The sequence below is a fragment of the Canis aureus genome, chromosome 27, assembly GCF_053574225.1.
Source record: "Canis aureus isolate CA01 chromosome 27, VMU_Caureus_v.1.0, whole genome shotgun sequence".
Classification (NCBI taxonomy): Eukaryota; Metazoa; Chordata; class Mammalia; order Carnivora; family Canidae; genus Canis; species Canis aureus.
The window spans coordinates 36,166,835-36,227,782 of record NC_135637.1 but is presented as its reverse complement, the minus strand read 5'-3'; the positions used below and the strand labels follow the sequence as shown (position 1 = coordinate 36,227,782).

Below are 60,948 nucleotides of genomic sequence, written 5' to 3'. Positions count from 1 at the left end.
AAAAGGATAAAAGAAAGGGAGGGCTAAGGAGGTAAATATATTATTGGTTTTTTGAGCAGCAACCAAGATTGTTGCAGTAGGACAGTAGGACAATCCCCGATTTCTCTATGAAGTAAGCAGTAAAGGCATCTCTCAGCAGAGACCATAACATGCAAATAAAGCAGAAATAATGATAATGACTATTTTATGTCCAGGTATTGTACAGGGCTGCAGGCAAAAAGCAGAAGTCAGTCTTCACCTCAGTTCCTGATACTCCTGATCTTTGAAGAGCCAAGCGAGGGCAGAAGCTTCAGAGTCAGGCGAGATTCATAAGCAGAGCCTCACAAACCTGCAGCGCTGGCGTCACAGTGGGTGGTTATGTATACTTGCCCACTGCAGCCCAGCAACAGATTGTCACACTGGGTTGTCCTTGATGCAGCCTCGTGGCCCTTAACTTCAAGCAGTTCTCTTTGGGGCCATCATAACTGTGGCTGTGTTTTACCTAAGCAAGCAATACCACGTCTGTCTTTCTAAATCGTGTACAACTTTCGTCATTGGGTGGATGAACGGTCTGTGGACCGAACTGCTTGATTCCTTCTGTAGGACCCATCTATTGTTCGTGACCACTTTTATGCATTCAGACAAAATGGGGGGAGAATGTGTTGAGAGCTTTGTTAGAATCCTCTCATTCTTCCATCGGCATTCTTTATCACATGGATTTAGATCAGGCCACACTCAACAGTAAGGGTATTAGGTGACTCGGATGTGTGTGTATGTGTTTCCGAATGTGAAACAGAGGGAAACAAATGAAAAGAAATGCATATCATATGTGAAAACATCAGGACGAAAACAAGTAGACACTCCCATTTAAGGGTTAGAAGTGAATGAAAATGACTGAATACTAAATAACAAATGTTTTGTCTCTATAACATCTGATCCCTATTCTCTGATCATTTAGTATCTTTATGTTGAACTTGCCACCAAAGAGAGACCCCACCATCATGCTGGGAAACAGACCAAAGCCCTGAAACACGCTAAAGACGTAAAGGATATATGGTCAGTGAGGTAAGTTGGGAATTTGGCACCGAGGTACACTGGGTTAAAGAAAAATATCCTGGGGTGCCCGGGTGGCTCAAATGGATCGTGGAAACAACACCACTGAAACAACAAAAGGCACCAACAGTATCAGTCGGGCACGGGAGCCAAGAATGATGCTAAGAGATGCTAAAAGCCTGTTGTTTTTCTCATTGGTCCTCTCAGTTAGCAAAGCTAGGACCCCTTCTTATAATTCCTTGGTAGCATTTGCTAGGGACTCCTGAGAAGTCATTGCTATTTATCCATAAAGTCATGGTCTTGGAGTCAGCCAAACATGGTTTCAAATCCTGTTGTTGTCACCTGCCCACTATGACTCTATATGATTTACTTAATATCTCTGAGCCTCTGTTTTCTTATATGTGGACTATGGTTAAAAATCACGATAATTAAATTAGGTGGAACAAGGTATCATATATAACATTCCTGGCACAGAGATGGGCTCTTAGTGGACACTCAGAAAAAGTTCGTTCCCTTTCTTCTCTTGACCACCTAAATCGTGAGAATGACACATTGGTTAGAATTAGGAGGGGACGGGCTTTCATCTCCCATACCACATGATCAAGGACGCAGCTGGCTTTTAATGATAATGAGATTACCTGTTGGTAAAGATCTGAAACTAGAGGAGCCTGGGTGGCTCCGGTCATAATATCATGGGTCATCAAGCCCTGAGTCAGGCTTCCTGCTCAGTGGGGAGTCTACTTCTCTCTCCCCCTCTGTGCTCAAGGTCTCTCTCTCTCTCTCTTGTTCTCTGTCTCAAACAAATAGTATCTTTAAAAACATATGAAATGAATCAGTTCAGGGTAGACAGTCCGTTCTTAGCAGCATATTTTTCAGAGCCCACCTACAGATGCACTACACCCATTACCAGAACTGGAATCCCTAGAGGACTGGCTGCACACTGGGACTTAAACTCGGACAAAAGACCAATCAACCTCTCATAACCCCTGAATTTAAGAATATACTGCTCTAGGCTTTCAAGGCATCTTAAAGTCATTAGAGTGATCTCTAAAGAGAAATGTGAATTGAAACAGCAGAATTGAAACAGTATCTCAGTTCCATAATTTTCATTTGGAGCTGAAAGGAGTCTGCTAGTTGGACTAGCACCTTGTCCCCTGACCCTGTGAGACATGTAGATCCCACCCCTGGTGTCTAGTGGCATGAGATCCAGTGGGCTGAGCACATAGTGCTGGCATCTCCCGAAACATCCAAGGTAGTTAGCATGCTCTTCCCTAAATGTATAATGCGCATGTGTGCTGCTCAAAGCTGCACTGTACCAACACACCAAGGCACTGGTTCTCTATTGTTGGGGGCCAGGGGCAGACCATTTTGCTTCAAATAGAAGCTGAGAGAGTTGTATACTACCCTCAAAGTCCATCCCCTAGGATAATTTTAGTCTTCTTGTGACATCCCCAATCTTTATCACTTCAAGGATAATTTGAACGAGCCTTCTCTACATCACCCCTCTCTGGGGTGGTCACTAAGTGAAATTGGCCCCAGGGCTCCTTACACCCCAATGGACAGCCCGACCCTACTCCTAGTCCTCTCTCCTACCAGTACTGATAACTCTAACCTTCAAAATAGTCCAATGTAACAAGGATGGTATCTGGCATTGAGTTTGGCTTTTCTACGGTGTCTGTCCCCCCAAGTGGAGCTAAGCAACTTTATGGGATTATTCATGTGAAAACTAAAGTTACGATGTCAGAGAAAAGACCGCTTTAATTATGGGTTGGTTCAGCTACCCAAAAGACTTGAGGTTGAAAACCGACTGCTCAGAGAAGTACTCATCTTGTGTAAATGGGATTAATCTTCTGTGACATTCTTAAAGTTAAGAGATGTCATCTCTTGAAATACCACAAAGATCAAGATTATAAAATAAAATTTCAGGACTGCCTCATGGAGAAGGTATTTTGATACTTGGAGTTAGAAACTAAATCTTTGTCCTCTTTCCATGTACATTAATAAGTCTTTGGCTCCACAAGATTGTTTACTTTTTTTCTCCTCCCAATCAGCTTTTCGTTTGCTTGCTTGAGTTTTATCTATCTATTTATTTTAAGGGTTTTATTTTTTTTATTTTTTTCATAATAAATTTATTTTTTATTGGTGTTCAATTTGCCAACATACAGAATAACACGCAGTGCTCATCCCAAGTGCCCACCTCACTGACCGCCACCCAGTCACCCCCACCTGCCGCCTTTTTTTTTTTTTTTGCAATTTGGGATATTCTTATTATTTAAAAGGCCTTACAAATAAAAGCAGAAACAATCACATTAATCAAGTGTATTAACTCATAGTTCTATTAATAATCATTAAAATTGTGTGAGGAATACATTAATAAACATTGAAAATGATAGTATTTTCCCTGCTGTGACATTGTCAAAGAAAATAAGGAAAGTAAGGGTGAGGAGTTACCCAAACTGTCAGAGACTCGGGACTTTCCAACGGGGGTGTGGGGTCAGACAAGACTTGTTGTCCAGCAGCTTCCACTGTATTGCACGCTCTTTTCCCAACCGATGAGTTAGCCAGTGATCTTTTTTACTAGTTGCCAAAATACCAGCTTGTATCGGGATAGGTAAGTGATGGTTATGAGAAGGATCCTGGGACAGCCTCTGGAATCAAGGCAGGCAGACATGTGTCCCAGACGGGAGGCGTTTAGTGGCCACCCTGCAAACAGGTTGGCCCTCGACCATGGGAGCCAGGCCGCCGCTCACTGCGAGGACAGGTCCCCCCAGGGGAGGACCGGAGAGCTGGAGGAGGAACAGCCCCTCCAGCAGACAGGCGGAAAGCCAGGAGGGCTGCTTGCTGAACGCAGTTCCAGGTGGCCAGTCTCACCCCAAAAATGCATGCCTGACAGCCTGTATCATTGCTTCCTTTTCAGAGTGTCCATCATCAGCAGTGATGAGGACCCCCCGCTCTGGGTGTGGTGTCCATCTCCGAGGGTCCCTTTGTCATGTCCTCGGGGATCCATTCTGCTTGTGAGAAGCACAAAGGTCTTTTGTTGTGGAGGCCTGCCATGTCACGTCCAGGGGAACAGATCCTCCAGGCGTGTTTCTTCTCCTTCTGTCCAGGTGCATCCAGTTCACGCCTTTCCAGCCTCTGAGTCCCCACCGAAGCTGCATACCTAGGCCGAGGCATCTCGTGGCTTGCCGTCTCTGAGGACCTCAGGCGAATCTGGAGCTTCTGGGATGAGGTCAGACTGTCCTGCTGTGCTGCTGCGGGAAACATCAGGGGCAGTTGTAGGAGATGGAGTGCTGTGCTGTTTGGGGCAGCTCTACCTAGGAGTCTAGGGTTTCTTGTTGGACCTGCCTTCTGAGGATTTGGGGGTGGAGGTTGCCTGCAAGACGCATGTGTGGCATGAGCAAAGTGAAGCCTCCAGGCCCCCGGGGCTAAATGAAGGCTATATCCCCAGTGTCCCGGGGGCCCCTTCCCTGACTGTGGCCCACTGTGACTGCCGGGTCCTCCTCCTGCTTAGCTGTGCCTTTCCCACTGTCTCGGGGAGCCCTCAACCTGCCCATTTCGTGGAGGAGACTTTGTGCCCATGAGCATTGCAGGCAGCCTGGCAGGGATGATGTGCTCTGGTCTCGCACAGGAAGTGACTTTGCACGGTGCTCACACTGAGGGATGGACATGGGTGAAATTGGGAGTGGACGGCGGGTCCTTCACCCCGATGGCCGCCTGCAGATTGAGAACAATCGATAGAGCCTCACACTCACATGGTGAAATGGTGCATGAGGTTACCCCCCAACATCCTCCAAGGCTTCGCTGAGGCTCAGGAGACCCCGGGAGATGGGCAGCTCCCAATTGAGTGGCAATCCACATGTCCCTGCTTGATGCCCGGGTCTGCTCTGTGCCCCAGGGATGCACCCCTAGTCGAGTTGAGTTGTGCTGCTCGCATGGCCCTGGGGCTCTGTGTGATGTTCACTCATTCCTCAGACACCTGAAGTGTGGGATCAGGCCACCACCCCAACTAATGATGTTCTGGGGCAACCTGTCTGCTGCCATTAGCAGTAGGAAGGGCAGGGCTGGGTCCTGCACAACAAGGGGGTGCACAACTCTGGGGGCCCTCTGCTACAGGGGCGCAGTGCACAGACATTCTTGAGTCCTGTCCCTCCAGGTTCAGCAGCTTCTGCTGGTCATGGCTCAGCCCCCTCAGGGCCTCTATGGGTTGAGTCCCATTCCCTGTAAGATGTACTCAGGTCATCCTTCAGCGCCTGTAGGGATCATGGCCTTCCTCTTGTCTCCTCTTATTGCTCAGCCCAGAAGGGCAGCACCCAGGCTTTTTGGGTGGTTTTCCTGAGGTGCCAACAAGTAGGTCAGGGAGGTGATAGAGAACATGTGCCTGTGTTGCTTCCTCTATTTCTGCCAAACTCACCTTGTTCCTAGTTCCTCCTTTTCTTCCAACTTAAATATTTCTTCCCTCGCTGCTTCCCTGATGTCCGTGGAAGGGATGCTTCTTGAGAGCTGAAAGGGAGGCAGAATCGAGCATGACCACAGATAACCAAGCAGGGAGTGGGGACACTGAGTGGGGTCACCCAGCAGGTACCCTTCCCTAGGCTTCTCCTACAGGGTGGACTCCATCCTGCTGACCCCAGCCCCACTCCCTGCTGGGCTGTTCAGGTCTGATCCCCAGACTCAGTGGTGAAGGGTCAGTGTGATGCTGAAAGAGGGGTAACGAGGGCTGTAGCATCATTCCATAGACGGAGCAGGTGCCAAGACCCAATGCCTGCAGCAGACAATGGTCTTCAGGGTGGGCATCATCAAGGTGGGAGCTGGGGAAGAGCTAGGAACAAGTGCTTATGAGCAGCAGAGCGAGGAGGTGAAAGAGAGAGTGGAGGAGAAGAATTAATTACAGGCACAGTGTTGCTCCTTTCACGTGAATCCCCGGTATCCGTGGAGTTGTCTTCCAGTGCGCAGGGCAGCAATGAGGTTGGCATGGCCATGGGAAAGGAAATGGAAACTTAGCAGGGGTGAGAACCCATGGCTTGCTCCTCTTGGGATGAGGGACTCTGACCTCAAGATGATGGATCCTCAGCCCTGGGGCCTCCCTGCACTTAGTCCCTTCATGTCTACAGGGTGGAAGTGGGTCTCTCGTCTCCCAGCTGCGTGTCCCACCCGTAGGTTCTCTCCATGCCTAGGAATGATGTGTGTGTCATCCTGTCCCTCCTCTGGGAGGTACTGTCCCTGTGACAGTGTGACCAGGACATGACCTTTCTCTCTCCCTACTCCCCTTCCTCCTTTCCTAGCAACTCTCCATTTCCTTCCCCTTTCCATCCTCCAACAATCATATTGTTCTTAAATATTGGTAGCCAAGGACTGGCAGGAGATATACTGGCACCCACTCAGTCAATCCCCTGAACCCTCTGTGTGAGGAGAAACTATCTTGGTCTGGGATGGCTGGGGAACTTGAATGAGACGGTGCCACACGTGTCCACATATCCAGTGTTTGCTCTTGGGACAAGATGGTCTTTCTTGGCACACGAGCCCGCCTTAAGCAACCTCATCTGTTCCCAGAAGTGTTATAGAGCAGAAGTGGAAATGAGAGGGTAGTCAATTTTCAAAATTCCCCCTGAATTTTCAAGTGAAGTGCTGGAAAATATCCAATAGGGTAGCCCACTGAACACATGGTGCCAGCCAGGCCTGGCGCTGAACCTTACAGGGAGGGTAGGGTGGTAGGGCCCTGGTGCAGGTCTGAGGACAGGTGACGGGGTGGGCATCAGGAGGGTGTAGGGGGACAAGGCCTATGCTGTGAGGCTGGAGAATTGGATGGTGAGAAGAACAGTGACCCTGTAGCCCTGCTAGCATATGTTCTGTCCTCAGCCTCGGCCGTTCTCGGTGACAGGTCCGAGGGATGCTTGGGAAAGACTGTGTGTGTGTGTGTGTGTGTGTGTGTGTGTGTGTGTGAGAGAGAGAGAGAGAGAGAGAGAGAGAGAGAGAGAGAGAAGCGGGCCCAGCCACACCTTCACACAGGCCGGTAGGTGCCTTGTGGCCAAGGAGCATCTCCAGGTCTTCAGTATGTGGCCTCTCACTCATGGAAGCATGTTTATGACAGACTGGTTTGTGTGGTGAAGCTGGCATGACCTAAGCAACCCAGGCATGTATGTAGTGACCGTAGGGGAGATGCCCCTTAACATCTCCAACTCTGGGAGTCGACTTTAAGGTATGGGAAATGGGTCAGGAGCATGAAGGTCCATTACACGTCATGTATCTTACACGGGACAGAGTTTCCTTCTCATCCACCTCTGAGCTCACATGACAACTTAGTTTCCTGGTTCTCAGATTTGGGAGAGGGTTGCTCTGGCACCCAGGTCATGTCCATCATAGGGCAATGACAAGAACGATACCCAATCTCTGCCACACGACTGCTGAGTGGTGCTGGGCAACAAAACCAAGCTTTGACGTTTGGCAGCAGAGAAGGGTGGGAAGTGCACATTGTATGGGATAGATCATAAGACAGCAAACCCAGGGAGGGGGATTAGAAATGCGGCACACACCGAAGGCCCCTGGACACAATTTCTGGTCCTATGACGTCAGTAAAATAGGAGATGAACGAATCAGATTGTTAGCCAGTATTTCCCTTTCATTTTTGATTTCTTGCCCACCCTCTGCATTCTCCAGAGTAGGAGATGCAACCCCAGGTTCCCAGGAGCCCTCTGCCACTGTTCCCTACCTGAGCCCTGTTCCCTACCTGCCGAGTCTTCCTCCCCACTGCTGGAGCCGTCTATGCTCTCCAGACACAAATCTGTAGGAACACAAGCATGAGCAATCCTGTTATTGGAGGGAGGGGCTCACCCATTCATCCTACTCTAGTTGAGTTCTCTGCGGGTCATGCGGCATCTACCTGGCTGACCTTTCTGGTGTGTTCTCAGATGTGCACTGTGCTTAGGGGAGTCAGAGACCTTCAACGGGGCAGAGATCACAGTTTCGAATTTTGCAGTGAGACCAAGCAGCTGTGGAATCCACTTCATCATGTCCATTCTACTCGCCCTTTACACTGTTCCCCTCCAAATGTGGCATGTGAAATTCCACCAGTTATGGAGACCCCTGACATGTGGCTAGGGTGAGTGAGCATTGGAGGGTTTATTTTCTGTAATCGTTTTCATGTAGTTATCGAGGTAATGATTGTGACAGATGGAGTATAGACAGACTCCCCTTGGACTGCAGAGCACTAGCGTCCAACAACGAGCAAGACATAACCCCTGCTCATTCCTCCTGCTTTAACTGCTGGCCCGTTAGCAACATCCACGTGTAGGTTGTCCTGGTCACACACACAGGTGCCAGGCACTATGTGAGCCCACTGAACACTAAAAGGCTGAGGTGAACACCTCGTTTCTAGGATAAATGGCCCCCAGAGGCGATGTCACAGCCTTCAGTCACAATGTCACGTTAAAAAAATGGAAAACCTGCTAAAATGCAAATGTGACCACAAAGGAACACAAATAGCCAAAACGTTGTTGAGAAACAAGAAGAAGGTGGTGGCTTGGTTATTGCAGATTTCAAAGTACCTGAGACAGCTGTACTAGGCAAGCAGCACGGTGCTGGCATAAAAGTAGGGACACACTGCAGCAGAATAGAGAGTTCCAGAATAAATTCACTCGTTCATGCCTTGTTAATCCTTGAGGAGACCACAGGATGGGGAAAGGATACCCTCTTCAACAGGGAACAGAATGAAAAGGCATCCTGAAAGTGAACCCCACAGCAATGCTCCTGAGGATGTAGATAATTTGAGGCTTTGTATGTTATTAGGCAGGGAGGTCATCAAGATGGACCGAGCTGATGCCAGGCGATCTTTGCTGGAGGAAGGAGGTCCGAGGAGAGGAGCAGGAAAGTGCGTAGAAACACTGCCTCTGACTCCTTCCTACAGGGAATCGAATCCTTATGAAATAGTCTGTCTGAAAGAGGGTACACCCCAAACGCACAGGGCCTGTTACGGACAGAGTCCTGTGAGCCCGGCGCCGCTTTGAAGTTCAGCAAAGCTCCACTGCGTTGCGGACCTCTTCAAGACCGTTGCTTTGCTCCGGTTCAACAGGCACCGTTCCTACCTGCATCTCAGCTCATCCATAAGATGGGAATTGATTCAAAGACACTTTGCTGCAGGCTCATTCAATCCAAGGAAACCTCCGCTGAGTTTTATAATTGTTCATTAATCATTCATCATAAGGAAAATTAAGTATATAAGCTTTCAACCAACCGACATCCCTGCATTTTAACAAGGCCTACATCCTATTTCTTTCCAGTCCTTTTCTCTGCAAAATGCCGGTGTCCTTCAGGTCACTGGGGATCCCTTCACTCAGGAGCCACCCAGCCAGTGGCAAGTGTGTGACTGGGTGTGGGGGCACCTGTCATGAGCACTGGCATACTTTTACCTGGCCCTGGCCCAGGCCATGTAGGCGATTTGCAACAACTTGGTGTTGGGCACCAAGTTAATGACAAAGCTTTACTTTGAGCTCCTATTTGCCCCTCACACTTCAGTGTGGGCTTATAAGTTGAAAGCATTATTTTTAAGGATAATGAAGCTCTTAGGAAATACTCTGAAATATCTTCCTGAATCTTCTCTGCTTGGACCCTGCATGAGACACATCCCCAGCTAGGACTGATATTGTGCCCTTTGTTACTGACTCATCCCCCTCTGAGGAAAGGGAATACTAAGCAAACCTCCAGGTGCAGCTGTGGTGAGGGGAGGAATGTGGCATCCTAAGCAGTGTGCCCGGTGGGGGTGAGGTTTACTTTTGATCACTGGACACTAGGGTTGATTTGCATAAATTGGGAAATGTCTCGTGAAGGAACACACACACTCAACGCACTGACCGGCACAGTCACGTCCCATCCACTCACATAGGACCAACCCCCAGCCGTCATACACACAAGCCACAATACCTAAATGACCTGCTTGCTTCCAGAGTCTGTAGAACATAGTCAACCTTTTTTTTTACTGGACAGTCATTTTTTCCCACCACCCCACCCTCCATCGCAGTAGGAACCCAGGATCAGGGAGGCTCTCCAGGCCAAAGCAGAGGGGAAAGACCCACCTTGTGCATCAGTCACATTCCTCCTCGAGAAGTGTCTGATAAAGAAACCATCTTGGTCTCCCTCCTCCTGCAGTTAGTGAAAGGGAAACACTATGAGGATCACATCCCTCTGTGCACATCTGCACATGACTTTTGTTCTCTTGGTGACATTAGCAAGTGACTTGGAGTACAGTCCTCGAGTCAAAGATCACAAAAAAGTAGTAAATGTGACCTGCAGGAAAGGCTCCAAATTTGAATGTCAGATCTCATAGCTCCATTTTGTTCAGCAAACAAGCTATGTGACATGAAGGAAAAGCAACTCCTAGAAAATGCTTGATGCCATTTGTTGTGTAACCAATGGTGATGGTTCTAAAAGCCCCTCTAAATTTGGTATCAGTGGGTGATTGAAACTCGGGACTAACTGGCAGTGCCAAGGAAATTAATTCCTTGGAAATGGAAAGAAAGCATCAATTGCATTTCCTATGCAGAAAATGACTTTACCTGAGAGAGCTGAGGTTTCTTCTTCCGCCTCTGAGTTGGGAATTTCCTGAGTCAGGGACTCAACTGGAGCTAGGAGGACACAGAGCCAGCGTGAGGATGCTGGAGGGGCTGCCTGGGAACTTGTCAGGGAGTTTGGAAGGATGAGGACAGGAGTCAAGTGTGTGCATGTGGGTGGCTAGGAAGTACGGACTGCGCTCCCCTCTATGGGGCCTCACCCTGTCCAGGATCTGTGGGCTCTCCAGGAATATGTGGCCTTTCCTATATGCACTCAACACCAGTGACAGGCCCAAATCATTGATATGTACACCTATAGCTGCCCTTGTTTACATGACCATGGAGGCCTCTGGGTAATGTTGGGCCGTGTAGGGGGCTTTGGTAGAATCGGTGTTTTGAGAGAAGGACCCAGTTGCTGGATCTCCTTTGCTGCCTACTTTGAGAGCTAATGACACCATGACTGAGTGATTAGTGAGCATCAATAGCCCAGAGCCACATTCGGACCAACCCCTGGGTTCCCACCTTGGCTGTCAACGTGGGGGGGTCAAGGGTTTGGGTCATTCATCTCTGCCCCATCTCCTTCTCAGGAAAGTAAATGGAAGCATCCTCCAGATATAGCTGTGGTGAGGGAGGGATGAGCATGTAAGGGGTGTCACAGTGATGAGATGACTTTGGAAAGCTGACCCCTCGATTGTGCTGCAAGTGTGGGAATACCTCCTGGGAAATCACACACTCACGTTCACATACCACATAGATACACAGACACACACATACTCGCTAGTGTGGACACAGACGCCCTTTGACACACATGCACACAAACCATCACCTCCTACATGCCATAGTTCCTCCAGGCCCTGTACAACATGGTCTCACAGCTTTAGTGGACAGTTTTCTCTCACCACACCCGGACCCTCATTCCCAGGAGGAATCCGGGATCAGAGGCCACACTTCTATTGACACGAGATTTCACTGCCAAAAATGTTACTTTAAAATACATACAGTTTTGGATAGTCTCAGCATCCACCTGCGATTGGAGAAAAGAGAAAAACAGTGAGGATCACACCATCATGTACCCTGTTTGCAGAGCTCTTTTGTTTGGTGAGAACTGAAGGAGACTGGGTGGAGCACAAAGGTTGGGTCAGTGTTCCCCCGCTCCGGTGAAAGAGGACCCTGTTAAAGATGCTTGAGCTTTCAATAACAGATCTCTGAAATCCAATCTGATCAACTGATCCAAAATTCTTTTTGAGAGGGAAGTACTTTCTGCTGTTGAGGGTGCTGTATGCCACAGAATTTGTAAGGCAGGCTGCCCTGTTATACCCCCCTTTTTGTGTCTGCTGTCATTGGCAATAGTCTTTCATTCACCATTCTCCCCACAAAGGAGACTGCTTGTCTCATCCCTCAGGTGTATTATCCAAATTTGGTCCTGTGTTCCTTGAAGTAGAAACCAATGAAGCAACCTTCCTTCTCAGAGAAAGAGAGGCAAGCTTACCTCAGGGAGAGATGAGGCACGTTCCTCTGCCTCGTCCGTGGGAAGGTCCTCGGCTGGTCCCTCCGTGGGATCTAAGGACACAGGGTATCTGTCAGGAAATAGGTTTTGCTGCCCAGGAATGGCCTAGGGAGTTTTGCTTGAGGTGAACACGGGGACACGGTGCTCAGGTGTGAACAGTGAGCAAGCAAGACCCGACCTGCTGTTGGGCTAACTTCCTCGATGGACAAAGAAATGAAGAGCAGATGAGCAAGAAGGAAAAGGAATCTGGACTTTGCTTTCAAGCTTAATGGATCTATATAGTGAGCAATTGTCAGTCTCAAAATGCAAAACATTCGATGCATTCTGCATTTCATGACTGTGTCCCCTGAGTCATCCTTCCCACTGTAAAGGCCAGCCACCTTCCCACTTCTTCACCTGTCAGAGGACCAGTTCAGCTTCCATGCCTTCACACATACTGCTACGTACGTGTCCTCTATTCCTTTGGATGGTTATTTTTGTGTGATGAAATAGACGTTGTTGATGCTATTATTCATAAGTAAGTAATGCTCCGCAGCCCTGTTTACAGTCATGGTGCTGTGTACTTAGCACTGCCATCTGATCTACATCCAAACCTTTCCATCCTAAGGAATCTCTGTCCCCATAAAGAGATGAATGTTCCTCCTCCCCTCACCTCCTGCCTCCAGCCATCCGAGTGTTGATTTTCTGGGTCTATGGGTTTGCCTACTGTAATTTGATCCCTTAAGTGGGGTCAAGTAATTTACTTCTTTCTCCCTATGCCTTCTTTCAAACAGCATATTGGTTATTCAAGATCTATCCGTTTTGTAGCATATTGAGCCATTTGGGGTTTTTTTATGGCTGAGTTACATTCTGTCCTGTGTGCATATCACATTTTAGGTGTCCTTTCATCCCATGCTGGATTGGGGGGTTGTGCCTATCTCTAGCTCTTAGGAAGACTGCTGTCGCGAACATGGGTGCCCAGATTACACTTGGAAATGCATGTTGACTTCCATGGTTATAGTAAGGTGATCGACTTGAAACAGTTAAATTTGTACATTTGAAGTCATGGAAAAATGTGTCACTGCATTTTGTACTGTTCTGCTATTTGTATGTCACTAGTGAAAGAATTATTCTTAAATCCACTTAATGAGTAAATTCTCACAATACCTTCTTCTGTGTCACTGATCGGGTATACCCGGTTGTGCAGAGAGAAGCGCACTTTCTTAAATCTCTTCTTTCTCGAAGTGGACTGGGCAGCTTCTGTCTCATCCTCCCCACAGGTTCCTGGGAAATGCATAGCAATAGAAAGCAGTGTTGGCATCTTGTGGGCAGAAGTCCATGGGGAATTAGTCCAAATTGACTCTTGTTTCAGCCTTCTATTCCCCCTACACAACTGTTGCCCCATGGAGTGTCATGCCTCCAACTTGGACTTAGGAAGACTTTGCATTGAGGTGTGCACTGAACCACCCCCATAGACAGGTTTTGTGGGCAAATACCCCGATTTATCAGAGACATTAAAGCAACGCAGCAGGGATCCCTGGGTGGCGCAGCGGTTTAGCGCCTGCCTTTGGCCCAGGGTGCGATCCTGGGGATCCAGGATCGAATCCCACGTCCGGCTTCCGGTGCATGGAGCCGGCTTCTCCCTCTGCCTGTGTCTCTGCCTCTCTGTGTGTGTGTGTGACTATCATAAATAAATAAAAGTTTAAAAAAACAAAAAAGCAACGCAGCAAAGCACCATGAGCAGGCCTTATGTCCTGGGTTCTCATCCTACTTAGAAGGTGCACGTACCTGACAGAGTTCCAGAAAGCCCAATGTGCCTCGGTTCCCTGTTCTGAGATGTGGAAGTGTCCATACCACCTACTCACTGGAGTGCTGTTAGGAGGCGAAATGGGATTGACTGCAAGTAGAGCCCTGGGCACAGTGAAGGTTGGATGCTTCACAATTGCTTTGTAGGTATGCAGCACTCAAATGGCTACAGAATGAGTTAGAGGTCTGGTCTTGGGTGGATCTAGACAGGGGACTCAGATGGCTCCACAGCATGGAAGGATGGAAGTTCCCTCTTTAGCCTTCATATGGAAATGACGCTCTAGAGCTCATGGAGGCCACGTGACAACCCGCTGCTGGAATGCCCATAGTAGCACCATCAGGAGGGGAAGCAGGGGGATAACTCATGGTTTACAATGTAGGCTTTGATAGATAGGGAAATGAGGGAACTTTCCAGAGTGGCCACACTGTTGTGTGATGGATCATGGACAGGAATTAAACTCATGATGCTGACTGTTCTGCATTTGATCTAAGGTATGGTCTAGGGACCTGGAATAAAGCCTGTCCAAGGGTAAATGTAGCTACCCTGGCTGGAGGGAGTGCCTCCCTGCTCCTTCCTTCTTCCCTCCTTCACACCTTCTCTCTACTCCCAGCTCTCTTCATCCTCTCTAGACCCTGTCAGGGCAGGGGACAGGCTCCTGTCTCCTCTTAGACAGTCCCCTGCCTATGCACGGCCTCGAGACTCCATCCCAGGACTCTCTTTGAGGACCATCCAACCATCCATGACTCGCCTACAGATGTTCACTCCACCTCCCCGATGGCCAGGTCCCTTCTCATTCACTCCAAGGCATTGCTCAGACAGCCACTGAAAGCATCCACATCAACCCCTGAAAATACCACAGGGAATCCCAGTTTCCTTCCATCTGAAGATGTCTGGATTTAGACTGCTCACATTTGCTTTCAGATTTTGACATCTACACTGAGAAGAGCTGACCTTTCCCCGTCATATGTTGCCAGGTGATCCATAAGAGCAGTGTGGTGTGTTTCCTGAGTGTGTTCTTTATAAGAATATGGACAAAGTTGACATATAGAAGTAGACATTCTTTTAAATGTAGAAGATATATAAGGAAGCCAGCTTCATCAAACAATCAAAATTAAGTAATGCAGGAAAACCAGAAAAATACATTCATCTTACAATGTGGACAAATGGGACGGTGGAAATGAAAATGCAAAAAAAAAAAAAAAAAGAAGAAGAAGAAGAAGAGTTTCTGAACCAGTCAGCAAGCCAACTTGAGAGAACAGAATTCAGAAAATCAGAATGAACATACCTTTAAAACAGCATTTCAGATTTCCCATTGTAGGGAGCGTCTCACCTGCTACAAAACTGCACTTGATTGGCTCAGAGAGTGACAGTTGGAATTAAAGGTGAGCATCATCACATCACCGTGGTGATGGGTCATGATAGAACTTTCAGAGTGAAGGCAGGTCTGCACGTGCTGCTCCAGCTGCTGCTGTCTGGCCCAGTGGTATCCTCACAGACCAAGTGTGGCATTAAGAGGGCATGTCTTTTCTCAAAAATGGAAGGTGGCCAACACCCTATTCCCTGTTTGTGAGAACAATGATAGCAGAGAAAGTGACCCACACTGTAATAGAGGTGACAGTAAAAACTTGCAAGGTCAAGAGGGATCAATCATATTAGGTATCAAAAGAGGTTCCTTTCTTGATTAGAAATCCTCCTTCCTCCCATATCTGCTATTCCTCAGTTATCAGACACTTTTAGAGACAACATTAACATTTGCTGTAAGAGCAATAGAGAACAGTAATTTGAATTGAGTTTTTAAAATCCTTTCCATTTGATGAGTCCTACGTGATAAATCTAAGTGATGAATCACTAAATTCTACAATTGAAAGCAATATTACACTATATATACATTAACTAACTAGAATTTAAAATAAATTTTGAATTATAAATCAATAAATGAATTTCAAAATCTAAAAAGCCATTTTCTCCCTCTCAACACATAATTATCAAATTAGATAAAGTCCCCTATTCTATTAAGTTTTATCCTTTTCCTTAGTATGTAACTTAACTTGTACACTTAGTTATCTCAATCGCTATGAATTGCTTGAGTATTTCCCTGGTGCTATGCCTATTGATGACCTACTATTCACTGAGCGAGTAAGAAAACGAGACTCCAAATAGCCTCACTGGAGGGTTCCATGAAAACACAGGGTCAGTCCTTTCTTTCATCGAAGCATGTTAGCTAACGAAACTCTAGGGTTATCTTTGTGTTCACACTCATCATGCATCAGAAAGTAACCCCATCCTCGTGTTGTGGTCACAAGTCCCCGCCATACAGATGTAAGTGACCAGTGCCCAAAAAATAGAAGAAGTGAACATTGCAGCATACACCGAGGGAGTTGCCATAATTTAAAATGAAGGAGATACACGACACTACAGAATGCTATGAGACAAATCTCTGACATTGCAGATTCATTCCAAGCATCTAGAACTAAGGAATCATTGGGTCATTTAGGAAGTACACAGAAAATTGCATTAGTACTCATGGCTCTCTATTTTCTCTAACAATTACCTCATTGAGGGGTGATTGGGTGGGAAAGAGCAGGTAATAGGACATTGTTCTAAACATAGAATTTTATTTTTTTTCCATTCATCTTTCTATTTTTTTAATAAAATAATTTTTATTGGTGTTCAATTTACCAACATACATAATAACACCCAGTGCTCAACCCGACAAGTGCCCCCCTCAGTGCCCGTCACACATTCACACCCACCCCCTGCCCTCCTCCCCTTCCACCACCCCTAGTTCATTTTCCAGAGTTAGGAGTCTTTATGATCTGTCTCCCTTTCTGATATTTCCCACACATTTCTTCTCCCTTCCCTTATAATCCTTTTCACTATTATTTATATTCCCCACATGAATGAGAACATACATTGTTTGTCCTTCTCTGATTGACTTACTTCACTCAGCATAATACCCTCTAGTTCCATCCACATTGAAGCAAATGGTGGGTATTTGTCATTTCTAATGGCTGAGTAATATTCCATTGTATACATAAACCACATCTTCTTTATCCATCCATCTTTCGATGGACACCGAGGCTCCTTCCACAGTTTGGCTATTGTGGACATTGCTGCTAGAAACATCGGGTGCAGGTGTCCCGGTGTTTCATTGCATCTGAATCTTTGGGGTAAATCCCCAACAGTTCAATTGCTGGGTCGTAGGACAGGTCTATTTTTAACTCTTTGAGGAACCACCACACAGTTTTCCAGAGTGGCGGCACAAGTTCCCTTTCCCACCAACAGTGCACCAGTTCACATTCCCACCAACAGTGTAAGAGGGTTCCCTTTTCTCCACATCCTCTCCAACATTTGTGGTTTCCTGCCTTGTTAATTTTCCCCATTCTCACTGGTGTGAGGTGGTATCTCATTGTGGTTTTGATTTGTATTTCCCTGATGGCAAGTGATGCAGAGCATTTTCTCATGTGCGTGTTGGCCATGTCTATGTCTTCCTCTGTGAGATTTCTCTTCATGTCTTTTGCCCGTTTCATGATTGGATTGTTTGTTTCTTTGGTGTTGAGTTTAAGAAGTTCTTTATAGATCTTGGAAACTAGCCCTTTATCTGATACGTCATTTGCAAATATCTTCTCCCATTCTGTAGGTTGTCTTTGAGTTTTGTGGACTGTATCCTTTGCTGTGCAAAAGCTTCTTATCTTGATGAAGTCCCAATAGATCATTTTTGCTTTTGTTTCTTTTGCCTTCGTGGATGTATCTTGCAAGAAGTTAAGGTGGCCGAGCTCAAAAAGGGTGTTGCCTGTGTTCTCCTCAAGGATTTTGGTGGAATCTTGTCTCACATTTAGATCTTTCATCCATTTTGAGTTTATCTTTGTGTATGGTGCAAGGGAGTGGTCTAGTTTCATTCTTCTGCATGTGGATGTCCAATTTTCCCAGAACCATTTATTGAAGAGACTGTCTTTCTTCCAATGGATAGTCTTTCCTCCTTTGTCGTATATTAGTTCGCCATAAAGTTGAGGGTCCACTTCTGGGTTCTCTATTCTATTCCATTGATCTATGTGTCTGTTTTTGTGCCAGGACCACACTGTCTTGATGACCACAGCTTTGTAGTACAACTTGAAATCTGGCATTGTGATGCCCCCAGATACGGTTTTCTTTTTTAAAATTTGCAAGGGAGCTTCTCTGTACCTAATACCTGATGATGCCACGGCCTCAAGTCTTTTGATTTTTCCCCACCCATCCAACGGAGTGGCAGCATTGGGCAGTGCCTGGTCCCCAGCCAAAGAGCCAAGATGCATGGGCCGATAGGAGCTTGAACTGACCTATTGTAGGAGACGTGGTTCTTCATAGCTGCCAGTAAGTCGCAAAATTGGTTCCAAATAGTATCCCATGTATGGCAGAAGGAATGCTGTGCTTACATTGTATTCCACATGAGGATAGTATGAATCACTCACTGAAAACCCATCTGCTAATGTGCCCTAGGCAGACCCTGTGCTGGTCTCTGGGAATGGAGTAAATGTGACACAAGAGCCAGAACAGGGGCAACAAACACACACACACAAACCACTCTTGTATCGGGGTGTCGATGGTAAAATCCACTGTGGCAGCCACATGTGGTAGGAGAATCCAGAATAGGGCATTTTTCTTTCTCCACAGGCAATCTGCCCAAGTTCCCATAGCTGGATTCGATATTGCAAGTGCCCTCTAAGGACGATCTCATGACAACTGAGCCAGGCATACGGATCTGAGTGAAGGACAAAGGGTGGCAGCGGGACACAGGAGTAAGGGCAAGCGCAGCCACACTGCCATCTGAAGTACTATCAGATGAGCAAACTTCCAGTTAGGTAATGCGAGGAATTAACTCAATTCCAATTGGTTATATCATGGAATATATATACTCTGCATCTATTATATGACTCATAGTGCTAGAATATTTTTAGGACTACCTGAAATTCTTTATAAATGACTGAAAAGATAAATGAATGAAAGAAAGGAATGAGGGAGTTTATATGATCTTCAGCTAGATCAAAAAGTGTGTGCCTGTGTAGAGAACTTGAGGGAATAAACGAAAATCAATTACAGGAAACTTAAGAAAGTGTAATCATCTGACCAGAGGAGCAGCATTAAAAGAGCAATGAAAAAATGTTCAGACTCTACTCTCATTTGGGGGGAACAGTCGCAATGAAGCAGAGGCTTTTAGGTAATACTTGTTGTGGTGTCATAGCTACTAATTTCTGAATTCATACATCTGGAGGGATGTCCAGAAGGGCAATGGTTGTTGCTTCCAGCAGGAGAACCTGGAAGGCAGCAGAGAGGAGCAGAAGGGAAACTGTGATGTCAGTGTATGGTCTATGATAGCATTTATATTTTCTAGATGTGTGTTATTTTTGTCGACCTTATTATAAAAAGTGTGCTTTAACGTATCCCCCCTTCCAATTGGTGGCATGAGACACCCACTTTACTCTGGTCATGGTGAGGAAATCAAACAGGGCATAGTTTGGGAATGCATGATTTCTGTTCTATGATTTGGGGGAGTCTCAGTAAGGAAGACTCTCTGGCTATGGGTTGGAATCCTCTGGAGGTGACTCCCTCCATGTCTGTCGTTGAGGCTGCATTTGGCTAGAAGGCCTACAGGAGCCCTGCCACTGTCAGGGCTTCTTCAGAGCAAGCCAACCTCTAACTTGATGGCTGAGGGCTCCTCAGGGCAGTGACCCAAGTGGCCAATGGAAACGATGAGCTTTTGCAGCATAAACTTGAATGTTACACCATGTTGTGTCCAGGGGACCTTGCAGTGGCAAGTAAGCGCCAATTTCCTCTTTGATTACAGCGAAGTGCGTATCCCCACCTCTCAATGGGAGGAACATCCAAGAAATCACAAGCCAGTATTTATCCTGCCTCATGGATATAAAGTCTTAAAGCTTCTCGCCAGCCATGCTAGCCCTCCAAAGTCTGTGGTGCAGGACATATAGCCCTTTGGATGAGGGCCTAGTGGAAGGCCAAGGTGGGTTGGACTCCTGCCTCTACTATTACGAGCTGTTGGTGAAGTGGACACATTTAGATCAGCCTTACAGAATTTTTATATCCCAATGTCTGCCTACGTTAACCGTTGGTCTGTGGAGAAACTGCTTTCTCCACTCGCGCATCAGAGTGTGTTATGTTCTCGCTCCTAAATATGTACATATTCAATGTGCAGCATTGGCACATATATTATTCTGCAGTGAAGCTAAAAACTAAAATCGCTAATAGAAAAGGCATCCATCAAACTTGTTGGATCCTGGTTCTCTCCCTCATGCTTAATTTCTGCCTTGAGCTACATGTTCTGAGACTTTGCCCTTGATATGTCTTGCCATTCTGTGAAATCTTTTATTTGGACATCATCGTTTAAATGTAAGGAAAAGTGTGATTCTCACTGCATAAAATATTTTCACTTTTAATTTCATTTCTTTAGTCATGATACTCTAATTAATGATGTTAGTCAGTAGTGAAGTTCTCAGATGCAGATAAATTATGTAGATTTTCATTCCAGTGGTAAAGTCCTGTGAACAACTATAGGGTCTCAGTTGATTCTCTATATTTTTCTTCTGTTGTTAAATATTTCTGACCTGAGTGCAGGTAGTACGTAAAATGTAAGCAATCTAGATTATGAAGCAATGAATCCAAAAAACACTGATATATATGCAACATTTAAAGCAAAGTTAATGTCCCTGCTAATCCTGTTAGCTATATAAGCAGTTTTCTACAGGGTTGTTTTCAGTCTTTGTTTCCTTCAATCATTGTACCCCTATCTGACCATGTGTATGCCATCTTTACACAAATGAGATGCCATCATATTGTACTGTTTTGCAAGTTGGCATGTAGAAGAAAATATTAAGTGGCATATTTCAAAATCTGTAATGCATCAACCTCACTCATGTGAACAGAAGCTCAGTATTGCAATGGACTTCAGTAGAGGAAATACATAGTGAGCTAGTTTGTTCTCACAACTTTGCTGAGTGGGAATCCTCTACATATTTGTTTGTTTACCTCAAATACAGATATTCTGTAGGTGAAGTGGGAATGTGCAGTATGGTTCTTGAAAGAGACTAGATGCAGCAGTATCCTGGATGAAGGTGTAGCAGGGGTTGATGATCAAGGCTACAAGAGGGAATAACAGATGGTTGGCACATGGAATCCGTGGAATCCAGTGATGAAGGAGGCAGAGAGTTGACTGGAGAGCAAGACAGGTTTGAGGGAGAAGAGGGATCATGAAAGAGTTTGGAGCCAATGATACATGGGGAAATGAGGAGGAGGAAATGAATCAAAAGCTGACCAGGGCTGCGATTATTCTAGAGAGGTAACCAGCCAAGTGCCTGGAGTGTGGCAGGGAGGAAAAATAATTTTCAATTTGCCAACATATAGAATAACACCCAGTGCTCATCCCGTCAAGTGCCCAGTTCAGTGCCCGTCACCCAGTCACCCCCACCCCCTGCCCACCTCCCCTTCCACCACCCCTAGTTCGTTTCCCAGAGTTAGGAGTCTTTCATAATCTGTCTCCCTTTCTGATATTTCCCACTCATTTTTTCTCCTTTTTAAAAGATATTCCTAATATTCTTAAGTCTGTGATGACCTTTTCTTTTCCACATAAAAGAAGTCCCTTCGCATTTCTTGTAGTGCCATTTTAGGGGCGATAATCTCCTTTGAGTCCTGTTTGTCCGGGAAACTCTTCAATTCCATCAATTCTGAATGATCAACTTGTTGAGTGGAGTAGTCTCGGCTGTAGGATTTTTCCTTTGCTACTCTGTTCTGGGCTGCAAGGTTTCTCCTGAAAAATGCAACTGATGGCCGGAAGGCATTTCCCTTACATAGCACTTGTTGTTTTGTCTCTTGCTATTTCTAAGTCTATTTTATCCTTAACTTTTGACATTTTCATTATTTTGTCAGGTGTGGGTCTCTTTGGATTGCTTTTTTTGAGCTCTTCATTCTTCCTGAATCTGGATGTCTGTGAAAGAAGTTTTCATAGAATATTTCTTCAACTATGTTTTCTGCCCTGTCTCTCTTCTCCATCTGGGACCACAATAATGTGAAAGTTTCTTTGCTTCATGATGCCCAAGAAATCCCTTAATCTGAAATATGTGGGAAATATCACAAAGGGAGACAGAACATAGAGACTCCTAACTCTGGGAAATGAACTAGGGGTGGTGGAAGGGGAGGAGGGTGGGGGGGTGTGAATGGGTGATGGGCACTGAGGGGGCACTTGAGGGGATGAGCACTGAGTGTTATGCTGTATGTTGGCAAAGTGAACACCAATAAAAAATAAATTTATTATAAAAAAAAGAAATCCCTTAATCTATCCTCATATTGTATACTTATTTTTTTCTTTTCACTGATCAGCTTCCAAGCTTTCCATCACTTGGTCTTCTAGACTGCCAATCTGTTCTTTGGAACCCACAAATCTAGTTTAGATTCTCTCCATTGTATTTTTTGTATCTGTTTGTATTCTTTAGCTCTTTTTTCATTTTTTTATATATTCGTATATTTTTATTGGAATTCAATATGCCAACATATTGCATATCACTCAGTGCTCATCCAGTCAAGTGCCCCCCTCAGTGCCCATCACTCAATGACCCCGTCCCCCCGCCCACCTGCCTTTCTGCCACCCCTTGTTCATTTCCCAGGGTTAGGTGTCTCTCATGTTTTGTCACCCTCACTGATACTTTCACTCATTTTCTCTCCTTTCCCTTTATTCCCTTTCACTAATTTTTATATTCTCCAAATGTATGAGTCCTTTTAATGTTTTTTTTTTAGTTTATACCTTCTCTTTGTTGAAGTTCTTACTGAGTTCTTCCACTTTCCTATCCAATCCAGTGATCATCTCTTATGATCATTAATTTACACTCTTTAACAGACCTATTGCTTATCTCTGTTTCATTTAGTTTCTTTTCTGAAGTTTATTGTTCTTTCATTTGAAGCATATTTCTTTCTCCTCATTTCGACTTCCTGTGTTGTCATTGTTGTTGTTGTTTTAAAAATTAGGCCTAGGGGATCCCTGGGTGGCGCAGTGGTTTACTGCCTGCCTTTGGCCCAGGGCGCGATCCTGGAGACCCGGGATCAAATCCCACATCAGGCTCCCAGTGCATAGAGCCTACTTCTCCCTCTGCCTGTGTCTCTGCCTCTCTCTCTCTCTCTCTATCATAAATTAGTTAATTAATTAATTAAAAATTAAAAAAAAAACAATTAGGCCTAAAATCTCCTTCTCAAAAAAAATAAATAAATAAATATAAAATCTTCTCCTAACTTGAAGGGATGGTCTTGTGTATGGTCATTCCCTGTGTAGACTGTGCACCTGGTGACTGATTGTCTGGATGGAGCTATGGATGGCATGTGCTGGGAGGCGTAGGGCATTTTGTACTGGGGCTGCCTAGAGGAATAGCTGGAACTGAAAGGGGTCTGAGCCAGGGTGGTCCCAGGTTTCTCTGTTCAGAGGGCACCCTAGTAAGGCAGCTGAAGGTGAACTGGCTGCAAACTGGTGTCTGTCAGTGCACTCAGCACCAGGGTCACCCTGGTGTGGGAATTCGGCTAGATTGGAAAGCCAGGGGGGGTCCTAGTGTGCTCCCCAGAGAAGAAACCCTAGTGGAGTGGCTGGGGTTGGGATTCATGCCAGGAAACTGAGGTGCTGGATGAAGAAAGCTTCCTGCCTGGATGGTTGAAGCCAAGCAGGCAGGAGCCAGGAGGTCTCAGGGCACTCCACACGAGGAGGGCCCAAGCAAGCCTTTTGGAGAGAAATTTCTGTGGACGTGGACTATTCTGAGGTTGTCCACCTGTGGCACCTTGGCAAGACAGCCGGATATGTAGTGAGTGCTGATCAGGGCTTCTCAGTGTGTGCTGCTCTGAGGCTGCCTTCTTAGACAGGCAGGGACTGGTGTGGGCTGGGAGCCTGAGTCCGGGTTGGTAGGTGTGCTAGGACTTCCAGCTCATGCTCCTGTCTACATTGTCAAGTTGGGAGGGATATTGTAAACCACAGCACTTGCCAGCGCCTCCAACAAGGAGAGAGTCCCAGCCACCACCCTGCCATTTGTCAGGGTTGTAAGACAGTTTCCTTTATATTCTAGTTGCTCTTTTCAACTCCAGCTTTTCTTCTGTACCCCAGTGCTGACAAATCTGCTCATGGCCCCTCAGTACTATCCCTCCCCACTGTAGATTGTTGTATCAGGACTGGGGGTTCCCTTCATGAGCATGTATCTGTCTCTCTTGCTGTTGGTAGAGATATGTGTCCACAGACAGGGTGAGTTCAGGTCTGTCTACATCACCATCTTGGATCAGCTGGATTTCTAGTTTAATCATGCTTCTAGTGGTTACCATAAAAATCCCAGGATGCTACTCTAAGCCTCCTGTAGCCCTGCAAAGTTATCTGCATCCATTTTGGCACCTCTGCTTTCATCAGAGTGAGAATCTTCCTGTGGTCCTTGGTTTTAAACATGGAGCTTGCATCTGACGGACTATCTCACCTGGATCACTCAGTTTTATCTCCCTGTAGACCTGAGCTCTCAGTAAACTTCACCTTATTCATAATACAGTGGGCATTATGCACGTGGATTAAGCCTTGCTCACATTGGTGTTTCCTTTTGCCTTTTGATACATGTATTTCTCATGATTGTGCTCCCATCCATGTGTCATCATTTAAAAATATTTTATTAATCTTTTATATATCTGTGTAGAAGAAAATAGGGTGTCTCCCAACATACCATCCCAGTTCCTGCCTGACAAGTCTCTTTCAGTTTGTACTGGCTGGATTTGGAGTAGTGGTCCTGACTAGAAAATGATGGTTAAAATTAAAGTGGTGGCTGTCGAGAGAAGCACCTGGACTTGAAATATATATTTTATAATTAATTTTATAAAATGTCTTGATTGCATGTGGGTGGTAATGTATTAGAGGGTTTTTTAAATGATTTTATTTATTGATTGATGAGAGACAGACAGAGAGAGGCAGAGACATACGCAGAGGGAGAAGCAGGCTCCCTGTGGGGTGCCTGAAGTGGGCCTTCATCCCAGGATCCTGGGATCACTATCTGAACCAAAGACAGATGCTCAACCACTGATTCACCCAGGTGTCCTGATAAAAGAGCTTAAAAAAGAAGCTTTCAGTCCTCTGGTTTGATTACTGGATAACTTTTGAGTCATTTGCTGATGTAGGAGAGACTAGAAGAGAAACCTTGTTTATTAAGGGGTTGCAATTTAGTTTCCTTCTGACCACCCAGAGATGAAACATTTGGAGACCTAGAAGTGGACCTACCAACCTAGAAGGTGGATGGATATTTGAGAGGCTCAGTAGACAAATTCCTGATGGAGGCAAAATTAGAAGTTGTCAGCTTGAATGATGCTATTAAAAACCTGTTTCTCCAATAGTGAAAGGGAATATAAGGGAAGGGAGAAGAAATGTGGGGTGAAATATCAGAAAGGGAGACAGAACATAAAGACTCCTAACTCTGGGAAACGAACTAGGGGTGGTGGAAGGGGAGGAGGGTGGGGGGTGGGGGTGAATGGGTGACGGGCACTGAGGGGGGCACTTGACGGGTTGAGCACTGGGTGTTATTCTGTATGTTGGTAAATTGAACACCAATAAAAAATCAATTTATTTAAAAAAAAAGATTGGTATAAGAAAAAAGAACTGTTTCTCCACTTTATGCCTTTTCCTTTAGGCAATTAGGTAGATTGTTCATAGGCACACGTGTTGTCCGATTCGGATCTGACTAATAATCCAACTTTCAGCTCTGTCTATTCAGATTTTGCAACTCCTCCTCCTTCAGGTCATCTGATGCCTGATTTTTCCAATAGAATTAATAACCAAATTAAAGAAACACACAGATAATGAAACCCTCATAGTAGAAGAGGTCAATACTCCACACTCAGCAAGGGACACACATGTCACCAAGCAGAAGATCACCAAGAAACAAGGGTTTGAATGACACACTGGACCAGATGGACTTCACAGATAGATACAGAACATTCCATCCTAATGCAGCACAGTGCACCTTCTTCTCAGCTGCACAGGCAACTTTCTCCAGAGTAGATCACATACTGGGTCACAAATCAGCGTTCATGAACTGATGCAAGACTGTGACTTCTCCTTGTGTATTTTTCAAACCTCAGTGCTTTGAAACTTCAACTCCTTGCCAAGAGGACATTTGGGAGGAACACAAACACTTGGAGGTTAAAGAGCCTACTCCTTCAGAATGAATAGGTCCACCAGGAAATTTGAGAAGAATGTATAAGATTCATGCAAACTAATGAAAATGAAAGCACAATGGTTCAAAACCACTGGGATGCAGCAAGGGTGGTATTAGAGGGAGGACATATCAATAGAAGCCTCAAGAAATGAAAAATCTCAAGTACACAAGCTAACTGCACACTTATGGGAGCTGGAGAAAGAACAGCGATGGGAGCTAAAACCACGCAGCAGAAGAGAAATAACAATATTAGAGCAGAACTCTAGGAAATCGAAATTGGAAGAACAAATGATGTCGCGCTGAACACGGCCTGATGTTCTCGTATGCTTTTGTGTTCACTTTCTTTTTTTTTTTTAAAGATTTTATTTATTTATTCATGATAGTCACAGAGAGAGAGAGAGGCAGGCTCCATGCACGGGGAGCCCGATGTGGGATTCGATCCCGGGTCTCCAGGATCGCGCCCTGGGCCAAAGGCAGGCGCCAAACCGCTGCGCCACCCAGGGATCCCTGTGTTCACTTTCTTTAATCATCAGTAGCATTTAAAATCTCTTCATACTTTGATAAGACTTGTTTTTTGGGGATCCCCTTTGGCCCAGGGCGCGATCCTGGAGACCCGGGATCAAATCCCACATCGGGCTCCCGGTGCATGGAGCCTGCTTCTCCCTCTGCCTATGTCTCTGCCTCTCTCTCTCTCTCTCTCTGTGTGTGTGTGTGTGTGTGTGTGTGTGTGTGTGTAACTATCATAAATAAAAAAATATTTTTAAAAAGAAAAAAGGAAATCACAAGGGGGTGAGATACCACAAAGGAAGTACAATGCTGTATGTCTTTGAACTAGCTGGGCGGCATATACAAACATTCCTTTCCAACCCCAGAGGACTAACCAAGACTGAAAGGAAACACATTAAAAAGGCAAGCTCATTTTTGATATGTGCTCCAATGTCTCAAGGTCTGCAATGGTGAAGAACACGGGGGTCCAAGGAACCAGAGGACTCCAGTGCTAGCTAACCCCTTCGCATGGCAAGAGGACATGTCTCTCACTCCACAAGATGATGTCAGGAGGCAGGGATGTGACAAAGGGAATGTGTGACCTGTTCTTGATGGAGAGCCCGTCTGACTGTCCATTAGCCAAGCAAGGAACCCTAGAGGCATAGTCAGAGGGGGGCACTGCCCCTCTGGGCTGAAAGCGAAGCCCAGGAAGGCAAAGGAGAGGCTCGGTTCCATCCTTTAGGTCATGATGTAACTTATGCCTAACGATGTAAACAGCTCTAATCTCCGTGACAGGGTCTGTACACAGTTTACCATAGGCCAGTGTTTCAGGGCCCTAAGGTGTGCCCCTCAGGGCCCTGAGGTGTGCCCCTCATATGGTAAGTGGAAATTAAGCATTTCACAGAATGGCTCTACTGTTTCTTCCCCACTGTGGTCAACACACTTTGCAGACGCAGAGCAAGAGCTGAGCAAGAGGGTCACGACGTCTGAGAGGGGGCAGTGTCTCCACATTGGCATGTAGGAGAATGAAATTGTACCAGATGCTTTGGTACAAGATCCTAACTGTCCTAAAAAAAAAACAGTGATTGGCATGTGAGCGTAGAGGCAGGTGGGACAGATTATAAATCACTTGGGAAAGACAAAGATCAATCCCACAGGAAGATGCTCACCAGTTCCAAATGTCTTTGCCTTCCCCCTCCTCTTTCCTGAGAATTTCACAGCCATGTCCAACAGGAGCCACTGTCCCTCTGAACCAGAGCAGGTGTCGACAGCCATTGGCGATGCCCACTTGCTGTGAGCTCTTCCCCAAGGCCCAGTGGTGATGAATCCACCGGGTCTTTCCACCTGTCCCCCCAGTGGCTGCAGGAGGGCACCTCGGTAATATTTGGATGACAGCTGCTTTCTATCCTGGGTGTTCATATTGTAACAAACTCAGGATGAAAAGTCTTCAGTACTTGAAAAAGTTTGTGTGGTTTTTTTTTTTTTTTCATTTTAAAAATGAAGTGTGGGATCCCTGGTTGGCACAACAGTTTAGCGCCTGCCTTTGGCCCAGGGCGCGATCCTGGAGACCAGAGATTGAATCCCACGTCGGGCTCCCGGTGCATGGAGCCTGCTTCTCCCTCTGCCTAGGTCTCTGTCTCTCTCTGTCTCTCTCTCTCTCTCTCTCATTCTCTGTGACTATCATAAATAAGTTTTTTTTAAAATTTAAAAATAAAAAATAAAAATGAAGTGTTATTGTTTTGAAATTTGACAAGACTGCAAAATTGTTACTGATTCTAAATGACTTGGATCCCTTTTTTCCCTTCTTATTCTATTTTTTTAATTGGAGTTCAATTTGCTAACATATAGCATAACACCCAGTACATATCCCACCACGTGCCCCCCTTGCTGCCCATCACCCAGTTAACCCAACCACCCGCCCACCTCCCCTTCCACCACACCTTGTTTGTTTCCAAGTGTTAGGAGTGTCTCATGTTTTGTCACCCTCACTGATTCCCAGGAATTACACTGCTGGGGATTTACCCTAAAGATACAGATGCAATGAAATGTTGGAACACCTGCACCCCAATGTTTACAGATTATGTTCTGAATTGTGTGATTTGTGGCAGAAGGAAGCAGTAGGAGGTCTTTTCAGCAGCTCTCAAAACATCATCCAAAAGCAGCATCGTCTCCAAGGCCATCCCTGAAGATCTCTACCACACACAGTGACTTAGAGGACAGGTGGTTGGCAGCATTGTCAGCAGCACGCTGCCTCTGTACTGACCAGTGGGTTCCAGCTTGAGTAACAAAACAAGAAGAAGATAAACTTTTGGAGTGGGACAATTTAACAGATCAGAGGAAAAACTTCATAATCTTTTCACCTCCCGTGCTGGGGAGCCATCCAAGCCCGCTTTCTAGATCCACCCATGACCAGATGTCTAACTCCTTAACCAGTCATTCAATTGCTACACATCTACAGAGAAATTATGAAGCACACATCCTTGCCTGGGCTCCAGGCCCTACTTGTAGCAAACCCCATTTAGCCTCCTTATAGCACACTAGTGAGTAGGCCAACACTGCTCCCTATTGCTGTGCATTTCCCAGGACGTGTGTTGGGGTGGAGACAGAAGTCACGCAGTCCTGCACAGCCACATCTCTCCCTTCCAGTTGGAAATTCAAGAAAATGCGCTTCTGTACACCCACCCGGGTACACCCCATAAACTGAAAGAGATGAAGGTACTGCGGAGGTTGACTCATCACTTCAAGGATAATTGCTATCGTTACATCAGTGCTGTATACTTCAGAGAAAGCTACCAAAACGCTGCCTCGTGTTTTCTATTTCAAAGAACAATTTTAAATGTATTAAGGGCATCATTAGTGCAATGACAGAAGTCAGGGTGCATTCTAACTCAACATCAGAAGAGCCCTCAGGTAGCAGGCAGTGTCAGGACTTCTGGGACAGTGGGGTGGACCATAGTCCTCTGGAGGCTGAGGAAGGTGGATAAGAAATCCCAAAGGTAGTGGAAATTTGTGCAGAACTCTGATTTTCTCCTGTCACGTTTCTGAATGCTGTAATTGTAAGAGGAACTGGATTCATGAGCTTGACTGTGCTATATTGGAGTCATCTTTTCTTGCTATTTGAAAATTATCGGTCTCAGCAGGTCTGCACTTCCCTCCCTCTGCCACTACCACATGTCCAAGTGGGGTTTGTTTGGTGAAGCTTCTTGGGACTTGTGCTGGGGAGACTGTAGGGCTTGTCACTGACCTACAGGGGACGTGACCTGAGGGCCACAGCCCCCCTCTCTTGTATGTGAGAACCCAGAGGCTGAGTTCTAGTGTGAGCCAGGAGATGGTGGAGAGGTAAACTCTCCCCTTTGTGATTTACAGGCCTTTGTGCAAAACTTCATGGATCTGTCCTGTTTGCTGGACCTGAAAGACGACTCCCAGAGTAGTTGATGTTAACAAATATTTCCTCTGGTGTCACTACATAGGCTCCCCTGTCCCTTAGCTCATGCCAGCCTGCACACCCCTCCAGAGTCTGATGTGTGAACGTGTTTCCGTGGAAGAGAGGCCCCTGTGCAGCTGCCCTAGAGACCCTCCATGGACACAGGGGACCTCGAGGCCTGTGTGAAGGTGTGGATGGGCCTGCTTCACACACACGTGCCCTAGGCACCCTGATGACCTGCCTCCTCAGTCTTCCCGAGCTGCATGTTAATGGTTCTATCTTTGGTGTATTTTCCAGGATCATGACTCCTGTTATGAGAAGAAAAAGATCATAAAGAGTTGAAACACGGGAGTCACAGCATAACCACCTGCAGCCAATAAATTCTACTGGATTTCCCCATCAGTGGGTTCCACAGCACCCACAGGGGCATCTGGCCATCAACAAGGGAGAGCCACGAGTATCACTTCCACTGACTGCAGCTTTGAAGGTACTGTGGGGGTAAATCAGTATGTAGATTCGAGAGAAGTAACTAGTTTGTGCAGCAGAGCCTAGACGCTGGGATGAAAGAAGGAGCTGGGAAGGTGCCCACTCAGAGCTAGTGCAGCTACTTCCTGCACGAGGCCTTCTCACAAGGCCTGAGTCTAGGCTGTACAGATTTTAGTCTAGAAGACATGGGGGCTTGTAGACTTCAAGCAGTAAGCCACCGAACACCAGCCTGACCAGGAGCCCCTGTCCTCGTTCATTAATGGATTCACAATGAGGTTTGGTCAGTTGAAGATCCAAGCTAATTCTCTGGGGAACTGTCATGTGTGCAGTTGGTTTGGAATGTCCTGGGTTCTACGACAGTTGGGAGTCAGGAACACTACTGGTCATCCAGGGTGGTCACCCGAATCAGGAATTCTCAGAGCAGGGCTGCTGAGAGAATCAACTTGTGTGGGTGCAGAGTTAAGTGAGAAGGAGGTGGAGACATGTTTGGATTCCCCTCAGTCCACTAGGGGGTCTTCTTTGGGGGAAAGACATTGCATTTGTGTCAGGAATTGAAATGCAGAACCAAGAGATGGCTCGGGATCTGGGCCATTCTCTTGGGCAGCTGCAGTCCTTGCAACAGTGCTGGGCAGGAGGATGTGGACAAGGAAGTGAGGGCAGGGCTTGGTTTGGTGCACAGGGTATGAGCTCATATCCAGGTGACCAGGGAACCATCTGCTGCCCCCACCTCAGAACCCTCCCTCATCTGTGCTGCAACCCTGAGCAAGTCACTTCATCTCTCCAAGCTTCTGTGCCCTTCACCTTAAATTATGGCCCCCAGCCCCACACTCTGCCCACCCCATGGTGCTGATGTGAGCATAACAAGAAATAACAGTCTCTGAGTTGTCAGAAGTCAAGTATTGTAGCCTCCAAGCATTATGTTGAGGGGTCCGTACCTCTCTTCAATTCTATCCTTTCATGTCATGTATTTTGGAGCCTTCTCGTTAAGTGTGACACGTTCGTAATTCGTGAAGAGTGGCCACTTTTGTTACTATAAATCATCCTCCTTTCTGTAAAAAATGCCATAAGTTTTGTCTTATATTAACAAAGCTGGTCTAGTTCTTTGGGTTAATATCTGCTTGGTGCCCATTTTCCCATCATTAAGCCTCATCCTACTTGTGTCCTGGACGTAAAGGGGGACTCTGGACGATGGCAGAGAGATGACAGATTTTTATTCCCTCTTCCAGTCTCTGCCTCTTAATGGACTGTGTAAATTTACCTAATTACTTTTCAGGTAGCGTTGCATACTCTCATTTTTTCCATCTGTTTTCTATGCATTATGTCTTTTTGTTCTCACATTCCTACATTATTGCTCTTCTTGGTGTTCTATTCTAGAGGAATTACTAAATCCCCATGTTGCTTTTCCCATGTGTTGTGGCTTATAGTTTTAGTAGCTTTCCTGGGCATTACAGTTAACTTCTTTATGTATGACAGTCTAATTGGCTTAAGACCAGGTTCATTTCCAAGGCATTCATCGACCTTAGCCAATTGATATCCCTTCCCTGTGCCATTATTGTCCTACACCCTACATTTTACCTTGTGTGCTGATCAACACCCATTTTTATTTACTTTATGTAGTGTTCTTGAAAATCAGAAGAATATATTTTTATATGTTTATTCCATATACATCTTACCCTCCTAGGCATTTATACTTGCTTGTATGTTTCCCTCTGTGACTATTTCTCTGTGGAGAATTGAGGTACTCTGTTGTCTTTTCCTTTCAGATTGAAGGACTCCCCCCTAACGTTTCTTGTAGAGCTGGTGACGGCAGAGGCTTCTCTCAGGTTTTATTTATCTGGGAAGGTCTTGACATGTCCTTCATTGCTGAAGGATATCTGTGCTAGATGCACATTTGTTGCTTGACAGATTTTCTCCTCCAGAACCTTTTTGTTTTTTTAAAAAGATTTATTTATTTATTTATTTATGATAGAGAGAGAGGGGCAGAGACACAGGCAGAGGGAGGAGCAGGCTCCATGCAGGGAGCCCGATGCAGGACTCAATCCCAGGACCCCAGGATCATGCCCTGGGCCAAAGGCAGGTTCCAAACTGCCAAGCCACCCAGGGATCCCCTCCAGAACCTTTTTGTGTCACCCTGATGCCTCTGGCCTCTGTAGTTTATGAAAATAAGTCATTCACCTTATTGAGGAGCCTCTACATGATGATGCTTTCCTTTTTCTTGCCACTTCCAGTGATTCAGCTTTTGTCTTTGGCCTTGAAACATTGTGCTAGGGGATGGATTTATCCTATCTTTGTTGAACTTCTTCAATGTTTAGATGACTGTTTTGCATGAAATGTGCTACGATTTGGGCTATTACTCCTTCATGTATTCTCAGTATCCCTTCCTGTCTTTTATTTTTCTGGGGACTGTCTCAGTGCCTGTGTTGGGATGCTTGATAGTAGTACCCAGGTCTCTGGGCTTTGGGACTCCACTCATTCTCTTCCCGTGCTCTTAGATTTTTTTTTTTAATGTGCCATTTACCAGACTGGATGTCAAGTGACCTACCTTCAAATTTACTGGTTCTGTCTTCCTCCTGCTCAAGTCTGCTGTTCAGCCCTGCTATAGCTGTAATTGTGTCCTCCCCCACCCCCAAACCATATAGAAGAGTCAAAGCCCACAGTGCCTGTGAATGTGTTCTTATTTGGAAATAAGATCTTTGCAGATATAATCCAGTTGAGATACAGTTAACACTGGACTAGGGTGGGCCCTAATTGAATGGCTGTTGTCCTTACAGGTTGTCCAATGTAGGCTGTTGTAGGTTTGGAAACACAGACACGGAGACAAAGGGCATGGAATGTCAGAGATGGCAATACTGCAGCTTCAAGTCAAGGAAAGCCCTGAGTTTCCAGAAAACACCAAAAACTAGAAAAAGGCAAAGACAGATAATTCCCTAGCTCTTTCATTGGGAACAGAGCCCCTCCTACAACTGGACATAGCTGGCGGCCAACCTAAGAGCCAGGCCTGTGTAAGGAAGGCAATCTCAATCCTCTGTGCCAATGCTTTTCTACATAGAGCCAGAATTTGTATTTCCCTTCCAGATCTCTTGTTGTCCCAGAGGCAGGGAAGTATAGGCTGGGCTTTAAAATAATAGAACTTGTGGGATCCCTGGGTGGCTCAGTGGTTTGGTGCCTGCCTTCAGCCCAGGGTGTGATCCTGGAGTCCCAGGATCGAATCCCACATCCGGCTCCCTGCATGGAGCCTGCTTCTCCCTCTGTCTGTGTCTCTGCTCGTGTCACTGCTTCTCTCTCTCTCAGTGTCTCTCATGAATCAATAAATAAAATATTTAAAAAATAAATAAAATAATAAATAATAGAACTTGGAAACTCTTGGTTTCAGACCTTATGCCTCCCCCGGAGTTGATGTTACTGCTTTTTGTCATTGCTGTCTAATAAGATATTAGTGTCTATTCTAAACTAATTCTCCAAGCTGGCAAATTGCTCATGCGTGGCCACTGTAGGCCTGGCTTGAATGCTGGTGGTCAGTCGGTGACTGGGTAGGGTATGCATTAGCAGCCTCAAACAGAGGAGTGGCTCCATCTGTGCCAAGGGGCCTTTCATAGTGAGCCAACAGCTGAAAACTCTGCTGCAACCCTCACTTCTTGCTTGTGCACAGCATCAGGGTCAGCCAGAGGTGCCAGTGTAGGGGAGCTTGTCAGGTTTGCGGAGCATGCACACAGCCCTACAAGGTGCATGTTCTGGATTCCTGAGAAGTTGGAGCTTCTCAAAGCCCCTTAGTGCTCGCTTAAGGCTTTTGTTAGCCTATTGTTTGCTCAAATTGTTATCCATCACTTTAAGCAATCACAAGTTGAACAATTGCCCCTCTTCTTTTTCTCTTTTATGTCTTTTTTGACAGTTATGCCAGGGAAAGGCTTTTAATTCTGGGCACCTTCCCAGTCAGACTCAATGTGGACAGTTGAAGAGATTGGGTCTTACACAGTTTCCACCAGATTGGCCCATTTACTATAATTCTCCAGGAGGGAGGTGGTGAGGGGGCTCCAGGCCAGCTCTGCTCTCTCCAGTGGCTGCCATATGAATGACTTTCTTTTTAAAAAATTTTTTCAAATATTTTATGTATTTATGAGAGACAGAAAGAGAGAGAGAGAGAGAGAGAGAGAGGCAGACACAGGCAAGGGAGAAGCAGGCTCCATGCAGAGAGCCTGATGTGCGACTCCATCCTGGGACTCCAGGATCGCACTCTGAACCAACGCCAGAGGTTCAACTGCTGAGCCACCCAGGTATCCCACATTGCTGACTTGCACTGTGAACATTGCTGCTCATTTTTCTCAACTGTCATGAGACTGCAGGGGAGGGAATGGGATCTAAGCAAATGACAACAGCAGAAATCTCATGCGTCTTTCTGACTGTGGCTTAGCTGGGTTTTTTAAACTTTTGTTTCCTGGATTCAGTATTTCCCCTACTGCTGCAAGTTTTGTTTAATTGCCAGAATTCTGAAAATAATGATGGTGGCACTTGTTGCCAGTACGTTGATTGCTTTGTTGGAAGAGAGAGTTTTGGGAGGTCTCTAAGCTGCCATTTTCACCTTAGTCAGTGACCAAACCGTATTCATTTGAATATTCTCAGGCCATGGTCATGATCCCTGGGGTAAACAAAAATCATCTCAGGTGAAACGCCACATGCAGTCACATGATACTGTTAGGTCACATACATGACATTCATGGTAAAAATAGAGGTTAGTGTCATTTTTTAAATAAATTTATTTTTTTGTTTGTGTTCAACTTGCCAACATACAGAATAACAGCCAGTGCTCATCTCATCAAGTGCCCACCTCAGTGCCCGCCACCCAGTCACCCCCACCCCCTGCCCACCTCCCCTTCCACCACCCCCTAGTTCGTTCCCAGAGTTAGGAGTCTTTATGTTCTGTCTCCTTTTCCAATATTTCCCACTTATTTTTTCTCCTTTCCCCTTTATTCCCTTTCACTATTTTTTATATTCCCCAAGTGAATGAGACCATATAATGTTTGTCCTCCGATTGACTTATTTCGAGGTTAGTGTCTTTTAAAAAGAAATTGTGTTAAGAATTGTATACTGAATATTAGGACATAGCACCTCTGGCTGATATGGACAACAGCCTACTGTAAACATCCTGAGTTAGACACAGTTATGTTGGATTGTATTCCTCCTCCAACTTAAAAAAATTTAAACTTATTATAGGTACAATTTTTTAGTGGTGGATTTTGGTGTTTTGTTTATGTACAACTTCTTCCACAAAAAATTTATTTACTTACTTAAAAATAAATAAGTAAATACTTTTTTATTTAATTAATCTTCACAGAAAAGAGCTGTTTTGGATACAGTTAAAAAACTATTTTTGGTCATGGATGTTTCATCAAATACTATGTTGATAAGGCTTGCACTTGATGAAAAAGAAACAACACATGCAGGGATTCCATGATATGAGGTAAAGCTTCCAGTCATTGTAAAGCCATATTATATCTTTAAAATACATACAAATCATCCCCAGTTGCCCAAAGGCTCTCTCCAGCCATCAGGAGGATGTGGCTGATGTTTGTCTGGTTTTCCTGGAGACCATTGAAAACATCAATATCATTCAGCTGTGTGTGTGGCAAGTGGTCTTCATTGCCACCTCCTGATTCCATCCAAGTGCCATCTCCTCTGCAAGAGACATCGTCTCCCTTACTGCCTGGCCCAGCCATGACCTAGGCTATGCTCCAGGTACCCTGAATGTGTTCCTCCGATGGAGGCACTGTTTGCCCCCTCCCAGAAAGCCTCCCCCACCCCAAGATCTCCTTGAGCAGAGCTGTGCCCAGGTGATGTGTTTGATGGATCTCCTAGTGGGTGACTTTTTATCGTGTGGGTATATTATGTGTGTCTTCCTGAGAATGATTAGGATCAAAGATGGCAGATAATTTGAAGTTCTTACTCACCTGGTCATGCTGCACACACCTCCTTGCACCTGGTGAATAGGACAGATATTGACTGGTGACAAGGCAGTGGAGACAGCACTGCACAGTGGGGATGCTGCAGCGTCTGAATCTGTGTAGTCTGCTGCAAGCCCGGCTCTGCCCTTCACACCACGTGACCCAGGGTAGGATCAACAAACCTCTCTAGGAACCTGTTTCCTGGTGTCTAAAACAGGAACAGTGGAGGGAGGGGCAAGATGGCGGAAGAGTAGGGTCCCCAAATCACCTGTCTCCACCAAATTACCTAGAAAACCTTCAAATTCTCCTGAAAATCTATGAATTCGGCCTGAGATTTAAAGAGAGACCAGCTGGAATGCAACAGTGAGAAGAGTTCGCGCTTCTATCAAGGTAGGAAGACGGGGAAAAAGAAATAAAGAAACAAAGGCCTCCAAGGGGGAGGGGCCCCACGAGGAGCCGGGCTGAGGCCGGGGGAGTGTCCCCAGGACAGGAGAGCCCCGTCCCGGAGAAGCAGGAGCTGCACCGACCTTCCCGGGGGAAAGGGGCTCGCAGGGAGTTGGAGCAGGACCCAGGAGGGCGGGGATGCCCTCGGGCTCCCCGGGACAGTAACAGAGCAACTGCGCGCCCAGGAGAGTGCGCCGAGCTCCCTAAGGGCTGCAGCACGCACGGCGGGACCCGGCGGGACCCGGAGCAGCTCGGAGGGGTTCGGGCGGCGGCTCCGCGGAGGGGGTTGCGCGGCCCGGGAGCGCGAATCCAACAGCGCAGGCACCGGAGCACAGGGCGCCGGGACACAGCCCAGGATCCGGCCTCCCCCCGGGACAGGCAGAGGCCGGGAGGGCCCAGGACAGCAAGGACGCTCCTGCCCCAGCTGAGCAGATCAGTGGCCCCGCCCCGGAGCCTCAGGCCCTGCAGACGCTCCGGAGTTCCTGCGGGAGCTGAATCCAGGTTTCCAGAGCTGCCCCGCCACTAGGGCTCTTGCTCCTGGGGCCTCACGGGGTAAACAACCCCCACTGAGCCCTGCACCAGGCAGGGGCAGAGCAGCTCCCCCAACTGCTAACACCTGAAAATCAGCACAGCAGGCTCCTCCCCCAGAAGACCAGCTAGACTGACAACTTCCAGGGGAAGCCAAGGGACTTAAAGTACACAGAATCAGAAGATACTCCCCCGTGGTTCTTTTTTTTTTTTTTTTTTTGCTTTTTGATTTGTTTCCTTCCCCCACCCCCCTTTTTTCTCCTTTCTTTCTTTTTCTTTCTCTTTTTCTTCCCTTTTTTTTTCTTTTTCGTTTCTTTTTCTTCCTTTTTTTTCTCTTTCTCTTTTCTTTCCTTCTTTCTCTCCTTTTTCTCCTTTTCCCAATACAACTTGCTTTTGGCCACTCTACACTGAGCAAAATGACTAGAAGGAAAACCTCACCTCAAAAGAAAGAATCAGAAACAGTCCTCTCTCCCACAGAGTTACTAAATCTGGATTACAATTCAATGTCAGAAAGCCAATTCAGAAGCACTATTATACAGCTACTGGTGGCTCTAGAAAAAAGCATAAAGGACTCAAGAGACTTCATGACTGTAGAATTTAGAGCTAATCAGGCAGAAATTAAAAATCAATTGAATGAGATGCAATCCAAACTAGAAGTCCTAACGACGAGGGTTAACGAGGTGGTTGAACGAGTGAGTGACCTAGAAGACAAGTTGATAGCAAAGAGGGAAACTGAGGAAAAAAGAGACAAACAATTAAAAGACCATGAAGATAGATTAAGGGAAATAAACAACAGCCTGAGGAAGAAAAACCTACGTTTAATTGGTGTTCCCGAGGGTGCCGAAAGGGACAGAGGGCCAGAATATGTATTTGAACAAATTCTAGCTGAAAACTTTCCTAATCTGGGAAGGGAAACAGGCATTCAGATCCAGGAAATAGAGAGATCCCCCCCTAAAATCAATAAAAACCGTTCAACACCTCGACACTTAATAGTGAAGCTTGCAAATTCCAAAGATAAAGAGAGATCCTTAAAGCAGCAAGAGACAAGAAATCCCTGACTTTTATGGGGAGGAGTATTAGGGTAACAGCAGACCTCTCCACAGACTCCTGGCAGGCCAGAAAGGGCTGGCAGGATATATTCAGGGTCCTAAATGAGAAGAACATGCAACCAAGAATACTTTATCCAGCAAGGCTCTCATTCAAAATGGAAGGAGAGATAAAGAGCTTCCAAGACAGGCAGCAACTAAAAGAATATGTGACCTCCAAACCAGCTCTGCAAGAAATTTTAAGGGGGACTCTTAAAATTCCCCTTTAAGAAGAAGTTCAGTGGAACATTCCACAAAAACAAGGACTGAATAGTTATCATGATGACACTAAATTCATATCTCTCAATAGTAACTCTGAATGTGAATGGGCTTAATGACCCCATCAAAAGGCGCAGGGTTTCAGACTGGATAAAAAAGCAGGACCCATCTATCTGCTGTCTACAAGAGACTCATTTTAGACAGAAGGACACTTACAGCCTGAAAATAAAAGGTTGGAGAACCATTTACCATTCGAATGGTCCTCAAAAGAAAGCAGGGGTAGCCATCCTTATATCAGATAAACTAAGATTTACCCCAAAGACTGTAGTGAGAGATGAAGAGGGACACTATGTCATACTTAAAGAATCTCTCCAAGAAGAGGACTTAACAATCCTCAGTATATATGCCCTGAAAGTGGGAGCTGCCAAATATATAAATCAATTATTAACCAAAGTGAAGAAATACTTAGATAATAATACACTTATACTTGGTGACTTCAATCTAGCTCTTTCTATACTCGATAGGTCTTCTAAGCACAACATCTCCAAAGAAACGAGAGCTTTAAATGATACACTGGACCAGATGGATTTCACAGATATCTACAGAACTTTACATCCAAACTCAACTGAATACACATTCTTCTCAAGTGCACATGAAACTTTCTCCAGAATAGACCACATATTGGGTCACAAATCGGGTCTGAACCGATACCAAAAGATTGGGATCATCCCCTGCATAATCTCAGACCATAATGCCTTGAAATTAGAACTAAATCACAACAAGAAGTTTGGAAGGACCTCAAACACGTGGAGGTTAAGGACCATCCTGCTAAAAGATGAAAGGGTCAACCAGGAAATTAAGGAAGAATTAAAAAGATTCATGGAGGGGATCCCTGGGTGGCGCAGCGGTTTGGCGCCTGCCTTTGGCCCAGGGCGCGATCCTGGAGACCTGGGATCGAATCCCACGTCGGGCTCCCGGTACATGGAGCCTGCTTCTCTCTCTGCCTATGTCTCTGCCTCTCTCTCTCTCTCTGTGACTATCATAAATAAATAAAAATTTTAAAAAATTAAAAAAAAAAGATTCATGGAAACTAATGAGAATGAAGATACAACCATCCAAAATCTTTGGGATGCAGCAAAAGCAGTCCTAAGGGGGAAATACATCACAATACAAGCATCCATTCAAAAACTGGAAAGAACTCAAATACAAAAGCTAACCTTACACATAAAGGAGCTAGGGAAAAAACAGCAAATAGATCCTACACCCAAGAGAAGAATGGAATTAATAAAGATTCGAGTAGAACTCAATGAAATCGAGACCAGAAGAACTGTGGTCTTCTGGTCAACAGATCAACAGAACCAGGAGTTGGTTCTTTGAAAGAATTAATAAGATAGATAAACCATTAGCCAGCCTTATTAAAAAGAAGAGAGAGAAGACTCAAATTAATAAAATCATGAATGAGAAAGGAGAGATCAATACCAACACCAAGGAAATACAAACGATTTTAAAAACATATTATGAACAGCTATACGCCAATAAATTAGGCAATCTAAGAGAAATGGACGCATTCCTGGAAAGCCACAAACTACCAAAACTGGAACAGGAAGAAATAGAAAACCTAAACAGGCCAATAACCAGGGAGGAAATTGAAGCAGTCATCAAAAACCTCCCAAGACACAAGAGTCCAGGGCCAGATGGCTTCCCAGGGGAATTTTATCAAACGCTTAAAGAAGAAACCATACCTATTCTCCTAAAGCTGTTTGGAAAGATAGAAAGAGATGGAGTACTTCCAAATTCGTTCTATGAGGCCAGCATCACCTTAATTCCAAAGCCAGACAAAGATCCCACCAAAAAGGAGAATTACAGACCAATATCCCTGATGAACATGGATGCAAAAATTCTCAACAAGATACTGGCCAATAGGATCCAACAATACATTAAGAAAATTATCACCATGACCAAGTAGGATTTATCCCTGGGACACAAGGCTGGTTCAACACCTGTAAAACAATCAATGTGATTCATCATATCAGCAAGAGAAAAACCAAGAACCATATGATCCTCTCATTAGATGCAGAGAAAGCATTTGACAAAATACAGCATCCATTTCTGATCAAAACTCTTCAGAGTGTAGGGATAGAGGGAACATTCCTCGACATCTTAAAAGCCATCTATGAAAAGCCCACAGCAAATATCATTCTCAATGGGGAAGCAGTGGGAGCCTTTCCCCTAAAATCAGGAACAAGACAGGGATGTCCACTCTTACCACTGCTGTTCAACATAGTACTGGAAGTCCTAGCCTCAGCAGTCAGACAACAAAAAGACAGAAAAGGCATTCAAATTGGCAAAGAAGAAGTCAAACTCTCCCTCTTCGCCGATGACATCATACTCTACATAGAAAACCCAAAAGTCTCCACCCCAAGATTGCTAGAACTCATACAGCAATTCAGTAGCGTGGCAGGATACAAAATCAATGCCCAGAAATCAGTGGCATTTCTAGACACTAACAATGAGACTGAAGAAAGAGAAATTAAGGAGTCAATCCCATTTACAATTGCACCCAAAAGCATAAGATATCTAGGAATAAACCTAACCAAAGATGTAAAGGATCTATACCCTCAAAACTATAGAACACTTCTGAAAGAAATTGAGGAAGATACAAAGAGATGGAAAAATATTCCATGCTCATGATTGGAAGAATTAATATTGTGAAAATGTCAATGTTACCCAGGGCAATATACACGTTTAATGCAATCCCTATCAAATACCATGGACTTTCTTCAGAGAGTTAGAACAAATTATTTTAAGATTTGTGTGGAATCAGAAAAGACCCCGAATAGCCAGGGGAATTTTAAAAAAGAAAACCATATCTGGGTGCATCACAATGCCAGATTTCAGGTTGTACTACAAAGCTGTGGTCATCAAGACAGTGTGGTACTGGCACAAAAACAGACACATAGATCAGTGGAACAGAATAGAGAACCCAGAAGTGGACCCTGAACTTTATGTTCAACTAATATTCGATACAGGAGGAAAGACTATCCATTGGAAGAAAGACAGTCTCTTCAATAAATGGTGCTGGGAAAATTGGACATCCACATGCAGAAGAATGAAACTAGACCACTCTCTTTCACCATACACAAAGATAAACTCAAAATGATGAAAGATCTAAATGTGAGACAAGATTCCATCAAAATCCTAGAGAAGAACACAGGCAACACCCTTTTTGAACTCGGCCATAGTAACTTCTTGCAAGATACATCCACGAAGGCAAAAGAAACAAAAGCAAAAATGAACTATTGGGACTTCATCAAGATAAGAAGCTTTTGCACAGCAAAGGATACAGTCAACAAAACTCAAAGACGACCTACAGAATGGGAGAAGATATTTGCAAATGACATATCAGATAAAAGGCTAGTTTCCAAGATCTATAAAGAACTTATTAAACTCAACAGCACAGCAACAAACAATCCAATCATGAAATGGGCAAAAGACATGAAGAGAAATCTCACAGAGGAAGACATAGACATGGCCAACATGCATATGAGAAAATGCTCTGCATCACTTGCCATCAGGGAAATACAAATCAAAACCACAATGAGATACCACCTCACACCGGTGAGAATGGGGCAAATTAACAAGGCAGGAAACCACAAATGTTGGAGGGGATGCAGAGAAAAGGGAACCCTCTTACACTGTTGGTGGGAATGTGAACTGGTGCAGCCACTCTGGAAAACTGTGTGGAGGTTCCTCAAAGAGGTAAAAATAGACCTGCCCTACGACCCAGCAATTGCACTGCTGGGGATTTACCCCAAAGATTCAGATGCAATGAAACGCCGGGACACCTGCACCCGATGTTTCTAGCAGCAATGTCCACAATAGCCAAACTGTGGAAGGAGCCTCCGGTCAAGAGCTGTGGTCTACGTATACAATGGAATATTCCTCAGCCATTGGAAACGACAAATACCCACCGTTTGCTTCACGTGGATGGACCTGAAGGGTATTATGCTGAGTGAAGTAAGACAATCGGAGGAGGACAGACAGTGTATGTTCTCATTCATTTGGGGAATATAAATAATAGTGAAAGGGAATATGAGGGAAGGGAGAAGAAACGTGTGGGAAACGTCAGAAAGGGAGACAGAACGTGAAGACTCCTAACTCCGGGAAACGAGCTAGGGGAGGTGGAAGGGGAGGAGGGCGGGGGTGGGGGTGACTGGGTGACGGGCCCTGAGGGGGCACTTGACGGGATGAGCACTGGGTGTTACGCTCTATGATGGCTAATTGGCCACCAAAGAACCCACAAGCGCAGGCCCTCCCCGCAGGGGACCCACGGAAGGGGCGGGGCTGTGCCCGCTGCCGACCGCGTGACCCGGGGAGGGGCGCAGGCTCTTCCCTCCCACACCCCACGTGACTCAGGGAGAAGCCGCCCCTCCCGGCGCCGCCGTGGGAGCCAGAGGAAGCTTCGAGGCGCCGCGGTCAGGCTCTGAGCCTTCCGTTCCGGGCTCTTGGGACGACTCGGGTCCCCACGTCGCCATGGTCAGCGGCGGGGGGCTCCGGGGTCACCGGGCCTCGCCACGTGGAGCAGGAGCCCCGAGCCCACCTGCGAGGCCGCGGGACGGCGGGGTGTGCCGCAGCCTGGCCCAGGCTCCCCGCGCCCCCGGGTGTGACGGGGCGGCGGACGGTCGGCCCCGGGGGTGCGGGCGGCGGCACCACGGGCCGGGCCGGCGGAGCCGTTCTCTCCGGCTCGAGCCGCCTGCGCCACCTGCGCGGCCTGGTCGCCTTGACCCGAGGCCCGAGGGCACGTGCTAGGCCCGGTCGCAGCCGCCCCCGCCCCGCCCCCCGCGGGGCCTCGCCTCGGGCTGCGGATGCGCAGGCCCCACGGTCAGGGTCAGGGCGTCAGCGGCGCTGAATCGCTGACTCGGGAGGGCGGCCCGCGGACGGAGGGCACGAGCCCGCGCACATCACGCGCTCTGGGGAGCGTCCTGACGAGTAAGTGGTTAGCGAGGGGGACCCCGGCGTTGGACGGCTGTGCTGGGCCGGGCGCACGGAGGCAGGGAGCCCACTGGCGATCGAGAGCCCGCCTCGGGAGCTGCTGGGGAGCGGCCAGGACGCCTTCCTCTCGGGCTGGTGGGCGCGGGGGATGCGGGCCGAGCAGCTAAGGGTCCGCCTGGGACCTACTGCCCAGGGAAGCGGAGTTCCCGAGAAGCCTCAACTCCCAGCCACGGCGGGTTTGCTGTGCTAAAGTCCTCCCGTTCGGGAAAGACTGGCCCCTGGGCGTGTCGATGGAGTTACCTGCATTGAGGCCCCTGTGATCTGAAATCGTCCTTAACCCTCTGAGCCCATGGGACTGAGTGGGCCAAGCCACTCTAGTTTTTTTTTAATTTTATTTATTTATGACAGAGAGAGGGGCACAGTCAGAGGCAGAGGCGGGCCCCTTGCAGGGAGCCTGACGTGGGACTCGATCCCGGGTCTCCAGGATCAGGCCCTGGGCTGATGGCGCGCTAAACCACTGAGCCACCCGGGCTGCCCTCCCACTCTATTAAAAACTAAAATCTTGGGACGCCTGGGTGGCTCAGTAGTTGGGCATCTATCTGCCTTCTGTTCAAGGCTTGATCCTGGGGTCCTGGGATCAAGTCCTGCATAGCGCTCCTGGCACGGAGCCTGCTTCTCCCTCTGCCTAGGTCTCTGCCTTTTTCTCTGTCTCTCTCAAGAATAAATAAAATCTTAAAAACAAAACGAGCAAAGCTAAAATCTTTAGGGCACTTGGGTTGCTCTGTTGGTTAAGCATTGCACTTGATCTTGGCTTAGTTCTTGACTTTCGGGGGTGAGTTCTGTCCCCATACTGGGCATGAGGCCTACCTAAAAAGAAAACAACCAAAGCACAAAACCAAAAACAAAACAAAAAAACCATCCCCCTAAGAAACAAAAACCCCATCAAAGTCTTTTATTTGAATACTTGCAGAGCTATCCTTCACTGAGACAGAATTTGCTCTTCTTGCCCTCTTCTCCAGTTTCTCCCCTTGTGTGTAACAGGGGCTATGTTCCAGCATAACAGAGCAGGAGATGCGCTCAGGCTGAGAAGGCAGATGAAGGTACTACACCCTAAGGAGGCTGAACGACCTAACCAGCAAGTACCAGCTTGGGGACTGTGTTTGGGACTGGAGTATAGGTGCTTGATAAAGGAGAGGGGGATTCAGATTGGGTAGGGTGAATTTACTGCTTTGGGAGTATTCTTCTGAGATACAAGGTTTGACATTCTGTCAGGGACCGCAGGAGTTTGTGTGAACTTGCTACAAGGATGGCTTCTAGAAGCATGAAAGGAAGCTACGGCCCGTGCTCAGTGAGGTTGAAATTGCTGGACCCCTGACAGATGGCAGCTGAAGGCTAAACCGCTCAGGGATTGTGAAGCTGGGATACATATGATGACTTTCTAAGGTAAGAAAACCCAAGCAAATGGATATATTCCACAGGAAGCACCGACAAACACATCATTTACCAAGGCTCTAGGAATATGCTGATGAGAGGGACAGCAGCGTCGTTAAACAGTTCAGTGGTGGGGTACGTGCATAGGCCAGTGCTGACAAACAGTAAGAGTGGCTGTCATAGAAACGGATGACAGGACCCTGCAGCACTTGAGGTCAGGCGGTGGCATTGAACCATCAGAGGCCAGGTTTACACCATTTACTGTGAGCCATGAGGTTGGAGTGGCAGCCAAGGCACCAACCCACAAAGGGTTCCAGAAATGGTTTGAAGAGCCCAGTGTTTTTCGTACAAAATGGAAGGTCAGCCACCAGGAGTAGTACTCTTATTATCAAAAGAAGTCAAGGCTGGATGATGGGAGGCTGAAGACGGCTCAATACAAAGGCATGATCCCTTGCCAAGTTCTAGTCAGTGTTCAGGCCTGGGACTGTCTAGTCTTTGAAGAGGAGGCCAGGTCCCCAGAACAAAGGACCATGTATGTATGGCAAGGGGATAAATATTCTTCCAGGAATTTTCGTACAGTTATTCAGCATATCTTTTACCTGTAGCTGTGCAATAAGTTACCCCAAAACTTAGTAGCATAATTGACTATTTTTGTTATCTCACGTGGTTTCTGTGGGTCAAAAATCTAGTTAAAGCTTAGCCAGATAGTGCTGGCTCATGGTGTCTCTGAGAATGCACACAAGATGTGGGTTGGGGCTGTAGTCATTTGAAGGTTGAGCTGAGCCTGGGATGTCCACTTCCAAGGCAGCTTACTCACATGCACAAGCAGGGGGAGCAGCAGGCTCCCTGCTGAACAGAGAGCCTGATGTGGGGCTTGACCCCAAGACCCTGGGATCATGACTTGGGCCACCCCGGTGCCCGGCCAGTAAGTTTTTGACCAGAGGCCTCAATTCCTTGCCTCATGGATGTTTCCATAAGGCTACTTGGGTGTTTCCATGACGTGAAAGCAAGTGATCCAGGGGAAGCAAAGCGGAAGTCACAATGCCTTTTATGACCTAACGTTGGAAGTCACACATTGTAATTGTCACAGATTGTCACAGGTCTGCCTTACTCAGTGAGGCAGGGGACTTCACAAGGGAATGACTGAATACCAGGAGGCTAGAATCATTGTGGCCATTTGGGAGGCTGCCTACCACATTTGGGTAAATGTAAATAAACAAGGGGGATTGGACTCTATGAGTAATTTGAGGAGTGGACTGGGGAAGGGGGAATATACCAAGAATTTTAATATTGTTGGATGTAGGGTCAGAGTTAACATTAGTTTCTGGATATACAAAACATAATCGTGGCTCACTGTTAGGATGGGGCCTATGGGGAGCCAAATAAATAGAATCCCAGGTCAGGATCCAGCTCACAATGGTAACCGTGTGACATTACTCAGTTTGCAGATGTGTAATGGAATAGAATGTTTGAAAATCCATGCAGAACACACATTGCGTCTTTCATTTGTAGGATCAGAACTATCATGATTGTGGAGGCCAAGTGGAGGCCTCTGTACCTGTTTCCATCCCTGGTCAAAATAGTAAGTATAAAACAATATCACAATCTAGGAGGAATGACGGATATTTTTATTACTCTTTTGTTGTTTTGTTTTGTTTGGTGTTTTTTTATTCCTTTGTTTTTAAAAAAGATTTTATTTATTCACATGAGACAGAGAGAGAGAGGTAGAGACATAGGCAGAGGGAGGAGAAGCAGGCTCCATGCAGGGAGTCCAATGTGGGACTGGATCCTGGGACCCCAGGATCACTCCCTGACCCTAAGACAAATGCTCAACTACTGAGCCACCCAGGCATCCCTAATTTTATTCCTCTTAAGGATATAAAGGATTCAAGTGATGGTCCTTGTCATATTTCCATTTAATTCACCTGTCTACCCCTGCAGAAACCAGATTCATCCTGGAGGTTGGCCGAAATTTCCATAAATTCACCCAGATAGTAGCCCCAACTGAAGCTGCTATGCCAGATGTAGTCTCTTCGCTCAAGCCAGATTCATGACTTTTCAGGTACATGGTATACAAACATTAGTTGGCAAATGTGTTTCTTTCTATCCCTATCAGATACCATTTGGATTCACATGGAGCAGACAACAGTATGCATTTCCCATTGCTCCAGGGTTGTACCTTTCCAGTCTGTCATAGTTCACGTACCACCTGGGTATCTGAAGAACATTGTGCCGATTTGCTCCTCTGATAGCTTGTCAATGGAGTTAGATTACAGGAAATGTCTGGCACATTGGAAGCCTTGGTAAGAAACGTGCATTCCATTGTTGGAGAAGATGCCTGTAAAGATTCAATTATCTGCCACATGAGAACAATTTTGAGTGCCCCAACAGTTGGGGACATGCTGGGTCCTATCATCCAAAGTAAAACATGAGTTATACCACTTGAATCTCCTGCAGAGAAGGAAGCACAATGCCTGAGAGGACTTTTCAGGTTTTGGAGACAACATATTCCACATCTCAGAACACTCTCTGCCTTGTATACCAGGTGACACAAAAGACTGCCACTTAAAAAAAAAAAAAGGTTTTATTTGTTGAAGAAGGAGAGCACAGGGCAGGAGCAGAGGGAGAGGGAGAAGCAGGTTCCCTGCTGAGCACAGATCCCAACACCGGGCACGATCCCAGGACATTGAGATCACAACCTGAGCCAAAGTTCCCAACGCAGGGCTCCATTCTAGGACGTTGAGATCACGACCTGACCAAAGTCAGACTCTTAACTGACTGAACCCAAAAAGACTTCGACTTTTGAGTGTATCCCAGAATAGGAAAGTTCTCTGCAGAGCAGCAGAGTCTAAGCTGCAGTTGAAAGCAGCCTTGTTACTTGGGCATAAGACTGAGCAGATCTCAGAAGATTGGGTGTATCATGGGTAGGGAACGATACCTTCCAGGAGTCTGGAGCAAACCCATGCTGTACACAGAGGTGGCTCGGATATGTTTCATAAAGCCGTTCCTGTAATGCTGCTGGGCCCTGGTGGAAGACCGTTGGACATGACATGACCGCATGCCCAGAACTGCATCTTGTGAGGTAAGTTCTGTCAAACCCACCAAGTGATAACGTTGGTTAGGTTCCACAACTATCCACTGGTGAGCGGAGGAGTCCCACAGAGTTAGAAGCCACGGCTGCCACCTGAAGACTTTATCCTCTTTGTGTCTAGCACCGAGTTGGCAAGCAAAGGAGCCCCCATTCTTGGTTGGAGTGAATGACCCAGGTTAGGAAAGGATAGGGCTGCTTTTAAACCGGGACATAGAAGGACGCCTGGGTGGCTCAGCAGTTAAGCACCTGCCTTCAGCTCATGGCGTGATCCTGCACTTCTTGGATCAAGTCCCACATCGGGCTCCCCGAGGGAAATCTTCTCCCTCTGCCTCTGTCTCTGCCTCTCTTTCTGTGTCTCTCATGAATAAATAAATAAAATCGGAAAAAAAATTAAAACCAGGGCATAAAGAGCAATAAGTTTGACTCCCAGGAGATTCATCCAAGACCCTCTTGGTATTCCCTTGCCCCGTTGTAACAGTAAAAAGACAAGTGCCACAACCCTTGCCAAGAGAGGCCTGGTGAGCTGGGGCTCAGAAATTTTAGAGATGAAGGTGTGAGGAAGGCCACCTGGCAACTTAGCGAGGAGGACAGCAGAGTTTGTAGGGACCTTGAGGGGAATCTGCAACAAATAATGCAGGGAGGACAAGATGAGTATCCATCATAGCCCAAGACCAGCTGCAGTGGCCAAGGCCATTATTTACTCACTGGTCTTCCTCTTCTGAGTCTTCCCCAGGATTAGAGGCCACTGGAATCTCAGGGGAGACCCTTCCCACATAGGTGAAGTGCATTCAGGCGGTGCACGTGGTCAGTTGGCCAGCAATAGATCCTGGATTTTGTGGAGGAGAAGAGGAGTGACCCATTGTTGGCTGCACTCAGAAGCCAGAGGCCTCATCTCCTCCTACCTGCTGGGCAGAGGCCCGAGGCCTTGGGCTGAGAATCTCCACAAAGGGAGAAAGCAGAAGTCAGTGTGACAAGTAGACTGTGCTTAAACAGCCACCTCAACTACAGAGGGAGGTTGATGAGGATCGTTCAGGCGCAGATGCGCAGCGGGGAGATGCTTAGTGGCTTCAGGTGGGAGCAGCTGTAGGTGGGAATGGCTCCTCCTCAGAAAGGCATTTGGGAGGAAGGCTGACAGGCTGAGGGGGAGGGGAATGGAGGTCGCCTCAGAGTGTGGGAGTTCTCACTGCCGACCTTTGGAGAACCTCTTTTCTGTGTCCTCTGCAGCCATCAGTAGAATATACATCCCTCATGAGGAGTCAAGTAGTTGGACTGACTTTTTTGCTGAGTGAGAGGGGCATGAGGGAGGGGCAAGGGCAGAGACACCCCTCTGGGTTCCAGGCATGTGGCTCTTCTTGGGCTGTTCCTTCAGAGAAATGGGACATTTCAGAAGCACAGGGGAGGGTTCACACACAGCCACTTCTGCAGCAAGGGCCCTCCTGCTTCCGAGGAGCTCTGCCATCAGAACAGTTGGTGGTTGTGACAGGGGCCTGGTGTGCCCTCCTGTCCTGCCTGCTCCATAAGCTGCCTCCCGGGCCTCAGCTCTGAGCAGGTGCCCCTTCCTGCTCATACATAAGTGGAGCATGCTCAGTTGGGTCATAGTCCAGTGTTTTGGTGGTTCTAAATGCTCACGTACCAAACCTGCCCCAGCGCATTCCCCTTGTGCCCCACAGAAGAGCAGCCTGCCATGGGATGTGAGGGCTGAGCACTGCTCCAGGGAGCAGCAGAGCAGTCGGGGTGGGAAGTAGAGGAAGGTCGGGCCCGGGTGTCGATTGCTGGCCGTGCTGGTGGTGGAGGTAAATTAGCATTTGGTTGTAGAGCCTCCTCGAGTACCACAGTGCTGGCGGGTGGCTCTGGCCCTCGCCTGGGGCCCTGCCTGCGGCTGTTGCTCCTGAGGCCTCGTGGGTTCTGCAATTGATTTCTGATTTCACCACCTGTATAGGCTTAGGTGTTGGCTTCTGTAGGCTGCACACTAGTTTCCCAATCCACCTTTTTCAGATTCTAAAGTTGGCTTTTCTTGAAGAGTGGGGCTAATTCATTCTCCTTGACTTTCTGGTCTTAGCTATTCCTTTACTTCATTTAGGGTTTCAGGAGGCAGCTGAGAGCACTCAGGCTCAGTTGTCCATGTGTCATCAGAAGTTCACTGAGAGATTCTCAAATGTGTCAGTCTGCTCTTGTTCCTAGAAGAAATGCTTTGTGATTCTGTTCAAAGAACACCAATTAGTTCTTCTTAGTAATGTTTTAGTAACGACCTTTGTATCTACTTATACTTGAGATGGTACATTTTAAAGAAGATTTATTTACTTGAGATAGGACAAGCGGGGAAAGAAGGGCAGAGGGAGAAGCAGACTCCTCACTGAGTGCAGGGAGCCCCATTCGGGGCTCAATCCCAAGACCCTGGGATCATGACCTGAGCTGAAGGCAGCCGCAGAGCTGAGCCACCCAGGCACCCCACGATGGTGCTTTAATGTTCCCTTCTCTTGTCTTTTTCTGACATTTTATGTCAAAAATTCACTAGCCCCATAAGAGGGGTTTTTTACGTCTTCTTGATTTTTTAAAAATAATTTTCTAGTCTCTGAATTGCTCTGAGCTTGGTAGAATGTGAATAGGAACGTATTCCATAGAGCAGGAAGGAGGACAGATCTGAACTTGTGGAAAGTTGCCGTTACTGTTTTAGAAGCTCTGCTTGCCAGAGAAGGCAAACAAAACCTCAGGACCCGACCTCTTACCACTGGACTGGGGTAAGAGATGGGTTATTCTGTCCGGCTCCTTGAAATCACCTTGGAGATGGTGATGATCTTTGGGAAAGTTCAGGAAATTAGGTTGGAACAATTTATACTCTCTGAAGTCCAATAAACAATGGAGATGAAGCCGTAATTGTTTTCCTTCACTTAGCTGGTATTAAGGGACACTGGGTGAACCTAGCAGAGAAAGAGCTGAAGATTTAGGACTAGAAGTTGTAGGATGGCAGGAGAGGTGGAGGACCGCCTAGGGTCTCACTTCCTGCTAAGATGGGTGGTTGAGGCTGAGTGTCCTGTGCCAACAGGAGGAGGCTGAGCACTGTGAAAATCTACTTAGGCTTTTCCCTTAACCTTGTGCCAGGTTGGTGGAGATGAGTGGACAAGACCCTCTCAATCTCTTTGATCTTGCAGCACAGAGCCTGCGGAATGAGAAGGCCTCAGCTGTACGTGACCTGGAAGAGCTCCCTGTGGGCCTTTTCCCAACTCTGTCCACAGCAGCCTTTGATGGGGGACACACGAAGACTGTGACAGCAATGGTGCAGGCCTGGCCCTTTCCCTGCCTCCGTCTGGGACCGTTAAGAGATCAGTCAAGAACTCAAGACCTCTTGGAAGCCGTCCTGGATGGGCTGGAATTGGTTCCTCCTAACGCAGTTTGGCCCAGGTAACTGGAGAGTTGGGGTGCTGGTAGGGGCACAGTGAATTGCAGAAGTGGGAGCTGGATTCAGGGATGTGGAGTCCAAGCATGTGCTAGCCTCTCCTGGTGGTGCAGCATCTGTCATCATGAGGCCCTGAGGCCATTGTCAGAGTCCCTCCGTGAAGAGAGTCCTGGCATAGTTCAGAGCTGATCATGCTACTGAGGTGGTTAAGAGTGTGGCTGGGTTCCTGGGTGGTATCCCGGCAACGTATAATGTGGGGAAGCAAGGAGGGCACCTAGAAGGCGTAGTGGACGGCAGAGGGCAGGGCTGCTGGTTGGCACAGTGGTGGGTCCCCAGGGTCTGCCGCTGCTGCTGGTCTCCTGCCGGCCCCGCTCTGCAGGCCTGAAATTCCTCATGTCTGCTCTCCTCCTCATTCCCCACAGGAGATCAAAGCTGAAGGTGCTGGATTTTACCCATGACGTTGAGCACTCCAAATGGGAGGAGTGCTCGGAGGCTACTCCTGCACCCTTTGTCATCACTCACATGCTAGAAGAGCCGGAGGCAGACAAGCTGACACCCAGTTACAAAGAACAGCCTTAGCATCACCGAGAACCCGAGGAAATACACAGAGACCTTTTCCTAGGTGGTTTGTTCGGCTTCTTCCACCTGTCTGGGTTCCCCTCGTACATACTCCAGAGAGTTGAGAAGAACCATGGCGGTCTGCGCCTCCACTGTCAGACACTGGTCATTGTCCAAGTGCCATTCCTCAGCCTTGTCGAGATCCTGGGGATGCTGGAGCTGGAGACCATCCGGGAGCTGAGGCTTCATTACAGGAGTACGTTCTGCTCCCGTTCTGACCTAATCCAGTTTTTTTACCCGCGCAAGGGTAAATGAGCAACCTGGGCAACCTCCTCATGAACGACATCCCCTGGGATTTCCCTGCAGACTGTTTCTTTTTGCTGAGTCCACTGGGCCGCCTCTAGAAGCTCCATCTCATCTTTGGCTGTCTCTCGGGCCAGCTGCATAAGATGCTGAGTGAGTGTGTGACAAGTCCCTCTGAAGGGCCAGGGGCCAGGATCCCTGGAGTCGTCCCTGAACCCCGCTGCGTCGGAGCAGAGACAAGCCTGGATTTCCAATCCTGTGAGGCCGCAGAGTTACTGAGGACACAGACTGCAAGGCTGAGGTCTTGGACCAGCCAGTGGCTGTCGATTGCTATAGAAGAGAAAGATGCAGGTCTGAAATTGGCCTGTCATTCACTCTTTCATTCATTTTCACGCACTCAGTCCGTGCCAAGCAGACAGCTAAGAATGGATATGAAACTCTGACCAAACTCAGGGTCTCGTCTTCCTAGAGCTTATGTAGAGAAAGTGAACCAGGATGGTAGGTTGTCAGGGTGGTGTTTGAGGGAGGGAACTGCCCCCTCACCAATGTCTAAGCTCAGCTGATTTGATGAACTCCTTCCTCTCTTTTGTGTCTCACAGACTTCTCTGTAGCCTGCCCCCCCCTACCCCCCCGAATACAGAGCTGTTCTCCTGGGGCCTGGTCTTTGAGTAAATAGAAGCATGGGGAACCATCTTCCCAAATTCTCCAGCCAGTAAAACCTATGCTTTACCATGTGTAGGAGCTATAGCTAAATTTCATTAATTCAGCCACACTTTGTGGAGCATGTGCGATAATTGTGTTGATGGGGCTTATTAGGAAGCTAAGGCTGAGAGGTGCCTGACTCCATAGTCTGCAAACAGAGAGGTCCCATGGCCAGCGGGGATGGGTTTCACTCCACACTCTGTGGTCTTAACCACTACAGAAGCCTGGCTCCCACCATGTGCATCCAGACTCGGGTAGGCATTGTGCCAATTTCTCAGGCCAGATTTCTGGATCTTTCCCAAATGTATCTAGTGGGACACTCGAGTTTCCAAGAAGTGACTGTGTCTGTCTGTCCACAATGGCCTGCAAAACCACTGGAGACGCTGGTGGTCAATGGATGCAGGCTCATTGAGAATGACATCACCTACTTGTCCCAGAGCATTCGTGCCACCTGCCTGAAGGAGTTGGTTCTCTGTGGCAATAACCTGTCCCACACGGTTCCTGGGCCCCTCCAGGTTCTGCTGGGGGAGGTGTCTGGCACTCTACAGCACCTGAACTTGTGCAGCTGCCGGCTGAAGGAAGCCCAGCTCCGAACCCTGCTTGCCTGCTCTGTGCTGCTGCTCGAGCCTCCCCTCGCTCGTGTTCTACGACAATGTCATCTCCACATCGGGCATCACGAACGTGCTTCAACAGTTAGGAGGGTTGAAGGAGCTGAAGCGTGTGCAGTCCCCTGTTCCTGCTGAATGTGTTGTATACTTGGATGAATACAGGTGGGGGAAGCTCAACAGAGTGGAACTTGCCCGGGTGCACGCCAAGTTGCAGGAAATGTTGCAACCACCCCAGCGGGCCGACATGGAGTCAACTAATTCTACCTCAGTGGCCTGACAATGAAAACGCACAGCTGACCTGATGGGGAAGAGGAGCAGCATCTGTCCTGGAGCTGTGGTTGTGGATTTCCCGGATGGTGTGGCTTCAAGGAAAACTATCAAAACAAGAAAACACAACCAACGTTCCAGTGGGGACTGCTGTTTCTGGATCCAGCTGGGGCTCAATTCTTCATGAAATCGACAAGCACTGGTCAAACATGGACACTGTGCAAGTGTTCTGATGCTGCGTATAAAAGGACAACTTCGCCTGACACTGGTACTTCTAGTCTGTTTACCCAGTTTCCCTTTCATTATGCTTCAGTATTCCCACTTTGAACAACACGCAGTTGGGTGAGTTAATTCTCAAAACATTAGTTTATAAAGTAAGGTCAATGAAATGTTCATCAAAGGAATAGGTGAACGTGATACGATCAACACGGAGCGTTCATTCAACTATTTATTCAAATATTTGTTGACTTCCTGTTTTGTTCAGAAACTGCTCTCACCGGGAAGACGGTGTAAACATTCGGGGTGTCTGCTCTCCAAGAACTTAGCTTTGAAAGAGGATGGGGCCCACTAAACCAAGTCAGCAGACCCGTAAGAAAGCTGGTTTCAAAGGAGCGCTGTAAGAATGACAGAAGGAATACCAGTCTGATGAGGGCTTATTGGAGTTAGGAGCACTATGAGATGATTGAGAATATGCATCAGTCTCTGCCCTCAGTTGCTGGCACAGAGCTCCTGAAACCTTGTCATTTCCTAAGTAATAACACTAGGAACATCCTCTGTTCCAGCATTTGGTCTTTGACCCCCATCCCTGACAGAGGGCTTTTGTTCTTTTAAGATTTTATTTATTCATGAGAGAGACAGAGAGAGAGAGAGAGGGGCAGAGACACAGGCAGAGAGAGAAGTAGGCTTCCGCCCAGGGAGCCCGATGTGGGACTGGATCCTGGGACACTAGGACCACGCCCTGGGCCAAAGGCAGGGTAACCCACTGAGCCACCCAGGAGTCCCCAGAGGGCTCTTGAAAGCTTTATAAATTCCCAAGTGATAAGGGTGCTAGGATCATCTTTTGTTCTAATGAGGTGGCTCAGGCTGTGCTCTCAGATGGCTCCCAGATGGGACTGGTCCCCAGAAAGATGAGGCCATGATTACGAGCTTGGAATTTTAGGCCCCATCCCTCATCTTCCAGAGCAGGGAAGAGGGGCTGGAAATGGAATGATTGATCATGCCTATGTGAGGAGACCTCCCTAAAACCCCAGTCATAGGGGATTTGGAGAGCTTCCACCTAGATGTACCCCAACACCACAAGGACAGAAACTCCTGCACGTCCTCCCCCCGCCAGGACTTCACCCTGTGTAAGTCTTCATCCGGCTCTTCATCTGTATTGTTTGTCCTTTTATAACTGGTAAATGTGTTTTCCTGAGATCTGTGAGCCACTGTAGCAAATTACTCCAACCCGAGGGGGTGCTCATGGGAGCCTCTGATTTGCATCCAGATCAGACAAGTTGTATAACCTGGGGACTTAACTACTATTGGCATCTGAAGTAGGGCGGGGGCGGTCTTGTGGGACTGGGCGGGTAAGTTGGGATCCGCCACTATCTCCAGGTGGATGGTATCAGAGATGTGATGTGACTGAGTTCTCATTGCAGGGAAAAATCGCCTCACGCCTAAAGTGTCAGAAGTCACTTGTGTGAAGAGTAACGGAGACACAGGAGAGACTCCCAGCAGGGAAGCCCCAGGTTTTTCCCTTTGAAGGAGGTAGACAGAACTGGGGTTTTCCTTTATAGCCCCTATTCTTTTTGAGGGGGGTTGTGGTGGGGAAGATCAGGGAATTGAGGCTTCTGTGTGAACCTTCTGATGACTCATAGGTGAGTGTTGAGAAGCACCCAGATATGAGGAGAGCTGGGGACACCCCTCCCAGGCGGAGAAATGAGAGAGACGGTGAGAAGGAGTCAAGGAGATGGAGGCTTCACTTTGAGTAGTATGGATAGGTTAACAGTATTTTTCCAATCCAGGAACTTGGAATGTCTTTCCATTTATTTGTGTCTTTGAAAATTTCCTTCATCAGTGTTTATAATTTTCAGCATACGAGTCTTGCACCTCTTTTGGTTCCTAAGTATTTTATTCTTGCTGTTGTTATGGTAGATGGAATTGTTTTCTTAATTTCTTTTTTAGGTATTTCATTGTTAGTCTTTCGAAATGTCTCCAATTTTTATATGTTGATTTTATATTGTGTAAGTTTACTGAATTTTAGTAGGTTTTTGTGGAAAGTCTTTACACTTTCCTACATATATGATCTTTCCACCTGTGAATAGATAATTTTACTTTTTTCTTTATGACTTCTATACCTTGTGTTTCTGTGTCTTGCCTGATTGCTCAGGCTAGGACTTCCAGAACAGTGTTGAGTAGCAGTAGTGAGAGTGGAGATCGTTGCCTTGTTCTTTCAGGTTTAACGCACTGGTTATATTAGCTGTAGAGTTTTCATAGATGGGCTTTATTGTGTTGAGGTTTTAGAAGTTTTACTGAACATGAGTTGGTGTTGAAGTTTGTCACATGTTCTGCGTCTGTTGAAATGATGATGATGTAATATTTGTGTCTCATTGTTTGTATTGTGTCTCACATTGATTTGCATTGATTTTGCATGTGTGAGGCCAACTTTGAATCCCAAGGATAAATCCCACTTGGTCAGGGTATAGGACTCTCTTGATGTGCTGTTGAATTTAGTTTGTTAGTACAGTTGACCCTTGAGAACAGCATGGTGGATACGGATGCCAACAGTGAGAAATCTGTATATAACTTTTGTCTTCCCCCAAAACGTAAGTACTAATGGCGTACTATTGTGAGAAGCCTTACCGACAGGAATAACACATATTTTATGTTATATGTATGATATACTGTATTTATATAGTAAAGTAAACTAGAGAAAAGGAAATATTTAAAAAATCACAAAGAAGAGAAAATAGGGGTGCTTGGGTGGCTCCTTCAGTTAAGAGTTCAACTCTTGATGTCGGCTCAGGTCTCAATCTCAGGGTCATGAGTTCAGGCCCTGCATTGGGCTCCACGCCCAATGGAGTCTACCTTCAAGGGTGTGGGGGCACCTGGATGATTCAGTTAAGCATCTGACTCTTGATTTCAACGTAGACCATACATGATCTCAGGGTCATGAATTCAAGCCCCAGTGTAGACTCCATTCTGGGCATAGAGCCTGCTTAAGATCCTCTCTCCCACTCCCTCCCGCAACTTGCCCACCTGCACTCTAATAAAAAAGAGAAGATAGGGTCAGGGTACTGTATACATACTTACGTGAGTGTACTGGCTCGTGACAGGAATGGTGGCCCCGAGATGGCCATGTCCTGCAGCCTGGTAGCCTTGGCTCATCAGTAGGTCACTGGGTGGGTCTAAAGGTGGCAGCAGTATCTTGGAGGTTCAGTATAGCTGCCCCATCTGCCTGCTGGTGTACCACAAGCCATGGTCAACAGCTACTGTAGCCAAACTTGAGTGTGCTGGCCTCCAGGAGGCCATGGGGCCAGGGCACCACTAGGAGGAGGAGTCCACACCCAGCCCAGGAGGGGCCCAAGGCCTGCAGTCACACCTACTGCATGGAGGACTTGGGAGGGACGAGGGCACCAGGGGTGTGGGGCTCTCTTTGCGGCACTGTCTCTGCCCTCTGGGCACTTTCTACTTTAGCCCAGCCTTCTACCTGCCAGCCCCAGGAGTTCAGCCCAATCACCCCATTAGTACATGATGTGACCTGCCCAGTCCTGGGACCTCCTGTGGTGGGCGGATGCTGGCAGCCTCACTGAGCCTCTCTAGGTACTCAGAAGGCAACAACAGATGGGACGTCTGTGCTAAAGGCCTTCAGTTTGGTCCTATGCGGTTGTAAATAAATGCCTTGTGGCTTAATGTTGGCAGCTCTTTGAGAAGCTACATTTAAGTGAACCCATGCAGTTCAACCCTGTGGTGTTCACAGATCAACTGCATATCCTGTTTTTTTCTTAAACATCTATTTCTATGATAAAGGTTACTTTATAAATTAGGTACCGTGAGATATTAACGATAAAGCTAATATACAAAAAATTGTAACAACATGGCCTAAAAAAAGTTATGTGAATGTCTCTCTCTCACAAAATACCTTATTGTACCGTACACACCCCTTTTCTTATGATGATGTGAGGCGACGCAATGCCTGTGTGATGAGATGAAGTAGGTGAATAACGTAGGCCTTGTGACGTAGTGTTAGGCTACTGTTGATCTTCTGATCTTACCTCAGAAGGAGGAGGGTCATCTGCTTCCAGATTACAGTTGATCACAGGTAATTGAAACCATGGAAAGCAAAACCGTGGGTGAGGGGGATTACTGTCTATCACTGTGATGCTATGATGTGGGGTGCATGTGTATTTACAAGTCTTATGTTTTACTTCTGGGTTAACCCTTTTATCATTACATAATGGCATTCTTCGTTTCGTGAGACCATTTTTAACTTAAAGTCCATTTTGTCTGACATAAGCAGAGCCACCCTTTCTTTTAGTTACCATTTGCATGGAATATTTTCCATTCCTTCACTTTCAGTCTGTGTGTATTCTTCAATATACCACAAGTCTCTTATGGCAGCATGTTACTGGTTCTTGTTTTATTTATCCATTCAGCCACTCTATGGCTTTTGAGTAAAGAGTTTAATGCTGGGGCACCTGGGTGGCTCAGTCGGTTGAGCATCTGACTCTTGGTTTTGGCTTAGATCTTGACCTCAGGGTCAGGAGATCAAGCCCCATGTCTGGCTCCGCGTTCAGGAGAGAGTCTGCTGGGATTCTCTCTCTCTTCTCCCTCTGCCCTTGACCTGCTCACATGCATGTGCACTCTCTCTGGAAAAATACATCTTTTTCTTTCTTTCTTTCTTTTTTTTTGTTTTTTTTAATGAGTTTATGGGCAGCCCCGGTGACTTAGCAGTTTAGCGCCACCTTCGGCCCAGGGCGTGATCCTGGGGACCCAGGGTCGAGTCCCATGTCAGGCTCCCTGCATGGAGCCTGCTTCTCCCTCTGCCTGTATCTCTGCCCCCTTCTCTCTAACTCTCACGAATAAATTAATAAAATCTTTAAAATATAAAATAAAAAAGTTTAATTTTTAACATTTCAATAATTATTGATGGATGAAGACTTAGTATTGCCATCTTGGTTGTTTTCTTTTGCTATTGTGTTCCTTTCTTTGTCTTTTGCTGTCTTTATTATTTGGTCATTTTTTTTATAGTAATTTGCTTTCATCTTTTGTGTCTCTATTCTGGATTTTTTTCCTGCATTGGTACCATGAGAGTGTTCTCAATGGCATCTGGAATGGTGAACCCTTCCCAGAAGTTTTCAGTTTACTTAGCCTATATCCATCAGAGGAATCACTGTGGCAGCTGTAGCCTTACAAATTTATTTATTATTATTTTTAGGTTTTTTAAAGAAATCTCTAGACCCAACATGGGGCCTGAACTCACAACCCTGAGATCAAGTCACATGTCTTCCAATTGAGCCAGCCAGGCACCTCCAAAATTTGTTTCTTAAATAATAAGACCTGAAAGGCATACTTATTCCTTGATCCATGCACTACAGAGCAGATGTGTAGCAGTCAGGAAAACATTAATGCCATTGTACAACTCCCATCAGAATGTGTCTCCAAGTGTATCGTCAGCGGTGATATTTTGAAAGGAATCTTTTTTTTCCCCCTTGAGCAGTAGGTCTCAACAGTGGGTTTCAAATACGCAGTAAACCATGTTGTGAACAGGTGTGCTGTCATCCAGGCTCCATTTGTCGAGTACACTTAGCATAATTCATAAAGGCACTAGGATTTTTGGAATGGTAAATGGGCTTAGATTTCTACTTCAAGTCATCAGCTGCATGAGCTCCTAATAAGGGAGTCATCCCCTCCTTTGAAGCGTGCCATGACTTCTCTTGTGTAGCCATGAAGTCCCAAATGACATCTTCCTCCCATATGTCTGTTTGGTCTCTGTTGAAAATTTATTGTGGGGCTCCTGGGTGGCTCAGTCTGTTAAGCATCCTACTCTTGGTTTCTGCTCAGGCCATGATCTCAGGGCTGTGAGATTGGGCCTTGTGTTGGTCTCTGTGCTCGGCGTGGAGTCTGCTTGTAGTTTCTCTCTCGCTCTCCTTCTTCCCCTCCCCACTGTGCACTCACGAGTGTGCGGGTGGGTGCTGTCTCTCTCAAATCTTAAAAAAAATTTGTTTAGTGTAGGCACCCTCATGAGTTGTCTTAGCTTGATCTGGGTAATTTGTTACCGCTTCTGCATCAGTACTTGCTGCCTCACTTTGCACTTTTATGTTATAGAGATGGTTTCCTTCCTTCAATCTTAGGAACCAACCTCTGCTAGCTTCAGTCTTTTATTCTACAGCTTCCTTATATCTCTCAGCCTTCCCAGAATTGAAGAGCGATAGGGCCTTGCTCTGCATTAAGTTTTGCGTTGAGATATTGTGGCTGGTTTGATGTTCCATCCAAACCACTAAAATTTTCCCCATATAAGTGGTAAGATTCTTTTGCTTTCTTAGGATTTATGTGTTCTCTGGAATAGCCCTTTCAATTTCCTTTAAGAACTTTTCCTTTACATTCACAATTTGGCTCACTGGCACAACACACCAAGCTTTTGACCTCTTCTCTAGGGATTCAACATGCCTATTAAGTTTAATTGTTTCTAGCTTTTGGTTGAAAGTGAGAGATGAGGGACGCCTGGGTGGCTCAGCGGTTAAGCATCTGCCTTTGGCTCAGTTCATGATCCTCGGGTTCTGGATTTGAATCCCACTTCAGGATCCCTGTCGTATTCCTGATCTTAGGGGAAAGGCTCCCAGTGGTTCCCTACTGAGAATGATATTTGGGGTGCTTTTTCATAGATGGCTTTTAAGATGCTGAGGAATGTTCCCTCTATGCCTACAGTGTGAAGAGTTTTGATCAGGCATG

General features: G+C 46.6%; 1 protein-coding gene and 2 long non-coding RNA genes across 16 annotated transcripts; 2 read left to right on the top strand and 1 right to left on the bottom strand.

Annotated features, from left to right (window-relative positions):
- Positions 1-3,352: 3,352 nt before the first annotated feature.
- LOC144299271 (uncharacterized) lies at positions 3,353-15,389 on the bottom strand. Of its 13 annotated transcripts, none has more exons than XM_077874791.1 (9): positions 15,150-15,389; positions 13,846-13,929; positions 13,225-13,341; positions 12,061-12,131; positions 10,578-11,595; positions 10,098-10,164; positions 7,757-7,810; positions 5,444-5,532; positions 3,353-4,283 (listed from the first exon to the last, which is right to left on the bottom strand). In XM_077874791.1, the coding sequence occupies exons 2-5, from the start codon at positions 13,907-13,909 to the stop codon at positions 11,467-11,469; spliced, it is 381 nt and encodes a 126-aa protein (XP_077730917.1). In that variant the 5' UTR covers positions 13,910-13,929; positions 15,150-15,389; the 3' UTR covers positions 3,353-4,283; positions 5,444-5,532; positions 7,757-7,810; positions 10,098-10,164; positions 10,578-11,466. The 13 variants fall into 13 exon arrangements, 11 of the variants coding, with proteins under 11 accessions (XP_077730917.1, XP_077730916.1, XP_077730918.1 ...); XM_077874790.1 differs by having other exon boundaries at positions 15,195-15,389; XM_077874792.1 differs by lacking the exon at positions 15,150-15,389 and adding an exon at positions 14,774-15,047.
- On the top strand, positions 4,224-36,778 carry LOC144299290 (uncharacterized). Of its 2 annotated transcripts, none has more exons than XR_013365998.1 (3): positions 4,224-4,261; positions 30,269-30,458; positions 35,787-36,778. It is a non-coding gene; the product is annotated as an uncharacterized LOC144299290 (long non-coding RNA). The 2 variants fall into 2 exon arrangements; XR_013365999.1 differs by lacking the exon at positions 4,224-4,261 and adding an exon at positions 29,852-29,886.
- Positions 36,779-44,701: 7,923 nt separating this feature from the next.
- On the top strand, positions 44,702-46,744 carry LOC144299287 (uncharacterized). Its single transcript, XR_013365995.1, has 3 exons — positions 44,702-44,761; positions 44,934-45,104; positions 46,605-46,744. It is a non-coding gene; the product is annotated as an uncharacterized LOC144299287 (long non-coding RNA).
- The last annotated feature ends 14,204 nt before the right edge of the window (positions 46,745-60,948 follow it).

Excerpts from the sequence above, each read along its gene's own strand:
- LOC144299271 (XM_077874787.1), bottom strand. The coding sequence starts at position 13,462 with ATGGGGCAACAGTTGTGTAGGGGGAATAGAAGGCTGAAACAAGAGTCA. Across the intron at positions 12,132-13,224 it reads GATCAGTGACACAGAAGAAG|ATCCCACGGAGGGACCAGCC; the intron begins GTATTGTGAGAA and ends CTGTGTCCTTAG. Across the intron at positions 11,596-12,060 it reads GTGCCTCATCTCTCCCTGAG|GTGGATGCTGAGACTATCCA; the intron begins GTAAGCTTGCCT and ends CTCCAATCGCAG.